Source organism: Amblyomma mixtum, chromosome 10, assembly GCF_055824585.1.
Source record: "Amblyomma mixtum isolate Tamu chromosome 10, ASM5582458v1, whole genome shotgun sequence".
Classification (NCBI taxonomy): Eukaryota; Metazoa; Arthropoda; class Arachnida; order Ixodida; family Ixodidae; genus Amblyomma; species Amblyomma mixtum.
This window is the reverse complement of record NC_143021.1, coordinates 180349658-180421746: the sequence shown is the minus strand read 5'-3', so window position 1 is coordinate 180421746 and position 72089 is coordinate 180349658. Positions and strand designations below refer to the sequence as shown.

Below are 72089 nucleotides of genomic sequence, written 5' to 3'. Positions count from 1 at the left end.
TATAACGTGCTTGTAATCATTTTCCGAGAATTCCTTTTCCTGCGGCGCTAGTCTACCCCGCCTGCAGGAGGGGCGCGCAGCAAGGGGAGGGGGCGGTCCTTTGTGCCAGTTCCCGAAAAGGGGACTTCTCAGCACTATAGTCGGTTACAACAAAAGAACGAAGCGGCACACGCAACTCAGACGGAGCTCTCCAGCCAATCACGTCGATTTGTGTGGCTGTGCATGCAGCCAAGTCTGCGAAAGAGAACGAAGGAGTCGGTGCTTTGTCCCCGTGTCGCCGACGGTGGATGTCCTTTGTTCGGGATAAGGCTAAAAGAATAATAACGCAAAAAGAAAGGAAGAGATTTTGCTGCCCCGGTATCCGCCATCGTCTCTAGGAGCACCTGAGCAGGAGCAGGGGAAAAGACAGGGAGAAAGGCGAAGGTACTAGTAGGTGTGGTGCCCCCGTTAATTGTCTCAGCTGCACTGGCCACTAAAGGGGGAGGGGGGGGGGGAGAGGGCTGGGCTGCTCACCTTTCGCATAGATCCGCGCGAGAGCGTCTTTTTCGCAAAAGCGCTGAATGCTACAGGTGGGGTCATATTCGGCAACAGACGGTCGTGGCAGCTTCAGTCTCCACTGCTGTCGCGGCGCACCTGTGGTGACCGAACAGAAAACTGTTCGGTCGACGCGCTTGGCCGGGCGGTCTCCTTTGATGGGCATGTGCTGCTTCGTTCTTGAGTTGTACCCGACTTATATACCACATGGATTCATTTCAGCGGTGGAACATAGCGCCCTCTGAACCACGGCATTCGTTTGAAAGAAGTGCGAGTCTAGTTCAGGAAAACTGCACCTGCTCCATGGTTAGTGCTGAAATAGTGCAGCTGCAGCCGCCAAGGAAGCAGATGATGGTTTGCGGGTTGTGATAAACGGCGGAGACTCAAGTAACTTTCACTCGTCGACAAGCCAGAACGCTGCTCGAGTTCTCCAAAGAAACGGATCGAGGCTGGTTCATGGCAACATGTTATTGTGATGTGCGGTTTGCACATTTCTTCATGAGATACGAGAGGTTGGCTGCCGCTGATGTAGGCTGTAAACAGCTGGCTCCAATTCATTGGCATCGCAAAGGCTAGCGACGACCAGGCCTGCACTCGACCATCCGTTTTGGAAGCAGACAGTGCCAAACTGCGCTCAAAGTGCCGGAACTAGCGGTACACACCCGCCGCACCGCCGCTGCCGCAGAACTTTGCCGAACTGGTGCATTGAGTGCAGGCGAATCGAGCGCTCTCCAACTTCCCCTCCACAGCGCTAGCCGGAACAACGAACAACCGGCAGCACGAAGCGAAAGCCTGTCTCTTCCCTTTCCTGTCGCTTTAGCAATGCCAAAGCTGTCCTCGAAAAATAATACGACGCCCAGAATGCGTTTCGTAGCGTCAGGTGAAAAAAATTGGCAGTGGCTTAGCTCTGCTATGCCTGGATATACGTAGCGTCAAGTGATCCGGTGTTTCGGCCGCACGTTTCGCCTTGGCTGCTCGACGGCAAACTGCCAGGCGACAACATCAGGATCGGAAGAATTTACATTTTCCAGTCTTCTGCGCCGTTTGGCAGCGGCTCGACTCTCCTTAGCTTACCAGAGCTTACATGTTGAGCGCGACCGTCATTTCTCCGCGCACCCTCCTCGCGCATGCGCAGTAGCGCGCGGCGCAACTGTCGTAAACACGAGGTCACGCGTCGGAGAGGAGCGCACGCCGGCGGCGCCGGCAGCGAGGAGCTCGCACCGGCGGACCTGCGCCTCTCGTGACGTCACGCGGTTCTCGCGCTGCGCATAACAGGCGGCGCACACTCGCGCAAAACTCGGCTCTGACCCGCGTAGTGTGGCTTTACTAGCTTTACGCTACAAAACAATCCAGCAAAGCAATATGGCGGAAATCTGCTTGGAAGTTCGACACACACCACATAGGGCAAAATCGAGGGAAACGTGCGAACATCGTAGAGGTATCGTTCCCTCTCGTGAAGACCTCCTGATTGTAAATGTTTAGCAGCGCCACACTCGTTATTTTTTTGAACTGTGATTATTTAGTACACGTGCATGTGTGTAGATGGCGCTACTTACTAAATTTATCTACATTTATCGCATGTCGCTGCGTTATTGCTATTATTGTTTGTATTCTGTGGACTTTGTTCTTGGCAATTGTTACAAGTTGATTAAAGGAATGAGAGACCGACATTTTAAGAGTATATTTGCCAGAAAAAAAGAAGCCGCGGAACGTTTCAAGAGCTTGTGTCCTTCATGAGGAGAACAAAAAAGGTAGCTAAAATCAACTAGACATTGCGCATTCCCCAAAAGCCGTAGAGTAAAGGCGATGCTTAGCCGCGTAGAGCGAAGTATTAAGTTTCTTCACGCAAAATCTCAAAACTGCCACGCGCTGGTTACCTGAACAATTTTGCATTCCGTTTTTAACTATTTCGAAAAAACGCTAATTTTGATCAGGAATAACTTTTAAACTAAACAAGGCAGACGGATGAAATTTTCAGAATGGAAGGGCGATTAGACGATCTCAAACTGTACAAAAAGGCGCCGCAATGCAATGCATATCCCAAAAGTTATTGCAGATTACATTGTTCTGTTTTCTATGCTTTTCAAACATGTGTGGCTAATAAACTAATCTATACACGTACTTCTAAATGCTTAAATATGTTGATTAGCATCCGATCTCAAAGTATCTCGAAAGATATTTCTCTAGGTGCAAGAGGTTTTTCACAATTTTGCATTTCCTGAGACAAGTTGAGCTCAACTGCCAGTTTTCATCTTTGCGTTTTCTTTTACAGTTGAAACAAATTTGCAGCTACCGTTAAACAAAATGCATCTTTTGAAAGCAGAGAAAAGTAGCTTTTCGGAGATATCTGAACCATATTTATGAAGCGAACGAGCGAGGTACAGTCGACGTACAAATATCACCAAAAATGGTTCCCGCTCACCGTCAGAGTGGGACCGCCACCTTAAACAGGACCCTTGTCTTCTCTACTGAGGGAAGCAATCGTGGCACTCGCGGTAATGCAAGCCAAGTTGCACGACACCGCTACTTTTTCACCCATCTGTGATGCCCACTGCTTCCCCAATTAGAAAGACAAGTCTCCTGTTTAATCACCGTGATCGAATTTGTAGGGAGATGGTAGAGGCCTTTATGGTTAGGAAGAAAGCAGATGAGGGTGTTGCTTCACCGTCCATCAATTTCGTAGATAAGGAGTCAGGCTTTCCTGGCCACTGTGTGAGGTACAGGGGATAGGTGAGTGCTGTCTACTATGAAATATAGTCTTCGAATTTCGTTGAAAAAGATGTCATGACTCGACTATGATGTGCATGCGCAGTATGGTTTTTTAGTTTTAATCTTCGTTCTTCTGTTTTTTGGATTGTTCACTGTGGCCTTCGCCTCCATATACTTTTCCGAGAATGTAATAACCAGTTGTTAGCGTCTGTGTCGTCTCCTGTCTTCCTTTTGTCCTGCTTACTGCGCTGCTTAAGCATGAGCCCTTACGAAGTAGCCTAGTTTTGATATTCTGGTAAACAAACCTTCGCATTTTTTTTATTTTGTATACCGATGTGCCAGAAAAAAGAAAACGCATAGCAAGGTTGACTGAAACCTATCTGCGTTCAAACTTTTTTTTTGTCCTGAACCCGTTTGAACCCGTTTGAACCGGTTCGAGACGGTCCGAACCGGTTCGAACCGGAACGGAATGGCCCTCTGGAGCCGAACCCGGAACTGAACCCGAAAGGCGTGAACGCGAACCCGAACCGAACCCGAAAAAATGCCGGTTCGACACCCTGCCTGACGCCCGCTTTTGAAGCAGACGACAATTAATAAAATAGTTCTCGTCCGCTCCGACAGGTGGCGTAAGGCGTCCGCGGGTGACCACATTGCATATTTCATTACTGCGAACAGAGCCATGGATACAACCGAACTCATCGAAGCAGAGAGAGAGTCGTGCTAAAGAAGCAGTCAAAGTCGGGAGTCAAAGTGTGCAGTTGTAATGTGTAATAAAAGTGTGTAGTCAAATAAAGCGCTAGTGCAGCACAAACAGTCTCGCAGTCAATGCCAAACAGTGCGCCAGGAAAGGCTTTCGCCTTGCAGCACTTTAACGAAGTGCCCCCTTAATTTGCTCGAGGCTTTAAAGCTCATTAGATTCGTCGTCGCTAATGCGAATGCTCGCAGGCAGCTATTCAAAAGGATAATGCCATCGTCTGCTCCATTTTCTCCCGGTGTCTTCTTACGGTGGGGATAGAAGCTGGATTGATTCATTGATTGGCTGAATGACTAATTAAAAGAATGAACGAAAGAACGACCGAACAAACGAAGGAACGAAATACTGAATGAGCACTGTATGTCCGCGGGACCGAAGTGGTTTTCGGAGTGTCAGCAAGTGAATGAATGCGCGCAGTATGATCGCGTGAACCTAGTGGATTTCGGAGTGAGGGCAACGAACGAATGAATGAATCTGTACTGTATGGCGCTGTAATCGAAGTAGATTTCTTCGTGACCGCATTCAATGAATGAATGGATGTGCACTGTGTGGTCCCGTGATACAAATGGATTTCGTAGTGACGGCAATGAATAACTGAATGAGTGTGCACTGTATGGTTCCATGATGCGAATAGATCTCGGAATGACAGCAATGAATGAATGGGCACTGTATGATCGCGTGATCCAAATGGATTTCCGAGGAACGGGAATGAATGAATGAATGAATGAATGAATGAATGAATGAATGAATGAATGAATGAATGAATGAATGAATGAATGAATGAATGAATGAATGAATGAATGAATGAATGAATGAATGAATGAATGAATGTGCACTGTATGGTTGCGGGATCCAAATGAATTTTGTAGTGACAGCGGGTCAAGAAATTGAGGAAGTTAGAAACGTGACTGGCGACATATGGCTACGGGCAGTAGCCACGTCGCTGTCTCATCTTTGCTCCGAAGAAAATCAAAGTCATACTCAACATTTCCTGTTACTCTAGTTTGGAAAGAATTCCGCATAAATGTTTAAAGCAAAGCGAGCCACTGCGTTGCTCTTCGTTTTGGCGACGACTGCGGGGTACAGAGCTTACATTCTTGTTCTGCGATTGACATGTTCTAACACATAACGTTTATGACTCAGGCCTGGGCAGAAACTCTGAACTGAACGGATTTCACGCAACCACACTCATACATCTTTCATACTGGTTACCGTAAGGTAATAAAATTGAAAGAAAAAAAGACGGAAAGGTGAACGGTAACTCAAATCGCCTCCCGCTCGCTCCCCCTCTAGTGACAGTAGCACACACGCGATGGCGCGCCGAGCTCACGATCTGCGTCGTAGAGCGCGCCAAAAATCCTTGGAAGTGCTTCCCACCTGTTTTTTCACGGATCTTTGCTTTGAGTCATATCTGTGCGTAATTTGCATACATACATATTATTGCTGCCTCATTAAAGTTATTTCTATATATGCAAAAAAGAACCCTGAAGCTCTCAGACTTCATCTCGTTCCGGCTGCCTCTCTACTTGTCCCCTTTCACCTCCTCTTTAGCACTAACGCAGCAACATGAAAGAAGGACGTGGCCTCGGCTTGGATACGAAACAACAACAACAAAAAATGCAATTTAAAACGTAATACTATGGCGAAGTGTAAAGGGCACCCCGTACCAATCTATTCTTCGCTTTTCTATGCGACCCTTCCCGCGCCTCCCGCCATCCTCTTTCGTTCCCCACATTCCCCCTCTCATCCAACAAGACCCATTCTGGAGGCCGTGGGTTATGTGCGCCAAACTAAGAAGAGAAAAAAAAAACATTGATCCTCGCGTGCGGACAGGTTGTGCCGGGTTCACCTGTAGCGAACACGAGCAGCACCACCAACGAGCGAAGCGAAATGTCATTCCTGCATTCGCGTCGCAACGCTGCGCAAAAGCCATGTAAATGCGGCATCCGTGGAACGATTCATTTCTCAGTTCAAAGCAAGGGCTTGCATGAAGCATTAAAAACAACACAAAAAAGGAAGGCAACGAACAATAAGAGAGCACGTAATATGTTGCGTCAGGTCGATCTCCCTCACCCCCTGTAGGCATGCACTGAAACCCCTCGCACATGAAAAGAACATAGAATCCTGACCCCTCCATCCTTCTCTCTCTGCTATTTTATATTTCCACTGAACGGGTTCGCTGAATGGGTTGTTGCAATTGGGGAAGAGGAGCGGGTTGTATGGGATGCGTAGGGGTCTCCCGGCTCCCTTCGGGTAACTATTGTTGCGTGTGCGCGACCCGAGCAGACACTTCGTTCATCTCAAGTTCATACGAATTCAAGTGGAAGGGTTCGCAAGCGCTTTTGCATCAGCAGCAGCGACATGAATGTGAATATCGGGACCACAAGAGCGAGGAATTGGGTTAGTTAGCATTTAGAGCATCACAGTTGCCTTCACTACGCTCCTGAAAAGCATGCATGACGAACGACACGTCGTGTGCACGCCTCGAAATAGCGTACGAAAAATTGGCTGCGGTTCGACCCGGCGCCCTCCCTTGTTAAATTACCTTAACAAGGGAGGGCGCCGGTGTCGCAGCGCCACGAGCGCCACAGATGGTGTGATTGCTGCGGGCTATAGTCTAGATGAGCGAAAGCAAAGCCGGAGGTATTTATAGCGAAGAATGGTGTAACGTCACATCAGGCGATGCGAATCTCAGCTCTAAATGTCAAGGCCAAATGTCAAGTGACCACTGGTCGTCGGTCACGTGGTTGCTGGTCATTAGCTATGACCATATCATACAGGCATGTCATGGCTATGCACGGCCGCCGTGGTGACTCAGGGGTTATGGCGCTCGGCTGCTGATCCGAAGCACATGGGTTCGACCCCGGCCGTGGCGGTCGAATTTCGATGGAGGCGAAATTCGAGGCCCGTGTACTGTGCGACGTCAGTGCACGTTGAAGAACCCCAGGTGGTCGAAATTTCCGGAGCCCTTCACTACGGCGTCTCTCATAGCCTTAGTCGCTTTGGGACATTAAACCCCATAGATCAAACCATGGCTATGCGCAGGAAGACACATAGTCATACGTATGACAGAAGCCAACAGCCACAGAAACCAAGGGGCACAGGGGATTTTTTTTAATTAATTTATTTAATTTGTGGTGTTGATCAATTTAGAATATTACTGAATATGTTATCGCTTAATGCTAATTGATTAGAAAAGCAGAAGAAAAAACAACCACATGCCGCCGGTGGGATCCGAACCCACGACCTCCGAATTACGCGTCCGGTGCTCTACCTCTGAGGTCGGAGGTCGTGGGTTCGGATCCCACCGGTGGCATGCGGTTGTTTTTTCTTCTGCTTTTCTAATCAATTAGCATAAGCGATAACATATTCAGTAATAATCTAAATTGATCAACACCAAAAATTAAATAAATAAATAAAAAAAAATCCCCTGTGCCCCTTGGTTTCTGTGGCTGTTGGCTTCTGTCATATTTATAACGAGCCCCTCATTCCCCTTCCCTTGTTTGCTTAATAGTCATACGTAGTTAGTCTTCGGGGTTTGTGCTTGGTTTGAGCTTGGTCGGGTGTAAGGGTTCGGTAGCGTTCGCGGGGGTCATCGGAACGCGGCTGGGGGTGCTCAAAGCGAAGCGTCTCCTTTCTTGGAACGCGGCCGCTCGCGAACGCGCCGGCAGGTATACGGGTGTCCCCCCACCCGCGGTACTGATTCGCACACGTGCTGGAACGGATGTCTATTTGTGTTTTTGTTTTATTTTGTGGTGGAGAGAGCGCTCTACCTTACGGAAGCTGGAGGGCTGGCCATGCCCTGGATGAACCAACCATGTTAAGAGCGCAACATGATTGGAAGTTACCGAATGTGGGCCGGGCCTTTAGGGCTTTAAAACCGGGCCCCGGAGCTGGAAGCGGGGTTCTGCGCTAAGGTTCGATGCTATGCATCTTCGGCAACGCCGAGTAGGGGCCTCCCCTAGTATTAGCCAGATCCACCTTTTTGTTGTTTTGTATATTTGTGCCGTTAATTTGTCTCGAGTGCCTGAACTTGTATCTATTGTAAATTGCTGTACATAAACTGTACATAAGTTTTCCCTTTATCCCTGCGTCTCGAATCATCGAGAGACCGTCTCTGACGGGGCACCGCTGGTGCGAAGAGCTTCAGTCTTCGAGTTATACCAACCGTCTCTGGCGGTGCACCTCTGGTGCAAAGAAGAAGAAGAAGAACCTGGAAATTTACTGGCGCAGTCGACAGGATCCTACGGCCATCGGAAGACGGCGCAGGAAGAAGGCTGACGGCAGGGAGAAAGGCGACGATCAGGCAACAGCAGCGTTCGAGAAAGGACCTGCGGAGAGACGGCGGCAAGGATGCAAGGACCACGGCAGTAGTCCAGCGACGCGGGACTGCATACGATCCAGAAAAGCAGCGCGTCGATAACTTGACGGTCACCGGCGGCGGACCAGCGGCGTGCGACAGCTCATCGCAGCGTCCGGGGAAAGTGGCGGTGGACTCCGACGCCAAGGAGCAGGCAATGCGGATCGACGCATCGAAACCGTGAGTTTCCTTGGTCGCATTGTTCACGTCCCTGTGTTCGAGCCGGTAGGACAGTTGAGGAGTACAGACGGCGGTATGGAGGGCTATCCATGCCGGCCCTCACTCGATGTGAGGTACCAGGTTGAGTTAGCGAAGGCGCGCTTAGCGGACCTTCAGGCTCAACTCGCGAAAGTGAATGGCGGAAAGGCGGTGCTTCGCGAGGAAGAACCTCAGGATGTAAAGTATGTCTTGAAGGTTATAGAAGCAAGACGCCAGCAGGTAGAGCTCGAGATCTCTAAGATCAAGGAGAGCAGAAGAGCCAGTCAATCAGCCACGGAGAACTGCTCCGAGTCCCGAGAGATGAGGCCGTCTGTGCTGGAAGACAAAGACTTATCCTGCTCAAGCACAGGTGGAGGAGAGAGCAGTCAGGTCGCTGTAGGTAATCAGCCGATATGCGCGGACGCCTCTTTGTTGGGAAATGCCGCAGAGAGCGAAAACAGGATTCCTGAAGGACGCGGAAATACCACAGCTTTTCCGCCACCGCGGGCGGCTAGCAAAGAACAGGAGCAGCCCAATTCTAGTGGTCTAGGGCCAATCGTGACCAAGGTGTCCGATAACAAACAGGACAGCGGTGGAATTCCTGTAGGCTCTATGACTAAGATTGTGACCTCTGACGCGGAGCTAGTAACAGCCAGTGAAAATCTGGCGTTGCCGCAACCGCACACTGTGTCGGGTATGGAGCATGAAGTGCCCCGTAGCGTTTCTGGTGGCAAGAGCCCTTCATCCGAGGCAAAGAGCGGAGGTGGGCCTGTTGGGCCGACCGGGCAGAACGCCGCGCAGTTGTTGAACGCACCCGGTGTGTGCCCGACCAGGTCAGTTGAGGACCCGGAAATGAGTGGCGACTTGCCGCAAGGCAAGCCCGGGTCAAGTGACTGTCAGGGAGCTCATGGAGCCTCGGAGTCAGACTATGCCACGGGGCCAGCGGGCGCTGATCAAGCACGGAGCGGCGGTTTCAAAGTTTGCTCGTGCAGTAAAGGGGCAGATGGCCCCGGGCGAGGTGGAGTGGCAGGAGGCAGGTGGGTAGCTTTCACACTGAAAGTCGGCGCGTGGAATAGTACGTTCCGTGCCGCAGTACGCCAGATCAAGTGTAGTAAAACCGGCCTCACTGGTAAGGTTAGACTGAGAAGGAGATATGCCCCTTACGCAGGACACGGCTCGTACTGGCGCGCCGGAGCGAGCGTGCCCTCAAGGGCGCTGCGTGGTCAGGGATTTAGACCCATCGAGTACCACGAGGTTTTTGATCCTGGAGGGCACCGGCTTTTCAGTTCACGACCCGTTGTGGCACCAGCCTAATGAGTGAGTTACTGTTTAGGCGTTCTTAGTGTTGAGACGCGTGGTGGCTCGAACGCACACAGGGACGCTCGGTGCGACTAAGGAGGCTCACGTGGCCACTTACGGACGTCGTGCGAGTGCTACTTAACGCTCCACTTGCGAGCGTCTGTGTGTGTGTGTGTGCTCGTTCGCGAGCAGGACGCGGATGTGCATGCAAGTGAACTGAGTAGCCTGTCAACTTGGACTCCGTTTTACGGCGCACAGCAAGCGTATCACCGCGTGTATTTGAGTGTGCAATTTGCTTGTGTTGTGTTGGTGCCCGTGTGCATTTTTTTTTGTTTTTGGTTTTGTTCGTGCCAGTGTTTGTGTAGCTGCGGTATGTCACCCACAGGGTGGTTTTGTGACCCGTACCGATCCCTTTGTTAGAATTCTAAAAGTGGCATTTGAGCCCTTTGTAGAATCTTGGGAAGGGCGTGTAAGGGTTCGGTAGCGTTCGCGGGGGTCATCGGAACGCGGCTGGGGGTGCTCAAAGCGAAGCGTCTCCTTTCTTGGAACGCGGCCGCTCGCGAACGCGCCGGCAGGTATACGGGTGTCCCCCCACCCGCGGTACTGATTCGCACACGTGCTGGAACGGATGTCTATTTGTGTTTTTGTTTTATTTTGTGGTGGAGAGAGCGCTCTACCTTACGGAAGCTGGAGGGCTGGCCATGCCCTGGATGAACCAACCATGTTAAGAGCGCAACATGATTGGAAGTTACCGAATGTGGGCCGGGCCTTTAGGGCTTTAAAACCGGGCCCCGGAGCTGGAAGCGGGGTTCTGCGCTAAGGTTCGATGCAACGCATCTTCGGCTACGCCGAGTTAGGGGCCTCCCCTAGTATTAGCCAGATCCACCTTTTTGTTGTTTTGTATATTTGTGCCGTTAATTTGTCTCGAGTGCCTGAACTTGTATCTATTGTAAATTGCTGTACATAAACTGTACATAAGTTTTCCCTTTATCCCTGCGTCTCGAATCATCGAGAGACCGTCTCTGACGGGGCACCGCTGGTGCGAAGAGCTTCAGTCTTCGAGTTATACCAACCGTCTCTGGCGGTGCACCTCTGGTGCAAAGAAGAAGAAGAAGAACCTGGAAATTTACTCGGGCTTCAAGGTAAAACGTGCAAAGCCAGGCGAAACTCTGAGTTCTACCTCGAGAAGTAGAGCTTTCGCTCTAGAACTTTACAGTGCACTGTTTTGCAGCTGGGCAATTTTTTTAAAATGATATTTGTGTCGTTTGCTGTTTTTTCGTGGCCCCAAAGAACGCTGCGTAAGCATGACTGCTCGAAATCAGTTTTGAGAACCTGCGCTACCTCAAACGTTTCCCGAAACCTCAGTAACCGAATGTTTTGCATTTCCCCTCCATCGAGATAAGGTCGCTGTAGCCGGACTGCGTACTTAGAAACTGTGAGTGATACAGTATCTAGCCTTCAGTTATTTATATTGCGCCTATTAGGGATAACTAAAGAAGGGATAAGCTACGGGAAAGGCTCGAGTAGTGTTTGTAAGCAGGTGCGAGATGCGATGAGAAAGAGGGGGAGGGCACTTAACGCGGGATGGCAAGTTCTTGTAATAGTTAAGTTCGAAGCCACTGGCAGCTTCTTTAGCATTATGGCACGGCAAGATTTTTATTTTTGCACTAAAAGCCTACTGTCTCACTGATTTTTCTCATGCCTTGCATATCCAGGTCACAGGTTTTCTACTTACACTAAGGATTTACCTTATTACACGTTTGAGACACCACTCCTTTTTTAAACCTTTCATTAGAACGAATTATGGTATGCAACCGCTCAACTGGAAAATTCCTAACTGCTTGAATCTTTTCCCTCCTTTAATCGAAATCGTTAATTGTTGTTCTTCCCTGATTTCCTTCAGGAAAAAGGGGAAAATTTATTTTCTGTATAACTTGTAAGCATACCTACAGGATTTGGTCAATGACTCTGCTTACCAATAGCATAGCATAATCCAGTGTTGTCCTGTGATTTCATTATTTTCCACTGCGTGAGTTTATGCCCACTGATTGGTTCTGTATTTTATTATTCAACTTATTCTGTCAACTTATTTTGTGCTTAGTTTACACAAATGTATAATGTGACTACCTAGTGCTGGCTTCAATCCTGCTCTTTTTAATTTCCTCTTTAATCGACAGATTGCCTCTGTTCATGTGCAAGTTTGCTTTATTTGCAGTCATTCCTATGTGTGTGCTATATGTGCTGCTAGTTTTGTAGGGACATTGGCCCAGTCAGGCGTTCATTGCTATCGCCTTTTGCCTCTGCCCCTTGGCACTACTTCTGTACTGTCTTAAGCACAATAAACAATAAAACATTTTGTGCTGGTGGGACTATAATTCGAAGTTTCTAAGAACGCTCGGAAGGTGTAGATCGAGTTCCCGCGGTAAAAAGACAAGTTCAGATTCCTCTTTAGTCCATCTTCAAAAGCTGGTGTAAAGGCTCGTTAGCCCTACGTTGAGCACATGATGTGGCCAGGTCTAAATGCGTCTCTACAGATGTCATTGTTAGTCACTGTTAATGTGTAATTAACCAATGCATCACTCTTCTCTTCTCGTTTACTCAAGTGTGTTGCTATTCTGCAAGTGCCGCTTTTGTGTACCGCACTGATCTGCCACACCATGTGTTCGCATTTGCTTTTTCGTTGTTCTACCCCCAAAGGTATGTAAGACGGTATATTAAATCAACTACTTTCTGTCTTTGATTCGGTTCCATTTCATTCGCATAATTCTGCGTACGAGCGGCGAAAAAATTCGGCTGTATGTGACAGTTACCTGCGATGCACTAGCTAGTGGTGAGGGCGAGGTTTGCCCTGCTGAAAAAAAGTTCTATGGTTCTATAACCTCATAGAGGCTTAATCATAGAATATCAAACAATTTGTATGATATATCATACAATTTGTATGATATTCTATGACATCTCTAGGACGACTGTATGATTTTACGGAAATGTATGACGTTTGTAAGATAATTTTCTATGATTTGTATAAGTCTAAGATATTTGTATGACAAACTTATGAGTTTATTGCATCATAAAACTTTTTTCAGCAGCGTGCTCCTTTATCTGAACCCAAAATCTGAAATTTGGAGGGCGTAGGTTCGGGTCCCATCGGCGGCATGCGGTTGTTTTTTCTTTTGTCTTCTATTGAATTATTATTGGGTGGTAAAGTTATTATGCTGTTAATCTTACATTGATCAATAGCACAAAAAAAGAAGCATTCCCTATATGCTCTTTGGATTCGGTTCGTTTTGGCTTCCTTCATATATGCAAGTCATAAGTCCCTGATTTCCCTTCCCTTGTCTGCTCAGTGGCAGGAATATCTCATTATCCTTCTAATGATATTTCTTGCCGCTTGCACGTAGACGTTCGCGGGCAGAAGTAGATGGGGCACCCTACAACGTTCGAGCAGCATTCGCAGCTCTCCTACGAAGAATTTATCGAGGCTGTAATCATTAATATTTTCGAGCGCATGTGATGGACACTGGCCTTTCACTTATCAATATTCATGCGAGTTCACGCTCCTTGACCCTATCTCTTATTCTGGCGCGCATGCGCACACAGTACTTCCGAATTCCGGTCAGCCAATCAGTGAAAACACCGCCGGTGGGAATCGAACCCACGACCTCCGACCTCCACCACGACCTCATACTTTTAAAGAGCCCCTCATTCCCCTGCCCTTATTTGAAATATATATATATATATATATATACCCTGAGGAAGGACGGTCCTCCGTCCGAAGCTGTCGGTATTAAATGAAGATAATTGCAATGTTGTGACCCCTTCTTCTATATATATATATATATATATATGAGAGAAGCCAACAGCCACAGAAACCAAGAAGCACAGGGGATTTTTTTTTTAATTATTTATTTATTTTTGTGGTGTTGATCAAGTGAGAATATTACTGAATATGTCGTCGCTTAAAGCTAATTGATCAGAAAAGCAGAAGAAAAAAAAGCAGAAGAAAAGAAAAGCACGTCCGCCGCTTATGAACGTGGGTGGCGCTGATGAACACTCTCAAGGTTAGGTTATTTGTAAACATAAATACCCCCGAAAGCAGAAGGTTTGACAGCCGTCGCCGTAGCTCAGAGGTAGAGCACCGGACGCGTAATTCGGAGGTCGTGGGTTCGGATCCCACCGGCGGCATATGGTTGTTTTTTCTTCTGCTTTTCTGATCAATTAGCTTTAAGCGACGACATATGCAGTAATATTCTCACTTGATCAACACCACAAAAATAAATAAATAATAAAAAAAAATCCCCTGTGCTTCTTGGTTTCTGTGGCTGTTGGCTTCTCTCATATATATATATATATATATATATATATATATATATATATATATATATATATATATATATATATATATATATATATATATATGGCCTAATTTCCAGGCTTCTTTCAGTGTATCTGAGCTTGCCAGTGGCACGTGTAGTTACGCTAAACACAGCTCGTTTGTGACAGGCCGCGGGCTTTCGTCTGTGATTATTTACGCAATAATATACTATCCCTAAACTTTCGGATACGTTGAACTTCTTTTTGTTATTGTTTGCCGAGGCGGCAGGAGTCGCTATCGTCCTCGGCATCTCCGGGCCACAATCGCTATCAGGCGGGCGAATCTTGACCTAAGGGAGCGTGCTCCGCCTAGCAAGTGACGCATGGCTGGTTCCTGAGGCGACTGAAGGCTCTGTATTGTGTCACGGTCGGAAATTTATCTAAATATGAGCGTTTTCAGGCCACTGTCTCGCTTTATATCTACCCGCGAGGTAGAGCAAAAAGGGGCAAACTAAATAAATTACTTTCACGCCTTCCGGGCTCCTGTGCGATGGAGTGACAGTAATTGTTGCAGCACACCTAACATCCCCCCTCTCACCACCACCAACTTCACTTATGCTAGCCTATAGACTTGAGAGTGTTCTCCCAACACACATGTACGCAGCGCTCAAAAGATCCCCTACTTGACCCACCCCCACTATAACACATTGCCTCACGATGCGCATTCTAGAGCGCTCCCAGTCGTACTCGCCTCAATAACATCCTCAGTATGATGTGAACGCGGTATTTTTGGTTACAAGGGAACGACATGCTGAAAGTGGTAAGGGAATACATCTACTTAGAGCGAGTAGTGACCACAGTTCAGGATCACGAGAGTGAAGCAAGTGCATTTGGCAGGTTCTCTCAGATCATGAATGGCAGTTTACCAATGTCCCTCAAGAGAAAAGTATACAACAGCTGTATCTTACCGGCACTCACTTATGGGGCAGAAACATGGAGGCTAATGAAGAAGGTTCAACTTAAGTTAAGGACAACGCAGCGAGCTATGGAAAGGAAAATGATAGGTGTAACGTTACGAGACCGCAAGCAGGCATGAGTGAGTGAGAGAAAAAGGCAGGTTAATGCATCCTTGTCGAAATCAAGAGGAAGAAGTGGGCTTTGGCAGGGCATGTAATGCGAAGGTAAGGGTAACGGACTGAATGAGAAGGCAAACGTAGCAGGGGGCAGCAAAAATTAGTTGGATGGATGAGATTAAGAAGCTGGCGTGGATAGGCTGGCCGCAATTGGCAAAGGACACGGTTAATTGGAGAGACATAGGAGAGTATTTTGCCCTGCAGTGGGCGTAGTCAGGCTGCTGCTGTTCCTGCGGCTAATTATGATGATTAGGATGATTATGATGAGTATGAGGCATGGTTGAAAAAGCGTGTAAAAAGACAAACGGACTAAGAAAGAACACAATGTGAAGCGCTGACTCAAAACATTTCTATGTGATTTTTCAAGCATGCATTATAACACACTTGCTCAACTTTCTCTCATGCTATCCGGCTGTGCCGTTTATATCGAATGAAAAATTTCCTGCATTGAAATTACTGAACAAGGCTAGCACGCCACGGCTCATGGCTCTTCCTGTTGATGCAAGACCACGGACATTTGTAGCACAACTGTTTGCTGAACTGTGGAGGACCAACTACTGAACATGCGATTACGTGGCTGGAATTCTTGTCTCAGGATTTTATATTAATGATGTGCACCTGATGACACTCCTCGTGTATATCACGAAGAATGTGAAGGCGACAGGATACTTTGTCACACTTAAACTGATTTAACCATTTGAATTAAAGCGGAGGTTTTTACTAAAATAGTCAAACCCCGGCCGACGCCGCCATATTTACAGTAGTTTGTTCATTATTTCAAAAGACAACGCGATCTAATCTGATCTACACTCATTCTTCCTCCTTGACGGCGATGTGAGTTAATTGACTAGAAGGTGCATGTATGAACGGGAACAGATCAATTTAATTTGCACATAGCAACGTGTCTTGCATTTTCACACTGAGATTTAAAATCGATTTTTGGTAATATTTGGCGAAACGAAAACTACTTTCAACTAATGAAAAATCGTGCATGTCACTCTCGTTTCTGGAGTAATTATCATTGGTTGGATGCTCGTAATGCGTTCCGTTTCATACTACCATTACCTGTGCATGTCACGAAACATCGCTGCTCAATTACTTGCAAACTTCGTAAATGCATACATAAAATCCGGCTGCTTGAAATGCACCCCGCAACGTAGGGCGACTCGTATCGCAAGCTCGTATGGTTGCAGGGCGCAAGAAACTCCCCTCTATGCAACGAGTGCAGCGCCTTCAGTACCCATTTCCTAATACCTAATGAATATATCGAGTCGCGTGCCAGCGGCGCCGGCACCGATCTCGGTTTGTTTACATTGGTACCGATCGCTTTCCTCCTCTCAATCGGCGTGGCGGTCCTCGGCGGTGTGTTTATATCCCGAGGCCAGAAACAAAACAAAAAAAGAAACTCCAAAAAGATGAAAGAGAGAACGAGAGACACGCAAATAAGAAAGAAGAAAATGCGCGCCAAAGCAGGGCGGCATGTCCTCGACTTTCGCCCACTTGGAGGCGACAGCAACGACCACAACTTTCGCTTTTTGCCAACGCCCTAGCCGCACACAGCCCCCAGCCATGCGGCGACCGACGCTTTGCGTACACGCTGGTTTCATGCTTGGCACACAGGACAGCGCTGTCAAAGCAGTGGAGCTACTGCCCGCTCGTTTTGAAAGCGAAGAACTGAAAGCTCAGTGAGTCTGCTCTTCGAGGCAAATTTCCGATACAGAAACAGAAACAACTAGGAAAAGACAAGCGGGATGGATTGCTTGTTTGGGCAGTCAGATTATTATTAACTGCTTATCAGCTATTAGTAACATCTCTCAAAAGTTTTTGCCAGTATACTCGCCTAAGACGCAGAAACGTGGCGCCTAACAAAAAGGCTTTAACTTGAACTGAGACTATGAAAGAAACATTAGTGATGTGACACAAAGGTGCACCCTTTGTCAAAGGTTTAGAGCCCAGGGGGTTCACTTCCAAGCTTTATATTGGGACTCCAGGAGCATTCGTGGAAGTCCTACCTATTGCAGGAGCCAGTACCGGAAATCGTCTTATGTCCAGGAAATTTTGAGAACTAGAGACCCATTAAAAACGACAGTGTGGCTCAAAAGAAAACCCCCTGGGCTCCAAACTTTTGACAAAGGCTGTACGTGTAAAGGCTCTGGCGAGTTGGTTGGTTCTGAATAGAAGAGCACAAAAAGAGCAAAAAAAAAGCAAGTTGAAGATATAAATTTATCTGGAAACATGGCTGCGCACTGCCCCCAGCTGATATACAGAGACTGCTATAGGTTCTGGTCTGGTGCAAGTCCCTGCTAATAGGGGAGATAATAGCCCTAAATCACTGCAAAACCCTGCGATTCATGCTTCCGTGACAGTTGATTAGTTATCCGGCAGATTGTGAATCTCTTGCTTTCCAGCCACATGGTGACTTTCCTGTATGTTTCCCGATTAGAGCGGGTTGTAATTGTTGTAAATGCTTCCAGTAATCTTCGCATACTGTCTTGCATATTTTTGCTTTTTATCCTATCATCTTTACAGTGTACTGCATTCTCATAAGACACAGATACAAGAACATTTCATTGAACGTTAATTCAAGGCCCTACTTACGCTATTCTGATAAGCGGACAGCGAGTCAGCTGGTCGACGTAATCCTGTGGAGTGATGACGCAGAATTTTCATCTACATGAGTTATATTAGCGTTGCTTATAATTCATGCTGCCCAACTCTTGAAACGTATTAATGTTTTAATAGCGCTACAGGAACGTGTCCCTGTTCTCGTGTATCATTCCTTCCGTTCTGTGCATCTCTTAAAGACTCAGTCAGGATATGAACTGAAAAAAATTTTGCTCTCAGTAAAAATCGGTGGTTTAAATACGTGGCTTTGTTGACGTTTCTTTTTTCCCCGGTCGCAAAAGACTTACTGCTCAGAAAATTGGGTTTAAAAATAGAGCGTTTTTTTCCTTCACCACTCGATTTCACTCGCCAGCTTGACGTCACTAACGCAGAGGGCACCGTGATCAATGTTAAGAAGTAAATAGCAATTTAGTCTATTTTCAGGTATCTGTTTTTTTTCAAATTGACGTTAAAGTCATCGGAGTTCGGTTTTGAAACAGTCAACTTAGGCGATACTTGTATAACCACTTTTTTTACTTTTTCTAACTTGTTAAAGCTTTCAATGCAGGACAACAGGAAAATTTAAACTTGTTCTCGCTATCCCTTTAAATAACTGGTCGTTCATTGTTCTTGTCTGTTATAATGTAACACTTCTTTCCCCTCTTTAACCTCATCATCTGAGTCATGAGAAAATACGTAACGGGTAAATATAAGCAAACAAGCAAGTCTCTTGACCGGCGCACCGGCCTGAAGCCCTTCAACGCAACCCCGACCACAACAAACGGCGCCGACTCCCTTTCTGCGTGACCAAGAGCACGTTCCCGCCTGCGCCGAAAGTCAAGCGTTCGCCGGTTCAGTGGGTCAAAGCGCGCAATCTCCCGCTTATCGCGCATGCAGCAACGACGACCGGGCGAGACAGCGAGGCGATTCGAGGTCATCGCCTCTCTCGGCCGGCTTCCCCCGCGGCGCAGGAGGACAGTCTATCCAGACGGGGACGACGCTACATCCTTCATGTCTCCTCCTCTGTTGTTGAGATTAAGTTTCGCCCTTCCCTTCCTCTTATTCTCGTACTTCCTCCTCACCGAAAGCGAGGTTGTAAGCACGGGTTCTCGGAAGGAAAAGCTGCGGGAAGGTTAGCCATTTCTTCGGTTTCACTTCGTACGCAACGGTACATGAAGAGGCAGGCGTACTAATAATGAGCAGGGTTCTACAGTGCGCTCCAGAGATGTGCTGCGGAACAAATAAAACTAAACTATTGCGCTGCTGCTGCGTTAGTGGCACTGCGAATTCGCACGTGTAGCTTTTATGTCTCTACGCAGTGGTGCTCGAGCACAAGCATTTTCTGTGAAACTCAGTACGTGCTTCAATTTCTCGCTTCTTTAGCGCCATAGAGCAGCGCTTGAGTAGCCTTGCAGGGCGTTCCATCCTCTTTAGCCTTGGAGAATGCCAACGACTTTTAAAACGCGCTAATGAACACCATGTGCATTGGCTTAATTCTCCCTCTGTCTACAAATACGGACGCGAAAAGAAGCACGCTGATGAGTGGACCCTTAAAAGATGCCCAAATGTAATTTATGACTAGCTGTATAGCCGGACAACGTGCTATGAAAAATTACAATATGTTGTATGGTTTAGGTTTAGGTTTATGGGGTTTAACGTCCCAAAGCGACTAAGGCTATGAGAGACGCCGTAGTGGAGGGCTCCGGAAATTTCGACCACCTGGGGTTCTTTAACGTGCACTGACATCGCACAGTACACGGGCCTCGAATTTCTCCTCCAAAGAAATTCAACCGCCGCGGCCGGGATCGAACCCGCGTCTTTCGGGACAGCAGCCGAGCACCATAGCCACTGAGCCACCGCGGCGGCCAATATGTTGTATGATACACTCGAGTATAGCCACACGACATTGTATCATACAACGTATAGCCACACGACAATATGTTGTATGATACAATGTCGTGTGGCTATACTAGAGTGTGAGCTGTTACAGCCATAAGCGTTTCAAAGCGCGCCTTTAAGAGCACCAGAATAGCCAGTGCCTCGCAACTTTAGTTTCAACGTACCATCATTTTTCTCGTTAGTTCTTTAGGTGATTCCATCCCTGTAGAATAGCGCCAAAGTATTCGTTCCCTCACCCGAAGCCACTTGACGCCATGAAATCAAGGGATCGTCGCCCCCTCAAATAACTATCACCGTCAGTCCTCACACCTTTGTTCTAATCAATATGAACCATAGCCTTCATGTTCCTTGCGCATACACCTTGTACACCAGCTTATCAACACGCAATTCATCCGCTGCGAGACTAGAGTTAAACCTGTCAGATAACAAGAATTAGTTGCATGAAGACTGTAGTGAATCAGAGCCTGCCTCGTCCGCATCGGATTTCTCAGCCACTGTGATATTTTCTGCACACATCTAGTTCACGCCCTTTGTCTCATGACGCGGACCAACTTGGGCCGAGCAGTCTCCACCAGGTTCCTGCATAGGCTTCTGTACTATCTTCCATCGCCGATGCGAGCGTTAAAAGCATTTGTCCATAACTGAGTTAACGCGCATGTTCGCACTCAGATCTTGCCACGCAGCTCTACAGATTCGGTTCACACAAATACTAAATCTGTAGAGCCTTTCTCGAGGTCAAAGTGCTCCGCCATAATCGTCACTAGGGCGTGAAGAAACCTGCAACATCTGCCGGCATCTTCGTTCTTCATTATCTGAAAACTTGAGGTACGACGCTTGACCCCTTTGAACAACTAAAAAGGCAGTTGTCCCGGGGGTCGTGGAAAGGTCTATACCACGACGCCACTGTTCATGCACAGACGTGAGGTGCAGGTTAAATTTTGCGCAACGACCCTGCTGACGGGTGCATGCATTCGGTCGCTTTATTTGCGTAAAATACGTGTTCAGCCAGGTCGTGACGTGGGAGGCTGAGCTCAGTTTCAGATTAATCAACCGCAGGCTGCGGGATCCTGATGCGCTCAGGGAGCCGGGGGCGGCGCGGCCTCAATGTTGGCCTTCGCCGACGGCTCCGGGACGTTGGCGTCCGTCATGACTGTCTCGTGCAGACGGGTGTACGAGGGCCTCTTCAGCCTCAGCGGCGACATGGGCGCAATGGTGATGTTCAGCTCGTTGGCGCCCTTGGACATCGCAGCCTTGACGCCGTACTGGTCCATGTTGTCGACCGGCACTCCGTCCACCATAACGAGCACGTCGCCCGGATATATGAACTTGTTGGGCGTCACGACTTGCACGTCAGGGGTCTGCGCGCCAGCATGGAGAGAAAGCAGGGAAGGTACGGAATGAACCGAGGGCCTCAACAACAGCGGAGGATGGTTGGTTTCACCGAGCTCGTGTCCAGGGAAAAGCCTGTGGAGAAATCTGTATAGCTGAACTTACCAGCTTAGATCATTCATCAGCTAAAGGTGCTATAGCTTTGGTCTAGCCATTTAGGGTAACCCCATCCTTCCACCCTTCCTCTCCTCTCCAATAAACGTGCAGTGAGGAATTTTCCTCTCTCCAATTGCCACGTGTAAATTTTCATTAATTGAAACATAAATTAATCCACTGAGTAATTAAGGTCTTACGGCTGGCCCTGAAGATTAAAACGGTAGAACGCTGCACTATATAGCTAAACCAAAGCTATAACAGCGCTTTCGCTGTAAAACTAGCTGGTACCCGGTAGCACTGGGTATCGAGCTTATAGCACTTCCCTCATACACGGCGAGTGCTCAGATCAGTAGGCGACTGCTGTTGTCTGACCGTTGTGCAATATCGTTGCTCTCTGAGCTCGGAGCTCGAAGCCTACAGAGGGGGCACATCTAAGTTGGTTTGGCCCTCCGAGATACTATCGCGTTGTAGAAAAATGACAAAAGAAAGGCAGGTAGTTATAACCAGGCATGACGCCGGAATTGTTACCCTGCAGACGAGGAGAGGAACAGAAAGAGTTAAAGACAAGAAAAAGGAAGAACAAAAGGTTTGTTCATCGCGGCCATGGGAAAGGGCCATGCTGTTGGCTCCGTCGCGGTCAAAAAAGAAAGTCCTGCCATAAAAGCCCGTACACATAGCATTGATCGCCATTTCTATTACAAAAAAAAAAATCCGTCGCAAAATTTGATGGCCTCAGACAAATCTATTTGTCTTCAAACGAGAATCGCCAACTGTTGTTTGATTTATTAGAGCTGAAAATAATCTGAATAACACTGCGACGGGAACAACGTCGACTAGGCGTGCAGTAAGGCGACAGGCCGCATGATAAGGCTGAGGAAAACATCGATGTTTTCTGGTTGAATTTTCAGGTCTATAATTTCGTGAAGTTGTCGGAAGATGTAAGTCTACTCACTAGGAATCAAGAAAAAAAATTTTCTGTGTGAAAATAAGTTCGCAGTTAAATTGCCGTTCCCTGTTTTGAATCCCTATATCTGCAAATGTCAGCACAAGCTGAATATTAAGGCCGCTCTTCTCGTTACTTGTGCCTGTTTCTTAACTTCCAACTTCCAGAATTTACATTCATTTGTCAAATGGCTCCTATGTATCGTAATAAAATGCACTAAGCTTTCCTCATAAATTTCACTTCCGTTGCGGTTCTTGCGACGTGTAAGTCGGAGTGATTGCCTACAGCACGATCCATTAGCTCGGTTCCTTTACCTGTCCTTGTGCATAAAACCGCGCCAGGCTCCTTACGAAAAGATGAAGGTACACACAGAAATGACTAGAGTCTCAAAGTTTATTCCTTTGCCCCCCCCGCCCCCCCCCCCCTTCTGCCTGGCTTCGTCTCTTCGGAGGAAGTCTGGTGTACAATGAACAACGAACTAGCCCCTGTGCTTTCCCTACTCGCTTGTCTCTTTTCGCCTCAACTTACAAGCGTATAGGTCATCATCATCATCATCAACCTGACTCTTGCATCATCAGCATGACTCAGTTAAAAGTCGTGGCTCTGTAGCTAATCCTGTATATCAAGAACTGCAGATTGGGCTAGTTGGTGTAGATTCATAATGATGGTTCAACAGCGCAAACACACACAGACCAAGAAGGAGACAAGACACACACATTCAGCGGTGGTGTGTGTGTCTTGTCTCCTTCTTGTTCTGTGTGTGTTTGCGCTGTTGAACCATCTTGTATACCAACAAGCAGCCGTTCATCGGTGCCGGGCCCAAGAGGACGTGCGCGTTCATACCTTCTGGATGACGTGGCAGTGTACGAGCGCCTTTTTCGCCTCGTTCCACGCCTTGGCCTCGAAGACCTTGAAGCCGTAGTAGCCGCTGCCGCTGCAGGCTGTCTTGATGGCTCTGACCGAGATGGTGTCCTGGCCGGCGGCCTTGAGGATCTGGTCCCAGTCGCGCCGGGACTCGAGCAGCCGGAAGGCGCTCGAAGACAGCACCGTCACCACCAGCTGGTCGCCGCAGTCCTGCATCCGGCGCTTGACTTCGGCAATGGGCAGCTCCGATATGTCCTGGCCGTTCACGGCCACGATGACGTCACCCTCGAGGACGTGCGACACTTCAGCGGGGCTGCCGCTTTTCACTTTCTGCGCAAGGACAGTTGCACTTTTCATCAGCGCAGCGTGGAACCAGCGTATGCTCAGAGAACTTTAGTCTGTCATGCCCAACAGTCCCGGACAAAAGCATTTTTCAACAGGAAATAGTTTATGAACGCAATTTTTTTCATATATTGTATAAAATTTCACTGTAACAATCAATATATCCGCAGATCCACCGTGAGCAGGCTTGAACTTTTTGCTATTAACGTTTTTGTTTTCGTAAAAACTTCCCCATTGGCTTTCTATGGCAGTCTTAACTGATCGATTCAGTGATGGAATAACTTTAAAAGAAAAATTTTGCTATACGTCGGCAGAATGGACCATTAACTTCAATATCGCTATAACGGTAGCTTACAATATTTTAATATTAAACATTTTTGTGAAACAATGCTAGACATAATTACATGCTGACAACCCGATACCATAATACAGTAACATGTCTTGCATGGAATTGTAAACCACATTTTGTTTCATTTTCTACACTTGCCCTCATAGAGCAGCTCTGAAAGGTTTCACGAATGCTATACATTTTGAAAAATCTTTGGAAGTGCAAAAGAGTAAGTAAGATTTATTTATTAGTCAATTATCGAGTTTAAAAGGGTAGTCAGTGATCATTTGTACACCAATTTTTTAAATTTATGTTTGCTGCTAAATCGGTGAAGCCCTGGTAACATTAGATAACTTTGCAAAGGACTTGCCTGCTTTCACACCCCTCGCTTTGCTACTTAGAGCGTAAGTCTCCTGATTATGTCTACGCAGGCCTGTACGCCATGCCCATTTCATGTAGACATACGCGTCTATACCTTTTGCGAAATATATGCTGGTCACTTGGAATTTTCTGCTGAGCTGCACAGTGTGACTTTTATCCCCTCTGGAACTCTATGAAAGCTCTGGAGAGGCGAAGACTAGAGTGCCTCTCACATTTCAGAAATTCGGAGCCCACGTTTCATAGCATAGAAGCAAAACTTGATGTCCTGCGTACTTTTGAGTAAAGCTGTAAATATTCACGCCGCCCCCCGGCCCGAATATGGGCAACGCGTAGAAATCGAGCAGGAGAGCAGCTATGCCATCACTATAAAGCTGTTTCTGAACATGCCTAAAAGTGTTCAGCTTAAGTTAAGGATAACGCAGCGAGCAATGGAAAGAAAAATGACAGGTGTAACGTTAAGAGACTGGAAGCGGGCAGAGTGGGTGAGGGAACAAACGTGAATTCATCGTTGTGATGAATAAATCTCTATTATTATCATTATTAGTAGTAGTAGTAGTACTATTATTATTATTATATTTAATGACATATCCTAGTCGAACTCGAGAGGAAGAAATGGGCTTGGGCAGGGCATGTAATGCCAAGGCAAAATAACCGCTGGTCCTTAAGGGTGACGGAGTGGATTCCAAGGGAAGGAAAGCGTAGAAGGGGGTGGCAGAAAATCAGATGGGCGGAGTGAACTAACAAGTATGCGGGGATAGGGGGGCCGCAATGAGCAAAGGACAGGATTAATTGGAGAGACATGGGAGAGGCTTTTGCCCTGCAGTGAGCGCAGTCAGGCTGATGATGATGAATATTGGAGCCATGCACGCCTCCACCCGAGGTGTGCAGAGGTATGCACGGATGGAGGCGGGGATGGCTGCGTGAAAAAGCAAATTCTAGCCTGTTATATCTTAGCGCTTGTTCGATTGATATCTCCTCACTCTCTTCGCAAGAACGAATGCCTTAAAACCGCTCACCTCGACCATGAAGAATTTCTTGTTGTTCTCCCCCACGACATCCACGATGTTGATGCCGAAGCTCCAGTACTTGCCCAGGCTCTTCGTTCGGAACATGATCACGTCCATCTTTTCCTTGGCCGTTATGGACTTGTCCGCTGAGGCTCCGGCTGAACGCCACGAAAAGCAAAAGGTAAGGGTTAGAGTGTACCGCCCTTTACTACGTCACGATGCTCTTCACCGCGTCGTCCTCTCTGCGTAGTTTACGCTTGGTGACTTATTTTCTCCGCCTAGTTCGAAACAACACTCCATCCCTCTTATCGAAAACGAACAGCGCGGATTGAAGCTAGTTGCTCGATTACTGGTTAATCCATGTTTCCTGGGCGCATACAAAGTATAACCGTACTCAGTGAAACGGATAATAAAGCGGCTAAACTTTCCGCTTTAATGACACAAAGCGTTTGCAGTTAACTATGGCCACTGGGGGACGTTGTGGCGAATAAGGAACGAGTGCGGAACTAGAGAAGCTGGTTTGGTTTGGTTTGGTTTGGTTTATGGGGTTTAACGTCCCAAAGCGACTCAGGCCATGAGGGACGCCGTAATGAAGGGCTCCGGAAATTTCGACCACCTGGGGTTCTTTAACGTGCACTGACATCGCACAGTACACGGGCCTCTAGAAGCATTCCAACCATATCTTAAATCTTGGAAGAAAGTTTAAAAATATAAAACTATGAGGAAAAACATGGGGTAAGAATACTGCGTACTGTAGGGTCGGAAATGTTATTCTGATAAGCATAAACAAGAGAAACTTCTATATCTTAAATGTTGGAAGAAAGTTTAAAAATATAAAATTGAGGAAAAAAACGTGGGGTAAGAATACTGCGTACTGCAGGGTCGGGAATCTTCTGATAAGCATACACAAGAGAAACTAACACCTCAGAGCTGAGAGAACACAACAAAAAGTAAAAGGGCACAAAATTTAACGTTAAAAATATAGACGCGAAGAAGAAAACGATGCATATCTCGTTATATATAGGCGTAACAATATTATACGAATACCTGCTATAAGTTTAAGGGTATAAAAACATAGACTAAACATGAACTATCCAAAAAATAGTCTGTATACTATCCTATAAAAATGATCTATATACTATCTGCGCGCATTGTTCAACTGTAACCCCGCCGCGGTGGCTCAGTGGTTACGGCGCTCGGCTGCTGGTCCGAAAGACGTGGGTTCGATCCCGGCCGCGGCGGCCGCATTTCGATGGAGGCGTAATTCTAGAGGCCCGTGTGCTGTACGATGTCAGTGCACGTTAAAGAACCCCAGGTGGTAGAAATTTCCGGAGCCCTCCACTACGGCGTCCCTCATAGCCTGAGTCGCTTTGGGACGTTAAACCCCAATAAACCAAACTAAACCATCTTCAACTGTAGCTCTGTAAGGTACAAGTGGTCGTAGGAACTGTCTTTAATCAGCCCATACAAGCCTGCATATAAGTATTTAGACTGAGGACAAAGGTAAACGCACTGTCCACACTGAGACCCAATTACTTTTTTGTAATGGCCTAAACTGTAGCTAATCGGCGACGAATTTAGTAGTCCTGACTGCCCCTTAAGGCAGACATAGCACATCCAGGCTAAGCCGTGAAAATGCCTCTTTTCCTTACTTCCGCTGTAGGCGCTGATACCGGCCTTCACGTCCACATCCGAGGCCTTCTTGTAATCCAGTTCCTCCGATTCCGCGCCATCACTTTTGAAGAATGACTCCTTGACCTCCACTGGACCGGCAGCCGTTTTCGCCTGGTGGGGCAGTAGGCGCAGGTTAGTTCATGCTTCCAACGAGACGAAAGGGAGCCATTGACTACCTATTTGTGGAGCAGCAGTTTGCTCTACCGAACAAAAAAAAAGCATCCTGTAGGTCTCATCTGTAGGCCATTTCGGCTAAGCTACTGACTTGTTCCAGTGGACTTTAAGCTAAACCTTGCATGCAGGCTTCCACCGCGTTTAAGATGTTACCTCTGAAAAAGCGGTGCTCGCCAAGTGAATAAGAATTATTTAACTGTGCCTCCGACCTCAAGCCAATCTCTGCAAGTGTGGCCAACGGGGGCGCCACCTTCGATGTCCTCGGTGAAATACTGGGTACTGAGGCAAATTTTATGTCCCAACTGTAAAAATGCGTTGAGCTTGCTGACTAGTTTATCCGAATGAAGCAGATGACGTGACAGTCAGATAACCACGAGTTTCAGAACAATACGTGCGCATGGCCATAGCATCGGCAGCTAATGACACGGGCTCTCCTAAATGCCAATGACTGCAATGGTCTCGTCACGCTTATTTCACGCGAACCTAAGCTTGCTTTTTTCATTCTGATATAGACTCCACCCTCTAGTAAGCTGGTTCCAGTCACGTTCAAAACATGTAGATTTAAGCATAGGGCCAATTTAATCATGCGCTGTTGCCCTTAAACATTGGAATTTAGAAGGAACACCAAAGCCCAAACGCAGGACATCGATTTTTAACAGGAAATTGCGCTCCATGCTGTTTTTTTGGGCTCTGTCCTTTGGTCTAACGTACTATTGGACCTTTCTCACAATGCAAGAAAACCAACATAGCCCGATTTAGTGGGTGCTCAGCCGAATCCCCGAACGTTTTATAGCGGCCCTCTGCGCACACCAAGATCTGACGGCTTCCGAAGCGTGCTGCACTTCCGAATCCTGAAAGGAGGCAATATATAGAGGTTCCTAGAGTCCTCTACAACTTCCGCAGGAGGCAGCCACCAACAACGCAGGCGGTTGCCGAGGTAACGAAGCTTATAAGCCCTACCCCACCTTCCTCCCTACCTCAAAGCAAGGGACATGAGCGACATACGTATTACAGATGTCTCAAGCGCACCAGGACAACAGGGCCGCAATAAGCACAGGGCCTGCGGTCTCTCTGCTTGTCATCGATCTCTATTTTATAATGTTTTCAAACAATCTACATACCCTCTGAAGATTATCTATAGATTGTCCATAGACTGTTTAGGAAATTTCCAAAAGGAAATTTTGTGAGGATCTGTGAGACGAGCACGTCGGGGCAACCTTCTGTTTGCACAACGTTTATACGCGGTCCCGACGTTCCACGATGGTGACCCCGCTTACTTTTAAAGAAGGCCTCCCGCTGTAGGTGAAAATCTAAAAGATTGTCTTAGTATTTCATTCTAAACGACTATTTTGAAGCGGCCTTGCGGCGGTTAGTGAAAGACGTTAAGCAGCAGCTCACGAAGTTGATCATCTTCTTGAAGCTCGGAGAGGCGTATGTGTACAGAGGCCGCTGAGTCTGCGCCTCGATGTCAATCATCTCGTCGACCTTGAGCAGCTTCCTCTTGAGGGTATTGCTCGTGGCGCTGACGGCTGCGAAGCACCGCCGAACAATGTGTGGTTAGCAGTGCCTCAGGGAGCAGCACCGTTTATTTCTTTTGTTTATTCCAGCATTCTAACGCCCTAAATTAAGCGAGAAGAGTTGTCGAGAAACTATAAACAAAACCGGCATTACGAATGAACAGATCAGGGTTACAAGCAAGGCGCAGACATAAAAAGTAACAGCTGCAGTCATTGAAAGCGAATAATAAGAGAAATAAAGCAACTCAAGAAATGAACGACACCAAGACATAGTTAATTGAAAAACAAAAGCCTGGCGCGATGACATTTTAAAAATGTGCAGCATAGTGCGGATTTAAATGAAGATGGCTCACTTTGTGTGACTATGATTAGCAGGTCGCTAATGCAGGACGCAAGTTCAGAGATTCCTTATTTCGAACAAAACGCAGTTGCACTTCATGGTGGTGGCCGAAGTCAGACGCAGTAGGAAGTGCTGCAGCTGACGCGGAAAAACAAGTGGTTCAACTGCAAACCTTACATAGATCGTAGATGTATATGTTGCGCAGGTCTTTGCGAATAATATGCCCTGAAGAAACCAATCGTTTGTCTGTTCTATTTCTCCTAATCCTTTCTCATTTTTTACAAAGCGCCACTTTTTTGTTATATTTGGTTTGTATTATCGCTTTATGAAGTAAAGTCACGATGAAGTTCACGTAATTATAGCATATTTGCCGGGGAAATATTTAACACTTCAAGCTGTTAAGGGGCATGTAACATGCGTAAGGTGAAAGGTGTGGCTGACTCTGTACTGAGAATGAATATTTGGCTCACTGAAATGTTCAGGCTTGTCGGCTTCTTTCTTGCGTGTCATGCACTCTCCGATAGCCGGGATGTTGCAGAGGTCCTTTGTGGTGGACAGCCTCTTCCAGTTGAAGCCGGCGAAGTACGGGTGCTCACGGATCTCTGCATACGTCGCCGAGCCCAACCGCTCGACGGGGTTCTTCTTGAGCATCTTGAACACGAAGTCCTTGGCCTCGGGAGTGGCCGAGTGCGGATGCTCCTCAACCTTAAACGAGAACAGCGGCGAGATCAGAACACAGCAGACCTTTTAGAGCGAAGCTCTGAAGGCCCGACTCCAATCCCACTTCCGAGGCGTCGCGCCACGCGCTGGCGCGCTGAGCGCCGCGCCGCGTCGGGCGTCGAGAGAGGTAAGGTACGAACACACTAGCGGCAAAACGCGCGGCATGCCGCTGGCGGCGCCACCCCCGCCGCGAAAGGGACGGCCGCACTCGGCGGCAGAGTACGCGGGTACGCGCTGCCGCGCAAAGCTCCATTCATGCCAAACCAGTCGAGGTCCGCAATTCTGAAAGAGCGCGCGCGGCACCGCCGCCGCCGCTGGCATGTAACTTTAGTAGGAGCCAAGAGGTGGCGACACAGACGCTCCCCACGTGACAAAGCCGGCCGCGCCTCATTGGTCTCCCCGCTCCGCGGCACGCGGCAAGCCGCCGAAAATGGCTCCTCGACCCATTCGCTGCGCGCCAGATCAACCCGCCGCCGCGGCAGGTTTCGCGGCAAGCGGCTTGCCGCCGGCGGCGTGCCGCGCGCGTTTTGCCGCCAATGTGTGTCCGTACCTTACCTCCATTCTCCGGGAACTGGCTCGCGCCGCTCGCGTCTGGGTTAGTGTCGCTAGAAGCAGTTCGACTGCCAAGAGCGGTGAGAGGTTGTAATTCGCGTAATTAAATGATTTTAAAACGTGCGGAATGTATTTGGTACACAAATAATTAAGCAGGCCTTTTCACTGTGATGCTGTATCTCAGAACTTGCAAAACCCTCAGCGCCATCGACACTCGCTCACTCTGTAGGGATAAGCCCCAAATCCAATCCATGCTCGCGTGCGGCGCGGGCGCGCCGCGCGCCACGAATATCTGGCAGGGACAGATCGGAGCGTCGAGGCTCGCGCTGCTCGTGCTGCTCGCGTGAGGGGCCATGCGCATGCGCAGACTGGTTCTGGCTGACGCGCGGGACGACTGGCGCAATTGTGTTTGGAGTTCAGGCTTTAGGCGCTCGTTTCTGGGTTTCGCGGCGTCGCCGTCGTCGTTGTCCCTTGTAACAAAGCCGGTCGTGCTTGTAACCAAGGGAGGGTAAAACAGCAACCTCCTCCCCTCCTTAGCAAGAAACAAAAAAAAACGCCGCGCTGACGGCTCTCACCGGCGCGCTTCGTAAAATGGGGGAGACAGAGGGGATTTATTATTATTACTTTATTTATTCAGTTTGTGCTGTCGTTGATTTATAATATTACTGAATATGTTATCGCTTAAAGCTAGTTGATTTGAAAAGCAGAAGAAAAAACAACCACATGCAGCCGGTGGGATCCGAACCCACGACCTCCGAATTACGCGTCCGGTGCTCTACCGCTGAGCTACGGCGATAGCTGTCATATCTTCTGCTTTCGGGGGTATTTATGTTTACAAATAACCTAACCTTGGGAGTGTTCATCAGCGCCACCCCACGTTCTTAAGCGGCGGACGTAGCACGTCCAGAGTACCGCTGATGTGACGTCGAACGTCATCGAACGGCGAGGGTGGAAGCTGTGTGAGAACCCTCTTATGCTTACTATGGCCTCAAGGCTGCCAGAACCGAGGCTCTCGCTAAACAATTAAGCAAACAAGGGAAGGGAAATGAGGGGCTCGTTATCAATATGAGATAAGCCAACAGCCAGAGAAACCAAGGGACAGAGGGGATTTATTATTTCTTTTTAATTTATTTAGTTTGTGCTGTCATTGATTTATAATATTACTGAATATGTTATCGCTCAAAGCTAATTGATTTGAAAAGCAGAAGAAAAAACCACATGCCGCCGGTGGGATCCGAACCCACGACCTCCGAATTACGCGTCCGGTGCTCTACCGCTGAGCTACGGCGACAGATGTCATATCTTCTGCTTTCGGGGGTATTTATGTTTACAAATAACCTAACCTTGAGAGTGTTCATCAGCGCCACCCCACGTTCTTAAGCGGCGGACGTAGCACAGTGGACACCTAAATCGTGCTTTAAGCTACGTGGCCGTAGTGAGATGTGCGTGCATGCTTTGGCATCGACAACGTTGTGCCAGAGACGCTGCCATCCTGCGAGGGTGGCAGGATGGGTGGCGACTTTAACGTAGATATAAAGACAAGCGGGAATTTCTTACCACTTATGCGGGAGAACATCCCGTTCCTCTCGCTCGTAACGGCTCCCACAGCTGTGACAACCTCACGAAATACTTGCGCAGGTCTCGTCTTTGAGAACCAGGCATTGGTGCAGCAAGTCGAGCATATATCAATCTATTTCTCCGCCCACAAAGCTTCCTTCATGACAATCAAGAACTGTTAGTGGAGTGTTTCTTGAAGACGGAATATGTGTGAAAAATAACAACTTGTCTGTCTTTGTACATACATGTCTTGCTCGAATCATTTGCCTCAATCTATCGAAAAGCTGAAACAGCTGATGAGCTGCGCTCAAATTTCGTATTAGGAAGTCACGTAATCGTCGGCAATTTTTTTTCCTTAACTTATGTTCCGTTATATCTGCGCACCTTGGGCCACTTGAGCGGCTGGTTGATGATCTTGTCCGTGAGTTCCTGCTTGGTCTCCCCGCGGAAAGGCACCCGGCCGGTCATCATCTTGTACAAGGTGGCGCCTGCCGACCACCAGTCGCAAGAGCGACCGTACGGCCTGCGCTTGAGGATCTCCGGAGCCATGTAAGGAACTGTGCCTGCCGACTCGCCGTCGTGAAACTCGAACGCGGTCTTGGTGAAATAGCCTTTGCAGACACGCTTGGAGACTGCGCAGCACAACAGGGTACCGTCACTCGGTTAGGCACTCGCGCACGGCGACTTATTTATCTTCTAGGCTTTTAAGCATTTAGGGCTTAACACCCCGAAGCAAGGGAGGATTTATGAGGGGGCGGGCCAAACGAGAAATTTTCCATGTAAGAAAATCAAGCTGAAACACATTTTTACAAATACATGGTTCAAAACAGATGCCAACACACACACACACACACACACACACACACACACACACACACACACACACACACACACACACACACACACACACACACACACACACACACACACACACACACACACACACACACACACACACACACACACACACACACACACACACACACACACACACACACACACACACACACACACACACACACACACACACACACACACACACACACACACACACACACACACACACACACACACACACACACACACACACACACACACACACACACACACACACACACACACACACACACACACACACACACACACACACACACACACACACACACACACACACACACACACACACACACACACACACACACACACACACACACACACACACACACACACACACACACACACACACACACACACACACACACACACACACACACACACACACACACACACACACACACACACACACACACACACACACACACACACACACACACACACACACACACACACACACACACACACACACACACACACACACACACACACACACACACACACACACACACACACACACACACACACACACACACACACACACACACACACACACACACACACACACACACACACACACACACACACACACACACACACACACACACACACACACACACACACACACACACACACACACACACACACACACACACACACACACACACACACACACACACACACACACACACACACACACACACACACACACACACACACACACACACACACACACACACACACACACACACACACACACACACACACACACACACACACACACACACACACACACACACACACACACACACACACACACACACACACACACACACACACACACACACACACACACACACACACACACACACACACACACACACACACACACACACACACACACACACACACACACACACACACACACACACACACACACACACACACACACACACACACACACACACACACACACACACACACACACACACACACACACACACACACACACACACACACACACACACACACACACACACACACACACACACACACACACACACACACACACACACACACACACACACACACACACACACACACACACACACACACACACACACACACACACACACACACACACACACACACACACACACACACACACACACACACACACACACACACACACACACACACACACACACACACACACACACACACACACACACACACACACACACACACACACACACACACACACACACACACACACACACACACGCACGCACACACACACACCGCCCTATTTAAGGCTGCCCCAATAAATCCTTCGTTGCCCCGAAACAACGAACTGGCTATGAGAGACACCGTCATCATCAACATCATTAGCCTGGCTATGCCCACTGCAGGCAAAAGGCCTCTCCCATATCTTTCCAGTTAACCCTGTCCTGTGCCAGCTGCGGCCACCCTTTGCCCGCAGACTTCTTAATCTCATCCGCCCACCTAACATTCTACGCTTGCCTTCTCTTGGAATACACTCAGTTAGCCTTAAGGACCAGCGGTTATCTTGCCTTCACAGTCACGTCATCAACATGGCGCCCGATGCGGACGCATATGCGCGCTGCTCCCAGCCCACTCGTGGTAGGCAGCAATTTTTGCCGTGCGTGTGTTGCAATCAGCGTTTCCACTGCAAATGCATCGACATACAGGGCGAGGAATACAACATCCTCATGAAATCCGGGGTCAGCAAGTACAATTGTGTTCATTGCGTGAAGCGGCGTGATCCTTCGGCGGCAGATCTTATCGGCGTAACCGGCGACACGGAAACGCCCCCCGAAGTGCAGCGTTCTTTCCTGGATTTTGAAGACTCAGATTTCGTCAGTGGTTCACAAAGTGTTATTTTAAAGCTACAAAGAATGGCTAGTCGAATGGATGCATTAACTGATGAGGTGCAACAGCTTCGTGCGTAAAACACGCTACTGCGTGCAGCTTCTGTTCGTACCGCCAGCCAGAGTGAGTGCTCGCATTCTGACTGCTCGGAATCTCGCAACTACGCTTCAGCCGTGGCCGCAAATCTGCCTGCTGGAATGTCGGCCTCTCCACCGAAGCCCCCTACTCAGGACCAGAGTACTCATCTGGTTGGTTTGGTTGGTTTATGGGGTTTAACGTCCCAAAGCGACTAAGGCTATGAGAGACGCCGTAGTGGAGGGCTCCGGAAATTTCGACCACCTGGGGTTCTTTAACGTGCACTGACATCGCACAGTACACGGGCCTCTAGAATTTCTCCTCCAAAGAAATTCGGCCGCCGCGGCCGTGATCGAACCCGCAGAGTACTCATCTGCCACGCCCGTCGGAAGCGGTGAGCCAACCACCTCGGCCACGAGCAACGTTTGTCACAGCTAAGCAGTCCATGCTTAAAGTAGCGCCCAAACTACCGGCGAAGAAAAGCTTGTTTCTCGCCTGGACCCGACAACAACGGCGTCGGACATACAGCCGCCCACAGACTTAACACGAATGACGGAATGCGTGGTTTGGAGTGGCGTCAGCGCCATGAATCGATAGTCATCGCGCCGTGACGAGCGTGCTGTCCACGCGGCGATCAGGCACAAGCGGAAAAGCAGTAAAAGCGAGCTGCCCACCAGCTATCGTCAGCCACCGCAAACTTACCGAGAGCATTGTCTCGCACCAATGACTATCGCTTCGTGGCGCTGACGGCAGTCCAGGCCACGCTTTCCGTCATAAGTCTGTGGACGGCTGTACAGGAACTTTTGGCGGGCACAGTAGGTGACAAGGTTGTTATTTGCACAAAACTGAAAGCGAGGTACGATACACATTGCTCCTTCCACGTTTCTCTGGATGAGCATTTATTTGAACTTGTGAGCAAACCGGAAGTGTGGCCTGATGGTTGCGCATTTCACCCTTTTTATGGAAAGCTGTGGTCCTCAAGGCGCTTTGATGACCCTAACGGTGCTCTAACTACATCCGAAAATGGCACAGGAAATTAAGCTGTATTACCGAAACACGAGAGGGCTGCGAACTAAAAGGGGAGCTGTCTTCGCGAAAGCGCTAATGCAAGAGGGCCACAGCGGCTCACCGTGTTTGTGTGAAGCTTGAACTTGGAGGTGACCTTGGTGAAGCCTAGCATAGCAACAGCCCATGCAGAAATAAATATTGCTGCCACTGGGTTACTTACCCGCGGCGGCGTGCAATGGCTAGCTTCGATGACCACTGCACGAGAGCACTATAGGCTATCGCCGCAGCTCGATTCCGCCTCGTGTTAAACTGCAACACATTCTTGCGCTGTGCATTGCACATTGCACATCTTCATCAACTTCCACCAGCGACGCGAACAGATAAGACCAGCTCAACTTCGATCAAAGCTTAGCCTGAGTCTAATGTCGTCGCCAGGTGTCTTGACAACCCAGCAAAGCAAAACCGCGAACCAACCAGGCTAAACAAATGTTTTCGCACGTCTACTCGATTTAACTGCGTTAATAGCCTACCACTTTTTTACTCTTCTCGTTTTGAGCTTGCGATTGCAGACTTTATGCCTTTTTTTATTAATATCTCTTGGCCCCGGCTTTTGCTAAAGGTCTGTAGTCTGAAAGCGACACGTAAATTTTAAAAAACATGTATGCGCACAAATATCCTTGTAATTAAATTTGCTGCGGCTTCGCTAAAGGTTTCCGCTGTAGTTGAGCAAGACAATTTTTTTTTTAAATATGACAGAAGAGCGGTATGACTTACAGTGCCCGATGCAGACTTTGTTTGTGTCGAAGTCGATGACCTTTACTCTTCCACCGGGAACAATTAACATGCTGAAAGGAGAAAAAATCCGAAATGCGTTTTGCTAACCTGTACTACAAGAATTTTCGGAATTTTAGACATTACATTGCATTCAATAAGGTCAGCATGGCGAACCTGGGGCGTTCGCTGGCATTGACTTCAGCAAGGGAGTTCAATGAACTCTTCCTCCTTGCTCTGGACTTAAAGCCTTTTTTTTACAATAAATTTAATATTTATTATCACCGTCACCATCATAAAAACTCTCCGAAAATTTGGTCGACCATGTTTTATGCAACTGCGAAAGAAAAAATAGGGCGAAGTGCACTAATTATCTGACCATTTTGGGGTTTGCTTGAAAATCCCTCCCTTTAATTGTTAATGATTTGGTTCCCGATGAAAATGTGCTCGGATCCTAAAAAAATATGCTGTGGGTGTTTTCCCTCTAAGGAGCGAACAACGATGAATTTATTCGTCTCAACTTCTAGTGACATTCTAGGTATTGTTACGTTTCGCCTCCTTCGTGAGAAAAAAATCGGCGTGGTAGCAGCGGAATGCCGATGAGTCGCGAAAGGCATGCGGGGTAAACGCCTGAATTAGCCACGGAAGCGGCGTCGGTCATCCACCCCGCATCTGGCCAGCCAGCTCTGCAGTACAGAAAGAAGTTAGCTGCCACGTTCCACAGTACTAGACATTCCAAGGGGCACATCAAGTTGACAGCAGCAACCGTCTTCCAGGGAGAAGTGGTCAACGACCGTTTCCCCTACCCCGAGCACGTGCGACCACATGAAAGGCGCAGGAATGCTGTTCGAGAGCATTCCAGAATCTGCGCGACGCAGAGTGCATCCTTCTCTCCCAACACGTGACGGGGACGTGTTCCCTATTGAGTGTGTGTGTGTGTGTGGGTGCCACAGTGAACTTTCAGGACCCTCCTTTCCCGACAAGCCCGCCCCCATCTAGGGAGCCCAGGGACAATGAAGGATATAAAACTCGGCGCCTTGGACGGCCGAGTAGCTCCTGACCATCTGAGCTCATCGACATGTAGCTTTGCTCCTTGTTTGCGAGACTTTCTGAGAGTTCTCCCAGTTGCTGTTTGTATATATGTAAATTCCCTTGTATAAAGTTCTTCTTCTTGTCTTTCCCTTAAACCTCGTCTCCGACCTTCCTCATTCCCCTCTCCGGCACGACCATGCTACCTGATCCTTAATAGTATTCATGAAGACGCGTTTTCAAATCATTTGCAGTTTCGTCAAGAGCAATCGCCGTGTGTACCTCCTGCAATCAAGGACTCGTAGTGCACAAATGACCATTTACAGTGAAATTAAATCTGCCACTGAAGAGTTACTCTTCATCATCAGATGTGCTAAATATGCCATGTTATGCTGGACTGAGATTTTAGGCACTATAGTAGGCTACGTATGAAGAGAGATTTCGCAAAGATTTATTTAAGATCACAAGTAACAATTTTCGGCCCATTCAGCATACCGTTTCTTTGAGATGTGGAGCGCAACTAGTTATGGTAAAAAAGAAAAAAAAACGATCCTCCAGTGGAACCTGTCTACTGAAGGCACTCGCAGATTTATATACCAAATAACCCCGCTTTGAAATCCGGCCTGCTTAACGTGTCGGAATTTTGAATACTTCAGATTGTCCTGCCACTCCCGACGGTTACCAGGTTGAAATGTATTGCAGAAAGCTGACGCAATTTAGTTCATCAACTACACCTCCGTCTTCTGACGACGTCCGTAATATCGGTAGCAAAAAAAGAATGGCACGACTTTGCCGCTTCATCACTTTTTCGTGCATCATCCTTCAAGCTGCGATACGTTGAACAAAAATCCAAAGCTCCACCTGCGGCGAATTTCTCGTGGTTAGCAGACGAACGCGTTTTCTTGAAGTGAGCAGCACACTCTGGATGGCGCAGGCGCAGTACTGGTCTTGGTTACACAGGGCTCTATTTCTGAAAGATGAGCAGCGTGCAGCAAGGATGCCACAAAAGAAGCTACGTCTGCAGGGCCTTGTGGCGCCCAGCAGCTTAACCACCGCGTCTACGTTTCGAGCAGCCCTGTGCTGTTCGTCTTAATGCAGCAAGTGTCTTGATTGTCAGAATAGCCAGGTAGGTAAAATTAACGAGTTAGAAATTAATAGCCCACTGACAAATATCCCCTCGCCGATACAAAGAGGATGCTACTATAATCCGTCCGTCACCGTCGGTCCGTATGTCCGCTCCTCCGGCCGTCCGCCTGTCTGTCTGTCTGTCCGTATGTCCGTTTCTGTCTGTCTGTCTGTCTGTCTGTCTGTCTGTCTGTCTGTCTGTCTGTCTGTCTGTCTGTCTGTCTGTCTGTCTGTCTGTCTGTCTGTCCGCCTGTCTGTCTGTCTCTGTCTGTCTGTCTGTCTGTCTGTCTGTCTGTCTGTCTGTCTGTCTGTCTGTCTGTCTGTCTGTCTGTGCATGTCTGTCTGTCTGTGCATGTCTGTCTGTCTGTCTGTGCATGTCTGTCCGCCTCTGTCTGTCTGTGTACGAGTGTCTGCCTCTGTCTGTTTACTTGCCTGTTTGTCTCTATGTCTGTCTGCCTCTGTCTGTCTGTGTATTTCTGCCTGCCTCTGCCTGTCTGCTTGCCTGTCTTTATATGTCTGTCTGCCTCTGTCTGTCAGTGTATGTCTGTCTGCCTCTGTCTGTCTGTCTGCTTGCCTGTCTGTCTGTCTGTGTATGTCTCTGCCTGTCTGCTTGCCTATCTGTCTGCCTGTTTCTAATCTTCGAGCTCTGGACCAATGAGAAGACCGGATTTCTGAACGTGGGCCCTTTGGGTTGTTGGTGCCTAAGACAGCGCTGGCGTCGACCAGTGTTTGACATCGTTGCTGCTCTCTGCATACATGTATATCCGCGCTTCGTGCGGCTCCTACGCTTCCTGTGCGCCGAACGCCGCACTGGGTCTGCACGGCAGCAGCAGCAGCGCTCACTTGGAGACCTTGATGTCCCGGTGGAGCAGGCCTCGCAGGTGCATGTGCTCCAGCGCGAGGACCAGCTGTGCCATCACGATGCGGCACTCCTCGGTGGGAAGGTAGACGGCCTTGTCCACCACGCGCATCAAGTCCGCGCCGCAGATGTACTCCATCACGGTGATGTACGCGTCCTTGAAAGGAAAGGTTAGGGTTACTCTGTGGGCATTCATGTATTCCGGAACAAGCAGGAACGGAAACGCCGTAGCTCATTAGCCTGAACATATGGTAGGTTGCTCTGCGCGAACTTGAAGAAAATACAGATCTGAAAGTAATACTACGGATTTTCGGACCCGTTGATGCATAGCGTTGCGTCTAAGTGATGGGGAAAAAAACGAAACCAAAAGGCGGGCACACGACGACTGCTGTCCAGCAGCCATCCGCTCTTCACCTTTCATACCCAACAATTCTGGACAAAAACATTTTTGAGCGTGAAACCGTTTGTAAACCCAATTTTTCATATAATGTAAGATTTCACTATAACAATCAATATATCCGCGGATCACCTGGCGGCAGTCAAGTGATCTGCGGCAGTCTTAACTCTCCGATGCGATCGATGGAAACACATTAAAAGAAGATTTTGCTACATATCAGAGGAATGGACCATTACCTTCAGTATTTCCATAAGAGTACAATTTTCCAATCCTCAAAATTTTCTCCGAGTATGTTGGACATGGTCTGCCGGTTCCATCCTGTTGAGGCTGATTTATTTTCAAACCTTATTGATTGATTGATTGATTGATTGACTGATTGACTGATTGATTGATTGATTGATTGATTGATTGATTGATTGATTGATTGATTGATTGATTGATTGATTGATTGATTGATGTTTGTAGCAACCTCTTCGGCAATGAGGCCCTCCGTATAGCAGCAACTCCGGAATTGATTTCAACACCTAGGGTTCCTGAATGGGGGCCTCAAAGTGTCCATACACCGGCTTCTTTGAATTTCATTCTTTCCTTTTTCGTTTATGGGCAACGCGCGCAGCTATCCTGTATAGAGATGTGAAGGCCTGAAAGAAACACTGCAATTTTGGAAAAAAACCGGTTTTTTTTTTCGTTTTTTTTTTCAGACGAGAAAAAATGGAAAGAAACATCCAAAATTTCACAATGCAATTTCAAGGTTTTACGATTACTTGCTTTTAGTTTAGGTTTTTGCTTTTGCTTTGAAAACCATTACAGCGCGCATCGTTGAACGACTGCAGAGCAGTCGTCATCACCAGTGCCAGGTAGTGCACGTAAAACGTTCGTGCTGCGAGTGCACAGGTTGAAGGCCAGGTCACATATAAGATCCAGGCTTGACTTAAAAACACACTAATACTTGAACTCACGGCTAAAGGAGAACAAAATGGCTGCAAATTCTACAGCGCGACACACACTGCATAAAGGCTGCTGTGCACGTAAGCGGTTTTAGCCAAATACAAGCCTAGCTTCTTGATTTCCAACGTAGCAGAGTACAGGACATCCACAGGAATTTGGTCCAGGACAGGGGTCTTCAGCGAAGCACGTGGCCCCATCTACCTGGTGGCAAGGCCTTTGCACCAACCAGTAGCTAACTCGTCTGGCTTGCCGACTGCTGCAGATACTGGTCACGTTTCAGAAACGTCCATTCAAGAATTCGCAACAGGCTTTCAGTGGAACGCGTTCGAAAGCTTGTCGATGTGCAGTCGAACATAGCTGTGGACACAATCCATGCTGCTGCGCGTAGTGCCGCATCGAGCGACAGTGATTCTGAGCCCAATATGGAGTGACTTATAGATCAGTTTTCATGTTCTCTTTCTCGGCACAGTAGAACAAGCAGTTCGTTCCACAAATATGATATTTATATCTCCATATTCGCCTGAAGTGCAAATCATTATTTATCTCCTCGGTGCAATAGAACAAGAAGTTTGTTTCACAATATGACATCTATAACTGCATATTCGACTGAACTTCGGAGCATTATTATTGATCGTTGTGCTGTTGCAAATAAATTCGCTTTTGTCAGGTTTTGCAAAATTTCCAATTTTTCATGAAAAAAACCCTGAAAAAAAAACGGTTTTTTTCAAGCCATTCAAAATTTCTTGAAATTTTACATCTCTAGTCCTGTACTTATATGAACTAGTAAATAGAATACTTGTATATGGAACCTCTCTCCCCCTATACTTTGTGGCTGTCCCCTCACCTCTTTGATTTAGTTTCTCCAAGACTGCCTGCTATCCCTCTATTTCCGCTGCTCCAGTTCAAGTGATTTCAGTAGCGAAGGCAGATGCCGAGGCTAGAAAAAATCTTATCCTTCGTTTTAATTATTTTCAATAAACCACTACTACTACTGCTTGAATTTTGTGTACGTCGAAAAGCGGTTGACGCGGCCGGGGTTAAACTTGCAAAGTATCACTCAGCAGCCGAACGCCACGTGTCCCGTACCGACAACGGCATAAACCCTGTGGGAATCTGGCTTTCCGCCGTCGCCTTTGCGCGGCTAGCCGGCCTCCCGCGTTGTTTCTCCTCTTTCCCTTGCTCCCGCCTCAGGCGGTGGAGAGGCGGCTGGGTGACTAATCACTGTCATTTGGCCTCAGCTCCGCCCCGGCTCCCCAATGGCCTTTGCCATTGGCGCCTTTTGGCGGGAATTCCGGGACCCGCTTTGGTGGCCGCGCACTGCGCGACCGTCCGAGCGGGGCCCAGAGAGAGAGGGATCCCTCCGAGACAGCGCAAGGTGCGTACGTTACTGTTTGTCCGTGCCGGGCTTTGCCCCTCGGACCAGTGCTTACTCGAGCTCGCCCGCACGTGTCCTCTGACCTGCAGCGGCTCGAGCCTGTCCAGCGGGGTCCAGCGACCTCTGACAGGCGTACCTTGCGTTGAATGCCCACTCTCTCTCGCAACCGGCCCAACGGTCGACACGAGAGAGAGATCACAGCACTGCCTCGGGGACATTCTCCTGCAGCGGCGTGCTAGCGGTGCGCATTACTCGAGTCGCTTCGTGCGCGCAGCGGAGCCTTGCTCCTCGCGCGCCCCCGGGACGGGGTGACTATTGAGTGTGTGTGTATCAGCTGGAGGACGATGTGAATAAACGTCTCCTTTGTGAACTTGGAGGCCTATTTCTTTGCGGCGAATCGCTCTCCTCCCAGCGGAGGCTGAGTGCACTGCATCGGTGTCCCAGTGTGTGTGTGGTGACGGCTGATCGGGGCCCTTGGCTCGCGCGAAGCTCGAACCCGCGGTGGGTGGTGGCCTGTGTCCACTTAGAAACCCACAACCCATAGCTTCTGGTTAAGCACCGTCGCCTAGCGACAAACAGAAAATATATAAGAACGAATACCAGTACAATTAAAAGAATTGAATTCTATTGGTTCTGTGGCCGAATGGATTAGTCCTGCGTTTTTGAACACGCAACAAAGCAGTACGACTAATCCTGCCGAATATAAATTTTTCTCGTCGGTTATTTTTTAACACCAGTTAACAGCACTCCAATCATTTAACATTTACCCTTTGTATGTGTTATCTTTAGGTCAGATTCTGCACAGCTATTAAGCAAAAATCGCCGTTTAGAAAGCTGGCTGCAAGACAAGCAGGGATGTGAAACCAGAAGTTGCGTTACTGAACCGCTGAAAGAACGTAATGACGCCCAAATACCACAGAAACTAACAAACACATATCCCCTCGAGGGACCGTCCCGAAATCAAGCTCATTACCCACATTTCCCCAATTCTCTTGGCAGGTGGCGTTGTTAATTGAGAATGTATCCTCCCCCCCCCCCCCCCCCCCCCCATTTCTACCGCACTCTGTTCAAGAAAGTACATTGAGCCCCTCTCGAAAAAAATAAACTCCTAACTACGTGCCTGACCAAAGCAGTATACGAAGTAGAAGGTAAGTTTGTGTCGTCTATAAAGGGTCAGCAACAGTACTGGCTGCGTTTAATTTTTGTCCGGTCGAACCCTTCAGCACGCCAGAATCTTACGGGGAGGCAATGAAGGCGTTGTTGGGAGCGCGCAAGAAGTACTCGGCTCCGGCGGATATCCTCAACAGAGAGCAGGCCACCACGCTCAGACGACTGCAAACAGACACCTACCCAAGCATAGCCATGTATCATAAAATGTGGCCGAACAGATACGCGAAAGAGTGCGTGTGGTGTGGGGGCTACGCCACAACTTACCACGCCACCTGGGGCTGTGAAAAAAGCCCTCTACTACAAAAGGTAAATAGCCCTAGTCTAGAACAGTGGGAGGCCCTCCTGGCTGACTCCGACCCGAGCACACAGCTTATGCTGGTGACGAGGGCCAAGGCAGCGGCGGAGGCCAACGGGATCCTGGACTAGGGAAGACCGACCACTGAAGCTCCATATCTATCTATCCCCAACCCCCTACTCCCTAACTCTTCCTTTTGTTACAATAAATGTTTTTTACTACTACTACTACTCAGTTACTGGCTTGCTTCGAGGGAAGAAAGTCTGCATACCTCATTACTCAAAAGATGGTCCACGTGTCGTCAGTAGAGAGTGTCCACTTACTCGTGTGCAGTAGCAGGAGTAGTACTTGACCAGGAAGGGGCTTCCGATGACAGACGCGACGACCTTGTCGATGCAGGCCTGCTTGTGCCGCTGGAACAGCGTGCACGCCACCAGCTTCATGGTGCAGATCAGGTTCGTGGGCTTGTACGCCACCTTGTACACCGCGCTGGGAAGAAAATACGGCACCGGATTGCATTTCTATACGTTCTCTTTATTGCTTGTGTTTGTTACTGATCCCTAGCAGCAAAAATTCAGGGGGCACTTTGGCTCTCTAAAGTGCTGCAAGGCGAAAGTGTTTCCTGGCGCACTGTTTGTTTTTATTTACTTTTTATTTTTCATATTTTTAAAATTTTTGCTCCTTTTTTGTTTATTGTTTTTTATTTTTATTTCCATACCCTATTTTATTTTGTTTTTATTTGGCTTATTTTCTTATTTTTATTTTCTTTTTCTTGACTTTATTCCTTTTATTTTATTTATGAAACCTATGCATTCACTAGATGCGCCTTTATTCATGCTTTAACCTTGAGCCTTCGCGGCGGAGTGGTAGCGTCTACTCTTCAAATGCCAAAGGCCCTGGTTCGATTCCCACCCTCGGCGCAGTTTCTTTTTAAGCAGTGACGCCGAAAGGCGGACAAATCTTCCGACGCGTCTGTCGACACTCCTGCCGACGCGCCTGTCGACATTCCTGCCGACGCGTCTGCTAACGACAGTATGAGGCATTAAAGGCTTTCGCCTTAATATATCGATTATGTTAGGCGGGCGAGCTGGATATACATTGTGGAAAGGAGCACGTTAAACAGGCACGACATGTCACAAGCGCTAGTTCCGTGTGGTCTGCTGTGACCTGCCTGTGTACCTGCCTGACGCTACTTCCTTACGCACGAAGCTCAGTCATTTCGTGGAGAATGATGTTAACTGATTGTTTGCTCGAATACGAGGGCCCTCATTGTTTCTTCGTAGCATCAGTCCAAAGGTTACTCTTATAGCTATGAGATAGTAACAAGCTTCGTGCTTATTTCCTTTCAAAGGGGTTTTCTTTAGCCATTTAATGGTGTTTCAAGTTAATGTAGAAATAAAAATTAACTTGATCTTCAAGTAACAACTAAGCGTTCGTATTCATATCATTCATGACTGGTGCACAATATACATCCAAGCTATTGTACAGCTCTCAAACAAACATCTGTGCTGTGGTTGAGAGAGTGTTAAAGCAAGATCATGATCTAGCTTGGTGTAACCGCGTTGGGCACAATTCTGCTGTCTTCATGAATGCTGGCATTAGCACTTCGTTATTTTCAATTACTCGCCTATTTGAAGTTTGTCCAACCGAAGCACGGATATATTAACATCGAGATTCTCACCAGACTGGCTTTATTAAAGGGACATTGAGGACAAATTAAGATGACCTGTATTGATAGTTTGCATCGTTCAAATGAAAAAGACGACACTTTCACTGAAAACGGAAATTTAAAAAGATTGGAAAGGTCAAGAAATTAAATACAGATGTCGCCACCACAAGCAGTTTTTCCAAGAAAACTGCGGTGCGTCAAGACGTCTTACCGTGCTGATCTCTTAGACTATCGGCTACACAGCCATATACTCGGAGACTGTGATCACGGGGAATTTTTCGATATTGACGTCAAGATTTTGAATCGAGACACGGAAATTTTTGAAAACAAACTTTCTCGGCAATGAATGCGTCTTTTTCTGCCGGAGCAACTTCACATACCCAAAAAGTCTTGACAAAATCACTTTTGAGCAGAGAAGCGTTTATCATATAAAGTTCCAATATAACAGTCAAAATATCCGCAGATCACCCGATGGCACTCGAATTTTTTCTGTTAACGCTTTTTTTATCGTCGAAATTATTCCCCTTTGGTTTTTTATGGCAGTCTTAACTGTTCGATGCGATCGATGGAAAGACTTTAAACGAAACACTTTACTGCATAGAAGAATGGACCATTACCTTCAATTGTTCCATAACAGTAGCTTACAACTGTAAAATTTTCAAAATTTCTGTCCGAGAATGTTGGGCATGATAGCCAGAAAGAACCACGGAATCATTTTTTACAAAAAAAAAGTTAAAGTTGCATGGAGTTGTCCACAGTGTTCCTTTACTACAACAGAACCATACCAGGTCTGCGTCGCCATTAACTTCCTCCTGACTGCTCTTTGGCACTTCAGTGCCCAGTCTGTGACATAATCAAAGAAAACAATCATCACTTCCACATTATGCAAGGTAATGTACCCACATTCAAAATCAATATAAAAATTTCGATAGCATTGCTAAAATTTGATTCCACAAATTAGCAAAAATTAGTTTTTGGTGCATTTTGAGCGGATACTCCCTCCCAGTTGTGCGAAAGGCCGAATTGAGAGCCCTCAGCCAGTAAGCAAAATGTTGCTGTGTTAGCCGTATAGCCCCCTTTTCATTAATATTCTGTGCGTGCGTCCTTGCGTGCGTGTGCGTGTGTGTGCGTGTGTGTGCGTGTGCGTGTGTGTGTGCGTGTGTGTGTGCGTGTGTGTGCGCGTTTGTGTGTGTGTGTGTGTGGCAGGTGTACACATCTGACAAGTGCGTGCACCTGGCAGGCCTTCACCTTTGGTGAAGGCCTTTAGGCATTTACCTAGGTCTTTACCCAAAGGTCTTTGGGATAAATGCCTTCGTGGTAAATGCCTTGCGGGACTTGTCAGGAGTACACATGGGTGAAGGCCTTTAGGTCTTTAACCAGGTCTTTGCCCAAAGGCTTTTAGAGTAAAGACCTTACGGTAGAGACCTACAGGGTGAAAGCCTTCATGGTAAATGCCTTCCGGGTAAAGGTCTTTAGGCCAAAGGCCCGCTATTTACTTTTTCAATCTATTGTTCCGACCGCTGACAGTACACTAACCAGAAGTTTGCGTACGAACTCACCCGAATCCACCGGCGCCCAAAAGCTTCATGGAGAGGAAGTCCTTCATCTTGGGGATGTACGTCCAGAAGGGCGCAATCTCTGCCATGTTGAGCTTCTCGGTTTTGGCCACAACCGTGTCGCCCACACCCATCCAGTCGGTGGGCGGAACCTCAGACACCTTCTCCAGTGACGTCGCCAGCTCGCCCACGATGATGGTCAGCTTGCGGATGTGGTCACCCAAAATCTTGGCGATCTCTGGGGCCCTCTTGTACGCCAGGTTGTGCAGTCCTGATCAAGTCGAAGGGACAAATGCTTCATAATTGTGCTGGCGAGTATACAATTCACTGATCTGTTTCACCAACAGTTGGTTTGAACAAGTATCGTCTACAAAGTTGACAAAGCGTTTAATGGTGCTAGTACGTTATTCTAATACGCTCCGCCGCGCTTACCACTGGCCTGCACGAGTACCGCCTACATAAGTCGTCCGAGAGGTGAATAAATGTGGCAGTGAAAACGCTCACGTAATGCACTCGTCTTCTCTACCATTCTGTAGCGCTTACACAAGTCGCCGTACAAAAATACTGCAAGCAACATGCGGCCATGTGTTGTACTGGTGGACGTTGGCACGCTCTACTAACCACGCTATCTTGCTTATCGATAGCAGGAGGCTACTTTAGCAACTACCTGCCTGGATTTTGCAAGACCTTTAATTCCGCACAAAGTTCTCTCAATCTAGCCGATCACCTTCGCTGATACAGTACCACTGTTACATATTGCAGCCTGCTATTTCAGTAAGTAAAAGAGCCACTGACACTCGGCGACAGAGCGTGGAGTTCTTTTGGGGGTTTTTTTTTTGAGCCTTTTCTAGGATCCGCGTGCTTCTCTTGTTACTGTTTATTAAATTATATGTTACCTTAGAGAACGGCAGCAATGAGAGCAAGGCTCTCCGTCTCCGCCGGGGCGAATAAGTGAGTTATGCGGCTTCACCGCACAACTGTTGCCATCAAGTGCCCCGTGATGTGATGGGGCATCAGATTTCTTCCCTTCTCACAGGTATCTGCACCAAACCCAAACGCCTTCCTCTCCCGCTCCAAGTGTGGCACCCACTTTCGGTGTGGACCACATGGCCGTAGGTGGCGCTATCGCAAGCTCACCAACTCTCCCTTTTGCCGAGGTATATCGTATGACTCATCCTGGCGTTTCAATTGTTTCTCGTCAGAAAGTGACCTCAAGAGTTTTCGAACACAACATGGTATGATGGCAGCGCCAATGTCGATGATGGCGTTGTTTTCCTAGGAGAAAGTTCATCCGGCAGCCATTGTTCTAACACGGTCCTTACACTACGGTCACCTCCTTCCTACCTATGAGGTTTTCTGCCGTGTCCCGGACGTCCTGGTACGTGATGACCTGTGTGTTCAGCTTCTCGAGTATGTCCTGGGCAGCGAGCAGCACCTCCTCCTGACAAAAATGCTGCAGCGGCTCCCGATCAAGCTCGATCTTGCTCTCGCGCCTGATGTAAAACTCCAGCAGCACCGTGGTGACCTTGGGAATCCGCGGGAACAACGTGGTGACTACCTTGGCAGCCGTCCTCTTCTTCTCCTCCATGCCTTCCGCTGCGCAAATGCACGAGGTGTACCGGGAATTCTCCACTCAGTCACTGTGGTGCTCTATATAAGCCCTGCTCTGTGACTTTGCCTCAGAATACTCCTTAGAGGGACCCTGAAATTATTTCGACGGGACGTATTCTTGTTCAACATATCTGCAGAGTTGGTCATTGTGTGTATTCGAGTTAAATTTGAAAGCTCTGCGTGGACCCTGTAATTTAGAAATAATCTGAAAAAATTGCTGCTCGCAGTAGCTTGCAACCTATTAGGGCTACCCACCTCAACGCGCGTCCTCTACCCCGATGACGTCACTGGGCAGAAGAGCCAGCCTTCAAGCTCACCCCATCTGCCCACTGACGTCATCGGGGTAGAAGAAGCGCGGTGAGGTGTGTAGCCCTAATCGGTCGCTAGATACTGCGAGCAATTATTTTTAAAAATTATTTCTAAATTACCGGGTTCACGCAGAGCTTTCCAGTTTGACTCGAATACCCACAAAGACCACCTCTACAGATCTGTTGCACTAGAATGTGCCCATCAAATTTGTTTCAGGGTCTCTTTAAAACTGATGTACAGTCATTGAAGGAAAGCTTGTCACACGCGATGTACGTCAAATAGCTATCGCTGATGTAAAGGCGCACTCGGCGCTGTGCATGGACGCGCGACTAATGGGGCTACGGTTTGGACTAGTGGGTGAAACATAGTAAGGGGCACCCCAAGCAGCACAAGGTTATCGGCCCAATATTGGAAATGGATGACTTCACACTGGTCCATTGTTGGACCGGCATTTGCCAATACATTTCCAATATCGGGCCGATGAGCTGTGCTGCTGGGGACACAGCACAAATTAGGACAAGGCACGACACCAGGAACAAGGGAATTGCGCTAGTCTCGCTCCCTTGTCCCTGTCTTGTTCCTGCATACCACTCGTTCAGACGTGACCTTGCCGGTCTACCCTAGCTAGGCTCTGCCATCAGCACTGGACTCACCGTCTGCCGGTGGCGATACCACCGCCGCCGCCGCCATGCTTCCTGCCGATGTTCACCAACGGGAGGAGGAGGACAAGCGGTGGAGAGGCGCCCGTTCCGGCGGCTGTCGCTGGGGCCGGCCTGCGTCGGCAAGGCGACCGTGGCTCGCAGGCCGATGGCCGCGCACGGGATGACGCCGGGCGCGTGCTGCCGTTGCTGCCGCGCTGCTGGCAGTGGCGCAAGCATCGCCACCACTGGCACAAATTCGAACGGAACGACGTCATCTCCTTGTGGATAGCTCCCTAAGGGTACAGAAAGCTTAGAAAGAAAGCCGGTGAAGCTGGGAAACAGAGGTGCCCGGTTTGTAGACGCTTGAGTAGTATGCATGGTCGTAGAACGTTTAGTTATAACAAGGGACGAGAATGATGATGATTAGTAAAGAGTGGCAAAGAAGGAACGCGTAGTACGCAATTCCTAAGCCACGCACTGTGTAATACGTAGGGATGAAGGACTTTTGGGGCAACAGACTATAACGATAATAAACTTTCAAAGAAGCGTCAGCTTTCAGTCAGCAGTGGTTAATGCACGGCGTCAACGGCGATGCATGGTGGATGATAGTGATCAGTGAAAGATTAATGTTATTCAGTTATGAGAAAAAGAAGAAAGCAGGTGTTGTAGGCAATCCCTCCATGTCTCATGGTCCATGGAGTTGATGATAACAGAAAATCACCGCACGAACGCAAGCAGACAGAACGACAAGGGAGACTAATACAGAGAGAAGATATTTTTTTTTTGTGGCACCGCTTCTGTACTGCAGAAACAGCATGAATACGGGACGTACAAGTACATCGTGTAGTCAAAGCAGACAAGGTTCATGCACGGATGGAACACGCTGACTAGAATACAACACGCGGAGGCACAGAAACATTATAGAGAAACATACTATGGAAACATGGACATTTGGATTGGTGGAAGTTTTAATAAATGGTACGCTGTAGTTGTCATAGCCACAGCCCAAGCAGTAAGGAGAGAAAAGCCACGCTGTTTTTGATGATTGTTAGTTCTCTTTTTTATTGTACAGTCTAGTAATATCTCCAAATCACTTTCTTTCACATCTGGCACCTCCAAGAAAATGAGAGCATGCATATTTAGTCGACCTTCGTAAAGCTAATCCTTTACTGCCCAATGTCGCGAATATGCGACATGCCGTTTGCGAGCTGTTTGCTCTGTAGAATTTGAAGCTTGGGTACCAGTTTTGACGTCAATATGTTCTTAACAGCCATCACTTCCTGTCGAAATGTTCGGCCTCACTCTGAACAAGCTGTGCGTATTAAAAGGGAGAGTGAACGTACGGCTCTCAGCCAGCATCCAGCAATATCTCGTTTTTGATTTTCTGTCAAATGTTACGGGAAATTTATAAGGAATTTTTTTTTTACTACAAGTTGTTTACTGTCTCTGGGCCTTTAAGTTGGATCGAAACCCGCGATTGCTCTAGCTGCGCGAAATGGACCAAATGGTAATTGTTGACAACTGGTGCTCAAATTTTAAGGGCGCTTACAAAACTTGATACTGTCTTCTAACGCGATGGGGTTCAAGGTCCCGTTCTTCAGTAAATCCGGCGTCGGAGTTGTGAGCGATAAAGGTGTTCCCCACTAGGAGGCAGGTGGGTGACCTAGGTCACGTGACCATGCGGCGCAATCACAACCCGCCCACCGGATGGTGAGCAAACTGCCCATCGTATCTGATATGAGAGAAGCCAACAGCCACACAAACCAAGGGGCACAGGGGAGTTTTAATTTATTTATTTATTTTGTGGTGTTGATTAATTTATAATATTACTGAATATGTTATCGCTTAAAGCTAATTGGTTAGAAAAGCAGAAGAAAAAACAACCACATGCCGCCGGTGGGATCCGAACCCACGACCTCCGAATTACGCGTCCGGGGCTCTACCTCTGAGCTACGGCGACGGCTGTCAATTCTTCTGTTTTCGGGGGTATTTGTGTTTACAAATAACCTAACCTTGGGAGTGTTCACCAGTGCCACACCCGTTCTTAAGCGGCGGACGTAGCACCTCCTGAGTTACCGCTGATGTGACGTAGAACGTCATCGAACGGCGATGGTGGAAGCTGTGTGAGAACCCTCTTATGCTTCCTAAGGCATAAAAGGCTGCCAGAACCGAGGCCCTCGTTAAGCAATTAAGCAGACAAGGAAAGGGGAATGAGGGGCTGGTTATAAATATGAGAGAAGCCAACAGCATGGCAGTTAAATTAATGATTGGTCACACGGGAAGAGCAACCTAGGCCGCACAGGGCTCACCGCTGGGAGCACCTGGCATCGCAGGGCAGTGGCGCATCGCTTAACCGCTGCATAACTGCGCCACGAGGGGTACGAGGACTCCCAGGGATCAATGAATGTCAAGTAGAGAATGACCTCCTGCATATGTGGGAATGAAACCATTAGGTACGCTATCGCCTTATACGTTTAAGGCGGAGCTTTTGTTTCCCTTCTAATTTTGTATGCACGCATATTAGCTAGCATAATGTAGAACTAATTATTGTTTTATTTATTCATAATTCAGTCCTTAAAAAAATTAAAATGACCTCCGCACATCACTGTTTGGTCTTCCACTTCTTTCAGCATGCACACTTAGTTTCTTCAAATTTACGCAAGCCATAAGAAGAGTAGTGTCACTAATGTAAGTGACAGAAAGAGAGAGAGAGAGAGAAATGGTGAAAGGACAAGAAAAGCCTTTACATTCGTTGCGTCTTTCTTCTACTTCGCTCGGGTATTGTTCGACCCCCCCCCCCCCCCCCCTTTTTTTTTTCACTTACACCACACTTTTAACGCAGATATAAATGCTAAACTTTCACGATTGACTTTTGCGGACCCAAACCCCCGTCCAAACTTCGCAGCGTCACTTTTGAATCCGCACTGCGAGAACTCGCTTGAATGGCAATCACAGGCGCACATCTGTAAGAGCTTACAGTGCGCTCATCTCCCCGCGGCTACTACAATGGGTTATCCGAATTATCCAGAGAAGCGTGAAACAAAATTGCGAGGACACTTTTGCAACTAAAGTATTGAGAGGCGAAAGGCGAGGACACTGTGCCATGACGACTTCCGGTGGATGTGACGTCACACCTTTCCCGTGGATATATCGACGTCTGAGTAATTTCGATACAATTTTGATAATTTTGACTATAATTATTTAACTAATTATTGTACACACATCAAACGTGGCTTCTAGATTAATTTCTTTCTCCTCTATCTGAAGCAGCCATTCGTTTTTTCCTATCCTTTTTAGTTCCAGAGTTAACACGAGTTAAACGCTGCCAAAAGTGTGACACCCGCTGCTAACGGACGACAGTATGAGCCATTAAAGGCTTTAGCCTTAATACGAAGACGAAGGACTAGGATACGAAGAAGGCAGTCTCGATAGAATGCAGTGTTTTCTGCGCGAAACCGATGAGAAGTCATTTCTGGAGCAGTGGTATCTATAGCAGTTGGTATATGTACCTAACTTTTTTTAAGCAAGAAATGCTTTTAGCTCCCGTTGTCGGCATTGTAGTGACGTCACGCCGAGACCGAGAGCCATCATCCGGGCTCTGAATTCCACTCATCCGGGCTCTGAAACGAGAACATCCGGGCACCGTACGAGTCTTATCGAGATTCAACGAGACTCTCTAAGCCCTTCTACGGGACCGGCATACAAGCGCCGGTTGCTCTCCAAACGAGTCACAAAAAATAACTGCTGCCAGTGTCTTCTCAATGTTTATCAAGATATCAGTCGAGCTGTGCATTTGATAAAGCACGGAATTATAATTTCCGATTTCTAATAACGCGTGGAAAAAGCACATACATGCCACAATACACTTCGTTTTTCTTTGCGTACAGCTTCCATTTTACGTATCCGCTTTTTCCTCCTTATCTAACCAAGTCGTCTTCTCTACTTTGCCAACCGTTAATATTTTTGTCCTCTTCTTGGTCTTCTTCTTCTAGTTATTTTTTTCCCCTTCCTTTTCAGTGGCGAGAAGGAACCTTACACCCTACACCGTATTCTCCTCTACGTCCTCGTCTTATTCTCATTCTCCTATTTTACATTAGCCTCCTGTTATTAGTCTTCTCCGTCTCGTCGTGCAAAAAGTGAGCTACTAAGCGCGCTCACTCGCGGAAGCCGACGCGCGGCTCAGCCCGAAAACGGTGTCAAGTATACGGCCCCGCGAGCCACTTTCCACGAAAACGCCCGCGCTCACACCCAAACAAACGGGTCAACGAAAGGAGACTCAGAGCGACCCTGTGTACAACGTCGTTATCGGTCGCCATTTCGCTTCTCCGAGGAGTTAAAGCGCGCTCAAAGTGTCGCCCCTGCCTTCCTTCGCCCGCCGTGAGAATTAAAGGATAAAAACGCAGCCCTAAAGAAATGGTGTCTCCCTTCTCCTTATTTTTGTTTTTGTTTTTCTTGTTCGCGGAGTATACTAGCCTTACTCTTCATACACCAGGCCGGGGGCGGCTGTCATCCGCGAAGTGTCAAGGCGAGTGCATTGGAGCGATAGGTTATAGCGTATACAGCTCTGCCCGCCGCAGTCTAAAGGTGCCGCTGTAGTACACGCCCCTTTTGACCGAAAAGTGAATGCGCCGGCAGCAATACTAGCAGCAGCTTCGGAAGTCTGTCCCAAAGGCTTAGAAACAGAGAAGAAAAAAAAAAGGTGCCATATAATGACAGTCATAAGAACCACCGAGGGAACACACCCATGCATGATTGTCCGGTTAAAGGGACGCGAGCTTGGTCGCTGATTACCACGGCCTCTTAATTCGCTCGTTCGCCGCCCCCGGGGATAGAGAGAAGGATTTGCTTTCTTTTCTGTTTACTTCTTTCTGTAGTGTTCGTTTTTGTTTGCGGCAACTACGAATGAGCAAGCGTGGAGCAATTCTTGTCTCGCCTGCGGGAAACGCAGTGAGCCCCCGTGGGACGGGTGCTTGTTACACAATGCTGAATTGTCGGCAGCATTCCCGCCAGTGAGCTGATCAACGTTTAGCAAATAAAAGCCGTATACGCGTCGGAATCCAGGCAACACAAAGGCGACGAAGAGCACAGGACAACGCTGGACCTCGTAATAATTGCATTAGGAAAGCGACCACTGATAAACCCAGCGGGCAAAGGTTCGGCACATGCGACAACACGATTAGATCTGGAAGTAAATAAATGAACACTCAAAACTGAAATCCTCCCACTTTCAAATGCGTTTTTTTTTTTACGTATATCGCTACTTGTCCACTTTCGTTCTTCACTTTCGTGGTGTTTTCAGACGGCCGTACCGCACGTCCAGACGAAGCTCACATCAAGTCGTCTTAGGACTTAATATGGCCTGCGGTGTTTTCCTCCTGTATTATATTTGTTATGTCATTTCCAATTTTTTTTTCTTCCATATTTCTTCTATCCACTGCGTGGATGTGTTGTATCCTCCGGGGAACTTTTCCTTTCTCTTTCTTTCTTTCTTCCTTTCTATCTTCCTTTCTGTCTGTCTTTCTGTCTGTCTTCCTTTCTTTCTTTCTCTCTTTCTCTCTTTCTTTCTTTCTTTCTTCTTTCCTTCTTTCTTTCTTTCTTTCCTTCTTTCTTTCTTTCTCTCTCTTTCTTCCTTTCTTTCTTTCTTTCTTTCTTTCTTTATTCATTTCTTCCCTTCTTTCTTTCTTTCCTTCCTTCCTTCCTTTCTTCATTTTTCTCTTTCTTCTCTTCCTTCCTTCCTTCCTTCCTTCCTTCCTTCGTTCCTTCCTTTCATTTCCTTCCTTTTTTCTTTCTTCATTTCCCTCCTTTCTTCTTTCTTCTTTTTCATCATTTCTTTCTTCCTGCTTTCTCTCTTTCGTTCCTTTTTGCTTTCTTTTCTACTTTCTTCCTTCATTTAACTTGCTCTACTTCTTTCCCTTCCGGCGTCTGTTTGTTGTGACGTTTGTGTGTTTTCTTACCGACGGCTATAGTATGCCATCACAAAAATGCGGTCGCCCTGGCCTTGAATCTAGATTTGCTTTCTTCGCATCCTCCTCCTCCTCTTGCTCTCAGCCTTGGCCCCACGGCCAGAGAACGCCTTCGCCTCAGAGCTGCATACCGTAAACGGGAAGGAGGGGATATCGGTTCGAAACGATGGTTAATGATAAGCCATCAGAAAGTGGGGGCCATCTATTCTAGCACCTCCTCCCCTCCCCGAATCCTCCATCCTCCACGTTTTCCTCTCTTCTTCCACTCGATTGGTCGAGTCGGGCGGCGAAGAGTTGCGTTCGGCAAAGCGAAGCTCAGCGCCCACGGGAGACGCAGTGGCGATCAGTAGAAGCTTGCGTAATGGGCGGAATTGCCGGGCTGGCAATGAAAGTGATCGAGAACGACGACAGTACAGGCGATTGCGAGAATCTCGGGATTGTAAGGGGCGGAAGAGAGTGGTTCGCAAAGACAAAAGCAGGCCGATGCTCGGAGAGCGCTCGAGGAAAGCCCTTAGGGAGGGGAGGCGTGCAGTCAAACGTCGGGTGGAGTCGCGTCATTAGTCCCATTGCACGAGCTTCGCGAGCAAGACGCGCTTTGGGGCAAAGCAGCTCAGGGCACATTTAGCTGAGGCTCTCAGGCAAGGCTTTGCGTCTGGCGGTATGGGTTACCCCCAATCGCGCTCCCCATGCACCTAGAATTGTGAACAGCAAATGCCCGCCATGAAAGGGTGAAAAAGGCGTTTTTGACGCCCCTGTAGGTTTTATTGCTGCATCGTTAAATGGGCGCAAAGCTCAAGCTCGGAACATCGGCACTCCACTTCCAGCATGCTTGCTGTAAGAGCAGTCGTCTGGTCTTTATCGAAAATGTTTAACGTGTTGTTGAACAGGCTGTTAGCAAGATATGAGGTTTCTATGCATATACGAGCATTCGTGTGCATGTGCGCGTAAGCGCGAACGGACGCGCGCACACACACACGCACGCAGACACGCATGCACACACGCACACACGCACACACGCACGCATAACGCACACACTTGCTCTATGCTCGATTGTTTCAATATCCATGCTATACTTGAGCAAGTGTTTCGCTTGGCTGTATTCTCATATCGAGCGTCAGAAAATGATCCGGACACGAAAAAATCTGGAAGCATGAACAGGGCAGTGAACAACTTTTTCATATAGCGCCCGCAAATTTCAACGATATGTAGCAACTATAGCTAGGGAAAAGAATGTTTCGTTGCACACAAAAACAATGAATGAAAATGAGCTGAGAGGTGCCAGCCGTAAGGAGTTGCCCACCAAGGTCGTGTATCAGCGAAAGCGCAACTTTCTCGCCCTGTGCAATTAACACGCGACGCGGAAAGATGTATAACAGGAGCTGACACTTTGCGCTGCCCGTATGACTGACAGGCTCGCGGCCTGTAGTAACGATCAGGAAAGGAATAACAAAAGATGAAAGGAAGTCGAAGTTTTAATGGGCGGCTCAGACTGGACACTTGAATCACTTTGCCCGTGCTAAGTAGACTCGGCGACTATTGCAGGTGATAAACTTAAAGCAAACAGCTGTTTTGCCCTTGGATAGCCCTTGTGAGCCTGCTCGTAGGAGAATTCCGTTCACGATGTTCTGATTCCTGTGCGCTCTACAATCACGACAGCCGACAAGACGATAGCCGAGGAGTTGACCAACTGCGAATAGGTCTTTCGATTAGGCGGAATGATTAGTAAATCGGGCCACCCTGCTCTGCGTACACCAGAAAGTCCTTAGAGAAAAATACTGATGAGCCAACGGGGTAGAGAGAGAGAGCGAGAAAATTAATTTTCGAAGGAAAAAAGACAGGCCAGCCTGAGCCATGATTCTACGGCCTGAGAGTCTGCACCGGCGAAGAGCATGGGAGGAAACAGGGTGTTGTTACGTCACGATGTGTAAAGAATAGAAGGTTTTGGTTTATTGGTGTCTAAGTCCCAAAGCGACTAAGGCTATGAGAGACGCCGTAGTGAAGGGCTCCGGATAATTTCGACCACCTGGGGTTGTTTATAACGTGCACTGACATCGCACAGTACACGGGCCTCTAGAATTTCGCCTTCATCGAAATTCAGCCGTCTCGGCCGGGATCAAACCCGCGTCTTTCGGGTCAGCAGCTGAGCGCCGTAACCACTGAGCCACCGCGGCGGGGCAAAAAAGAATAAAAGGGTTATTTTACACACACACATGGTCAATGTGCAGATCACAACCGCGAGTCAAAGCATATGCGGCTATAGGAAACACAGGAGACCTCAGCCTGGAGACATTCCAGTACCTCTACCTTCTCCGGACAAATATCTAATGTGAGGGCCCGTGACAGTGGTTTGATGTCGAAACACGCAAAGGGAGCTATGGTTTCAACTGGTCATGAGTCAACCAAGTTTCAACTACGTCCTACCAACTAGCCCAGCACGAAGTTTTGTTAAAGGGAGCTATGTCAGTAGTCTCCTTAAAGTATACTCTGCATTGTAGCGCGGCAGTTTCAGCGAAACAGGCAAAGGCAAACTATTTGAAGCCAAATTGTGTGTGTGTGTGTTTGTGTGTGTGTGTGCGTGTGTGTGTGTGTGTGTGTGTGTGTGTGTGTGTGTGTGTGTGTGTGTGTGTGTATGTGTGTGTGCGTGTGCGCGTGTGCGCGCGCGTGTGTGTGTGTGTGTGTGTGTGCATGTGTGCGTGTGTGTGTGCGTGCGTGCGCGTGCGTGCGTGCGTGCAATGATGCTCAACGCGCACGCACGCACGCACGAGCATCATTTCAGAAGATCCCCCCACTTTACACAAATAATAGACAACCACCTTGCCACCGATGGCAGACGAACCCATTACCTCCACATGCCGCGCATGGTGTCTATAAAAACTGAGCTATGTACGTCTACGGCGGCTGTCTCGCTTCTACATTCGAAATAATTTGCGCCTATCGTTTGGAGTGTTCACTAGCGCCCCGTTGAGCCCTAGCGGCGGACGTGGTACTTCGTGCTATACCGCAAGTGCCACTTGGAACGTGGTTGAAGGTGCAAAGCGGCAGCTGAGGGAACGCACTATAGTGCTACCTACAGATATTTGCAACAGTTGTGCCCGAACCAAGACCCTCGCTATGGTATTCACCAAACGAGAAATGCCCTATTCTCGTCTTCTTGGAAAACTGGCGTTGTTACTACAGCCGCACAACGAACTCTAGCTAAACCCTACGCACGTAGAAGTATTATTTTTGAGTTATTGCTTAGTTCGCAACGGCTATAAATATCGCGCATCACGCACACATCGCGTGGGGTCTTTGGAGGAGGGCTTATGTGCGCTTTTCTTGTACCAGGTAACGGCTGTTGCCTGCTATGCGTGCAGTAAAAGGTACGCATCGCATGGGCAATCTCTGTGCCCTCGCGCGTTGCTGCTCCTCGGCTGCGTCTCCTTGTTTGTCGTTTCTGCCCTGTGAACTGCACTGATTCTTCAATGGCTCTCGGTTTGTTTTTTTGCTTCAGGAAGTCATGATGATGTATGTGCAGTAAAGCCAAATTGAAGCAAAGCAAAAAGGGAAGCAAAATATTATGTACCTGCGAGCCTCTATAATCACCCGCAAAAGTGCTCACTCACTCGCTCTCTCACTCACTCACTCACTCACTCACTCACTCACTCACTCACTCACTCACTCACTCACTCACTCACTCACTCACTCACTCACTCACTCACTCACTCACTCACTCAAATACATGGGTGAAAAGAGGAAGGGAAAGCCTCAGGGTAAGAACACACGTGCCTCGTGGCTGCAAGTGAAAGCACGCTTTTCTGACGCCTTTATGTCACAATAACTTTATTTGCTTACGATTAACGCAAGGGCAATTGTTGGTTGTTATGCACTGTTCCGCCTCTCAGTCACAGAACAATATGTGAATGCAGTAAACACTTCATAAGAACAAAGTTACGGACTTAAAAGAGGAAAGATGACTACGGCCGAAATTCAGGAGGAATTAGCGTCCGCGTGATGACGGCATGAATGGAAGTGTCGCTGAGCCGTAGCGGAAGACAGAAGAACATGACACTTTTTTTTATGCTTGAGCATGATTTCGAGTTGAAGGTGTCTTGTTACGGTTACAAACTTTATCGGTGTCCTTACACGCCATGAGAGAGCTCCTTAATCAAGTAAAGAATCTGATAAGGTGATGAGTTTGTGAGTGTCGAAGTGTCGGTCTGCACTTAACGTTTGTCTAAGGTAGCGGAGCAGTTCCCCACGAAGTAAAACTAAACTATACTTAATCCGACCATCCCGCCGTCTCCCCGCGCTACTGGCTTCCTTCCACACTTCGTTAATTCTTTCTTGTGACCGATTGTAACTCGTACTCAATAGGCAGCGAGTGATTTAGTACATCTGAAGGATACTGACTATTTTTTCGGTTAAACGAATTTCAAAAAATTATTTCGGGGCGTGTTTACTGACTTTTTTTCTTTCTGTTTAAACCGAAGTATACAACTCATACCCATAGCTTACATAAGAACACCAGGAAAAGCTGGCTGCACTAGTATCCAAATGTACATTACGAAGCAGGTAGCGATTCATTGTAGCGTCGCTGCTTGGTCGTTAAGAGTGATTTGCTGATTTGGCGACCAAAAGATGGCATGTCTTTCATTTCTGGCCGGGAGAACTGTACAGCAGGAAGAAACCATTGCGTATGCAAGCTTCCAGCTGTCTTTGCTGAGCAAGTTTTGCGACGTTCAAACACTTATCGCGCTGCAGTCTGCACAGCCTGCGCGTCTTAACTATTCATACGCCCCCCCCCCCCCCCCCCCCCCCCCGCGCCTTCCCCAAAGTATCTCTAGTTCTGCACATTACCACCCCTCTTCCCTATCTGCCAAAATGCGTTCCACCCGTTTCCTCGCGATAAGGAGGAAACGGTATCCCCATCTTGACCCCGCACGTCAACTTTGACCTCCGCCACTACGACCGCTCGGCGCCTTGCTTTGAACAGTTGCCGATAGGCGGCGCGACGTGTCGAGTGGGAAATAGGGTGCCCCGATGGGCCAGGACAGCTGCGGGCATCGAGACACCCTGAGTGAAAGCACGCTTTTGCCGAAGCGAGAAGTGAGATTTGGCTCGTGGGTGGGCCCCTCTCCGCCGATCTGTCGCTGATTGTCCTTGCGTTCGTCCATGGAAGTCGCGGTCTTTCCCCTCCTTGTCCATCCCTTTCCCTCTAAAACTCGGCGAGATTAGCGGGCCCGCCTGCGTCCCGTTACTCGGTGATCGGAAACAGGCCGACTGGGGGTCGTATATTATCCGGGGCCTGTCGGCCAGCCCAGGATGCGACATGACATGTGAAGCACTGTAAAGCCTGGCTTACAGTACAGCTCAAGGCTGCGAACTTTAACCGTCTCGACGTCATGTCGAGGCCGAAGTAGTGTCGCTTAGATTTACGATCGCGCTCGGCTTCACGAGTTTTGCTCCGACCTGGTGCACCGCCATTCACATATGCTGGCGGGAAACGAATCCTTGTTTCAATTTTTTTTTATCGCCCCTGCCATTCTGGCGCGCGTGTCTGGTGGTGCCCCATGTGTACGACCAATTATAGTTTTGGTGCGCCAATGTACAGTCTCTGTATCCGTTTCATATGTTACCAAAATGAAGGGGCTCTTCTTCATAGCTCCTTCCCCAGTGAAAAGGTTCGCAAACTCTGACGATAAGCAGCAGCCCCACTAGATTACTTTGAGTGAAGAAGAATTGAAGAGCCCAGCTCTTTATTCCCACCACACTCTTAGAAAAAAAGGTAGTAGTGCTTACTAACTTTGGGGTAGTAACTGAATGTCACATATGTTACTACCCTCTTAGCAACTGCAGTTAGTAAAGGGAAGGTTAGTAACAGTTACTAACCGTTAGTAACGGCTGCTACCCGCAGTTGCTAACGGGAAGCTAGCAGTATTTACTAAGAAAATGAATAGAAATTCGCCTATCAAATCAAGTCAAGTTTATTTCATAATTACACTTCAGTACATGGTTATGGGGTATTATAAATCAGGAGGCCCAAAAATCGAAACTGCAAATAGGGCCTCCTATTTGTTGCTAGATGTTCCTAGATTCATCGTATGGTGCATGTGCTGGCGTGGCTTGTCAAATTTATGCGTACTCGAAAAATGAAAAAGCTTCACAGTCAATTTGATTAATTTCGGAATCCATACAGAGCTATCAGGGCGTGCTTGCCGTAAATCACACACTTAGCTAGGTTTAAGCTTATCGCGCATTACATGTACAAATTATGCGAGGTGAGGCATCAACAATCTAACCGTGTGCACACAAAGGTTTGGAATGCAAAAAAGCACAAATCAGGAAGAGTCACACTCGCGCACTGCGCGTGCACATGTAGAGAAATCTTTCTCAGACTTATATACTCCATAAATCAGACTCTCATTTACGGGCTAGTGGCTCGTACCGGTTGAGCTAAGATACCAGCGTTAATTATGAAGTTAAGATTGTAGACAGCTCAGTCTACCTAATCATATGCCCCTACAGAAATGTTCAACTACAAAACCAGTTTATTGAAACGACAATCTGTGCCAGTTTATATTCTTTACTTTAGGGTTAGAGGAACGGTTACTAACTGGGTAGTAATTAGCGACCATAGTTTAGTTAGTAAAAAGGTAGCAAGGGCTACTTTTACTAACTATACCTTGAAAAGGGTAGTAAACAGCTGATCAAAAGTAGTAAAACGAAGTCGGAGTTAGAACTGCTGCACTTACTACCTTTTACTCATTTTTTAAAGGGTGCATGCGCCGGACTACCTGAGAACAGGCACAAGTTTCGAATAAAGGTTAATTGATTTGTCGTGTACATTCGGACGTAACCACGGAGTACATAAGTGTCGGTACAGCTTAGTGATTGGTTTATTGATTATATGGCCTTCGCGGCCGCGTAATCACGCCAGACTATCTTGGTTTAGTTTGGTTTGGTGTTTATATCTTTCGAAATGAAAGGAGACTAGACCTTGGCTCCGTGGTACAGGCGGCAGTACACACCTTTAGCACAAATATGAGACAAACAATGACACCAAACAATTTATCAATGTGACACAAACAAGCATGAACTGAACACATCACATGATACCTATACAAGCCAATCAGAAAATACAAATAAAGTAGCAATACATATACTTGTTACAAAGAAGACAATAATGCATACGCATCAGTGACAAATTCTGTCCCACAGGACATTCATACAGAAGCAAAACTACTAGTCAAAAACATATATTACAGCGAGTATAGGCCACGAAACTATACAGAATGCTCATCCAAATGTGTTTTTATATAGTTTTTAAATACCTTAGTTGATGTCAAGTTCTCCCCGGGTAGTCAAGTCTAGTTGATGACAAGTGGCACCTGCAAAGTTGATTTCTGTTTCCAGTTGTTAGTTCGAGTAATGGGCACAAATTTTCATCGTGTTCTCAGATGGTATATCAACGGCATGCTTTTTGCGTAACTCGTAACTAAGCACCTGTTATCAAAGTCCGCGGCAACCAGCCGTCATATTCGCATGATCACTCTGGCCTGGTTTAGGTGGGGCAACTGGGAATACACCATACATGGTGCACCAGACCTGTTATACCTCTGGACGGGTGCAATGGAGACGTAAGTAGCGGCCTCTAAAGCCCGCTTGCGCTCGAAATAAATAAATAATAAATGAGCATAGGCTCAAGGAGAATACAAAACGAAAGCAATGCACGCGTCGAGTCGCATGCAGCTGGACCAAGTATGAGTGCTCGTTTTCCGTTCACTGTTGACCGAGCTAGGATTTTTAAATAAAGAGCTGAACTGCCTATGGGAACAACCTACTGATTCTTAATTCTCCTAAACAACCAGCAGGAATCCATTGTCAGTGAGGCATTTCCTGGCTCCGTCATATTGCTCTCGCTGTATACCCTGATTGAAGTATCAGGCGAATTACTACTAAATGGAGCAGTATACTTCATATTTTATCATTAACCTCGCCAGATATGAAAAAAATATTCTACTCAGCTTTCTTTCCAACAGAAACTTTCTTTTTAGACTGTTTATACCATTCGGCTAAGCGAAAATAATCGCAACAAATAATTTAACTCAGAGCGCTTCATTCAACATAGAAGTCCTTAATCATTTCATCACGTAATAATGGTCTATATCATATGCAAGCTTGCCGCTTGCAGCATCGAAATCAGAAAGCGAAACGTAATCCAACAAAGGTAGCGCTTAGGGCTTCCCACAGATTATGTTTATTTCGCCCCGTCACCAATGAAGCTGCATGGCCGGGCTGTCCCCGTAGTTTTATTCTTCTAGCACGTCATCCCTAACGCGGCTCACGAGAATTCCAGTCGCCAAAAGGATTCCAGCTGTATTTCACTGTAACCATCCGGTCTCCGACTGCTTCACATTGCAGAAGGCAACCCTGGCACGCAAGAACCTGAATGACCCCCTCTTCATCCGCTTCTTCTTTATGTTCACCCGAAGGAAAAGAAGACGTTTATTATTAAAGAACCGGACCTTCTTCCCTAGCACACACGGTCGTACGGCTGTTCGCGTGGGGTTGGAAAGCGAGCTCGCCCCCTTGGTCGGCCTTTTTCACACGGATGCGACGCCGTGTCGGAGTTCACACATTCCGAACCCCGCACCACCTCACCACCCCCGTGCGTGCGTATAGCATAAGGAGCAACCCCTCCTTTGAGAAATTCCTCCTCCCAGACGCGACGTGAGATATGCCAAGTATTTCTTGCCCTCCGCCTTTCCTCCCCCTCTCAAGGTCCCACATCTGAACCCCTCGGCAGCAACCCCAGCTGTCTCGTATACTACGACTCGTCCCCTCCTGCTGCTCTGAATGCAAAGCTCGACGCCGCTTTCTCAGAGGCCTCCTCGGGCCCGTCTTTGCAGGGGGTGGAAAGGGAGAGGAGGAAAGTGAGAGGACGAAAGTGAGAGGACGAAAGTGAGAGCAGGCCATTCCGTGTTCATTTCGGTCCGCAGTGGGAGGCGAGGGATTTTTACTCTCAGTCTGCAACTGGGAGCCGAACGGCACTTGCGTGGCATTTTTATGCCAGATTGTCTCTTCATTTGAAGTCTAGCAAAGAAAGTCGTCATGTTTCGAGATACTGTGCACTGAATCGATCCAGAATTTGTCGGAATCCATGCACATATTGTCGCCTTACGTGTGGCCTTTGTCTCTTCTGCACAAATGTGAGAATACGTTACTTATCGATGATGCGAGAGGTACCTGACAAGCAGCGTGCGGAGCTTGCTAGCCTGAGAACAACTGTCAGCCGCCGACGCATTGGTTTTGAGTCCGCTGCAAGATTATAGCGCGGATTATAGACCGTGCATAAAGTGAACTGACGCGCAGGGTCTTTAGTAGTTTAAGCACTCCAGCTTACACGCACATTGTTTCCTCTAAAAGTTCTTAAAACCAGGGAACGTTTAGCACTTGCTTATTCTTCTTTTCCTTCATTATAGGCATCATCATCAATAACTACTATAGTTATCATCATCACCAACAGCTAAGTTGCGTATACTGCAGGTTGTAACCCTCTCCCACTGATGACCAACTAGCCCGCTCCCAAGGAATTTCCTGACCCACCCGCCGCGGTGGCTCAGTGGTTATGGCGCTCGGCTGTTGACCCGAAGGACGCGGGTTCGATCCCGGTCGCGGCGGTCGAATTCCGATGGGGCCAAAATTCTAGAGGCCCGTGTACTGTGCGATGAGTGCACGTTAAAGAACCCCAGATGGTCGAAATTTCCGGAGCCCTTCATTACGGCGTCCCTCACAGCCTGAGACGTTAAACCCTAATAAACCAATAAACCAAACCAATTTCCTGACCTCATCTCCCCATCTTACTCATTTCCGTTTGAACAGGCTCGGGGGAAGACAAGAGTGTTTTGTGAATTCTGGTGGATAACGAACACCTTTTTCCAATCTCCGTAGAATGAAACGCAGCCCTACTTTCTGCCGAACGATGGTGACCGTGGCAGCTTCTGCGGTGTTGAGCGGTTTAAGGGTTATAAAGAAGCGCAGAAGAGGCGTGAGAAGGTGTATGTCGTCGGCGGGGGGTGAGGAACGGCAGGTTTCGCGCGTGTCAGTCGACGCTGAAATAGGGCCAAAGGAGGAAGCAGAGCAACTTGAAAAGGGAGGGGGGGGGGGGGGGGGGGTAGAAAGGGAGAGACTAGAGCTATTTGACCCCCCATGGTATGACGTAACATATACTCCCGGATTCTTCTCACGCTGCTTTGTGAGAGAACAGGGCTGTGTGTGTCGACACACCCCCTTTGCCAAAAGTAACCGAGCAACAGGTTCTTGCTTCTCAAACGTGTAACGGAGCATTTATAGCAGCCCTAAAGACCCAACGGTGCCATACTGCAAGGACAAGGTCTCCCCTTTCTTTACACAGAATCAGAGCTTAAGGACTGCCATGAGTGCTTCGCTACGCGGCTAAGAAACAAATCACCTGTGCCGGGTTACTTTTGGCGAAGACTGTATGTAGTTCGTACTATTGTAGTTAAGCGCTTCATGAGGACTTCGTACCTAGATATAGAAAGGCAGCGGGCTAAACTTCTTATTCCTGTTGCGGCGGTCTCATGAGGGCTTCAGCGCAAAATGTTGTGGAGACGCCTGCTACCGTGGCATATCACATTCGGTCGGTAGAAAATTGTTTAATTAAAAAAAAATACGAAAGCAACAAGACGAGACAGTTGCTTACTCTGCGCCAACTATTGATCAACTTTCTTAGGTAATAGGCCCATTAACCAAATTATTTTACGAGTGCGCAGCCGCAGTGGCTGTAGATGCTGGATTAAACACATCATTTACACGGATCATCTCTAGGGGTATAGGTATCGTGCTATCTACAGCAATGCATTGAGAAGAAGCTCTCGTTGAGCACACCTCTCTTCTACCAAATTGTCGAAATTTGCGGAGGTAGACACGCGCGGATGACTCCAAGGAACTCGTACATTTGAAAACATCGCTGTTGAAAAAGTATTCAGTGCAATACTCGGCTAGCATAAGCTGCATCGAACATCCATTAGTATTAGTGCTCACAATGTGCTCGAGGTACAACCGTTGAGGCATATAAGTAAGCAAATCGCTTTAATGTAATTACATTAATTTGACTAATTTTTCGGTAATTTGTAATATAATGAATTATTACCGGCCAACAACTTCGCAACTAAAGAAATACCATATTTACTCACATATAAAGAGCGCACTTTTTCCCCAAAAAGTCCGAAAATATCAGGGGAAGTGCGTTTATTACGCCGGGCAACATATAACTGAACGAGTAAAAACTGGACAAAAATGGAATGGTGGAATGAACACTTCATCCTGTACGACTCAGCTTTTAAATCAGTTAAAACGCACTAGCTTTTCTGCAGGCTTTCCGTGCTCAAGAGCACACACAGCGACTTTTATCTTAAACACGTACGTATAACCACCGTGCCGGCCAATGAAAACTGCATTCTCTCTGGTTCAGTTCGCACGTATATATTTCAACCCGAAGCCCAACATCAAGTTGTTACAACGCTTAACATGTCAGATTGAATATAAATACCTTTTGTGTTTGTTTATACTTCTTACAAAACATTCTTATTGGATGTTCGCCCCGTAACATATGAGAAATGGCTTTTTAATCTATTCGTACTTGTTTCGGCATTCGAAAGAAATGGTGCCCTCTATTATTCACCATAACATCAGGAAACTGTGCTGCGAAAGAAAGAGGTGCGTTTATTATGCGAGGGAGCAAAAATTGCTTTTTGACAGCCGAAGTATGAGGTACGTTCCTTATGCGAGCGCGTTCATTACGCGAGTAAATGCGTAATTCACTTCCGAATTAAGTTTTATTAAAGAGACAACGAAGACAAATTGAAGCTGGCCTGTGTCGACAGATTATCGCATTAGAACAACAAAGGAACTGCTTTCTTCGGAAAACACAGGTTTGACAAACAGGAAAAGACCGAAAACTTAAATACAGGTGTCGCTATCACAGGCTCTTTTCGGAACTAAAGTATGGAGAGTCGACACAGTTTTTCAGGCGCGGGTGACGAGGATGGACTAAACCGCCGTTCACTATTAAGTAGAAAGCATGGTCTAAACACGAATAAGTCTATGTGGGTGTAGAAAGGGAGTATTCTGACTTCTAGCGCACTCTTTTTTAGGGGCAGGGTATTACTTTAGTTCTGGAGTAGATTTCCATCAGTATAAACACAGAGAATGGTTACTTTTGGCAACGTAGGTATATTCCCACTGCAAAGCATTTAACTTGAAGCAGCTAACAATAGGATGAGGCTTTTCAGCAGAAGTTTGTCAGCAGAGGTGTGACGCTTTTAACGGGTGTCCGCCGAGATATGAGGAGCCCGGTGAATAAGCGCTCGGGCAGCCGCGTCAGCGGCCTCATTACCTCGTAAGCACTGGTGGCCAGGAGCCCAAATGATTCGTTTGGGTGTTGGATCAGTGGCAGTCCGTCTTAGAATACAAGCAGCTAAGGGGGAGATCTCCCCTGCCAAGTAATGAGCACATGCTTTTCGGGAGTCCATGATGATTATTCTCGAATTGGCGTGGGCGGAAGCAAGCGCTATCGCTACTTCCTCTTCTGGCTCGGAGACTAACCAGCCGCTGCTGCGATTCAAGGAAATAATAACGCATTATAGCGACCACCACCGCCTTTTCCCGGCACCTGCAAAGGGGCTGAGTAAGACGGAGGAGCGAACTTTAACTGCAGACAGGTACTCTACTCTGTCCTGCAATCATAAAACATCACGATCCGAACACGGATGGGCGATGCCCGCACTGTGGGGAGACCTGTGATACCTTCCAGATGGTGTGGGCATGTACTCAAAATCCCCCCTTCTCAAATCTCCCCCTTCCCCAACCCATTCCAGAGAGGCATGGATGACTGCCCTCCTCAACTGTTCTTCACTTGAGTACCAAAGGGCTCTGGTGAAACGGGCGAGAGACGGGGCCTTGTCATGCGGTGTCCCGGACTAGGCACGCCGACCATGCAGCGGGGCCACTCTGTCGCTCCCAAACTCTATTTCATGAAATAAAAGTTTTTACCACCACCATCACCGAGATATGTGAGACAGTTACTGCGTGATTTCCTTTCATTAAATACAATTTTCATTTTCTTCACTACGCCCCGTCTTTCTCTTTCTTTTTTCACTGCCACTTCCTCCCTTCCTGTGCGGTGCGGTTCAGGTGTCCACCGAGATGACAGAGAATTACAGCGCCATTTCCTTTCCTCAAAAAGAGTTGCGTTCAAAGGGCAAGACATAGCGACGAACGGGTGGTAGCGTTCCATGGACTCCCTGGCAGCGCTACAACACGCTGCCGCGTTCCACTCCTGAAGGTGATGCTTACGTGTCAATAATTAGTAATTTGTTATTACTTAGTAATTAGTCATTAATTATGTGTGACGTCATCCAGTGGTGACGTCACCAGTGCCACAGAGGCAGTCAAAGTGGTGCGGAAAACGCTTTCGCCTCTACGCACTTCACACAAAGTTCCCCCTGAATTTTTTAAGAACGATAACTGGATCGAGTTTAACTCAATGTGCTTTTAAAAAGTGCCGCACTGCTCTTTAGGTGGGCAAAGCCTTGGTCTCTCCTTTGCCGGGGGTCGGGTGCCTCGAATGGAGTTGCTAATGAGCAAAAAATCTGGGTCCATGGCAAGCCAACGAAGTTGCACACGTGGAGGAGTGACAATGGACGCGCAGGTGTGACTCTGTGAGCTGTCACCTCGGCGCCGAGTAGAACGAAAGGAAAGCTGGGTATAGCTTGTGGCACTTTGCACACAGGCGCACACGCTGTCAGGCGATTTAATGATTTCTCTGTTGTACGCAAGTCTCGAAAAGCTTTCCACCCTGCACAAAGCTTGGTTGTCATGAACTCTGTGAGCAGAGCGACTAAAGGGGAGCAAAATTTTTGACGCCTACTTCGAAGAGCAGCTGCTCCTGTGCTGCATCAGAATCTGAAATTCTCGTAGCGTCTGTACTGTGACCATGTACTGCGAGTATGCGTGAGAACTAAAAGCTAATTTAAAAGCAATTGCTCTTCTTTAGGAAGTTACTGTAATGAAATGCTGCTGCAATTTGTGAGCACTAATTTGCTCTGTAAGTTAATCACGTTTTCACAATTTTTCCAAAATAATTAGCAGCGTAGCTTAATCACTCTACACAAATGATTCTTACATGTCTGCCAGCCTCCTCGGAATTTTCACTTCTTTTTTTCTCACTCCTTCTGAGTGCGCACAAAGTGGGAAATATTGCTCGTTAAACAAGGCGGCTTCCTAGACAAAAAGGCCATTCGCGTTGTCCAATGTTCTGCACCGCACTTACACTTCCCTTATTTATTACGCCATGTGGGCGACCAAGACCACAGGACCGCACGGAGCACAGGACAACTCAGGAAACATAGTAGAGAGCGTTTGTACAGCCTCGGTCAAAAGTCTTGAGGCCAAATATGGGTTGCGTCTCATCCAGGTGGTGAGACAGATCCGGCATCCCTGCGGCTTTTAATCTCCTTTCAATGGGACCCTAAAAGTGTACAGACACTAGATTTTGGGTCTATGTTCTCAGTAACTGTGCACGCATTATGCATAAATCTCCACGTTGAATATCCCTACACCCGGCAGGTCACTCATAATTGAATTTCTTCTCTCCTGCTTTTTAGGCCTAGATTTCGAGAGCTGAATGGTGTCTATGACGAAAAGTCGATATCAGGTCACGTGAAAGCTTAAAAAAAAAACTGCGATGTTACATTTGCTTGTTCAATCGTTGCCATTCCGGCTGTCTGGGAAGGCTGTCGTAAGAGTTAAGATTGAATAAAGAAGAAGCAGCAATTACACTGCAGTTTTCTGTTTCGTGCGACTTGGGGTTAACTTTTATTCATCATCTTCATCATTTATTATTACATAAACCAAACGTAATGGACACAAAACGCCACACGTAGTTTTTAGCACGACAATATAGCAGATAAAGTAGCAAAAATGAAGCCTAGGAACTGCTCTCATAGCCATTGCTCGGCGGTTCAAACCACTATAGCACGACAAAATTAATTCAGTCATAATCTATACAGGGTGTTTCACCTAGGCCTTTACACATTTAAAAAAAAATGCATTTTCAGTTAGAAGAGCGCTTTTCCTCCACAGGATTGTCAGTGGTGTAGTACGTCAGAATACAGCCAAGACGTGCAAGCTAGCTGGCTGGTGAACTAATAATAAATAGTTAAATTTTCAACGGTTGGGCAAACATTGGAAGGCATGTAGCACACTTTAAGTAATATCGATATCAGTTTCTTTAGTTTCGAAAGCGTGGTTACCGTCGGCCCTGAGGCCCAACAAATTTTTGCTACATCGCGCCAAATTGCATGCGCTTTCGAGAATGTTGCAGGCAAAGCAATCTCTCCAATGCACGTGACTCGTCGAAATAGCCAAAATTTGTTGGGCCTCAGCGCCAAAGGAAACCGCATTTTATGATACTTGCCTGTCAGTAATTAAGGAGCCTAACAAAAATAGTTTACAGTTAACTGTTTTCAAAAGATTGCTATAAAGTGGGGTACATGCCTTTCAATGTTTGCCTGACAGTTGAAATGTTAACTATTTATTATTAGTTAACCAGTCTGCTAGTTAGTTCTTCTTAGCTGTATTCTGATGTACTACCTTGCTGAGAACGCTATGCCGAAAAAAGCGCTCTTGTAACTCGACAAGCCTATATTAAATCTTCTGTAAAGTCTTAGGTGAAACACCCTGTACAACGTCCGTAGGCGAATTGCACATGGCAGTCCTCGCGTACTAATGTCTTCAACACCACCCCCAAGAATAGAACCCGCAATCCTGAACTACTGCTCCTGCATCTGCATCTAAGGTAAAGTAGTGGCTGGGAGGCAGTTCGGGGGAGGGGGTTGAGGGGCACAAACCGAGCTGAGCAGGAAAGGATGAGGGGGAGGGGAGCGGCGTCGGTGTGACAGGATTGACTTACGAGGTCGTAAAACAGTTTCAGTTTCCGCTGTTCTTCAGGAGGGCCGGCAGCAGTGCGTGGCTTCGGAATGAACCGAGCTAGCTGGGTGCGGCCCCGTGCATACTCCACGCCACTTTTACAACAGCCCGTCTATTTTGCCATGTTTTCTTCTCTTTTCCATGCGTTTCTCTGGCGCGCCACTGGAAGTAAATACTAACCGCACGCAGACTCGGCGTCTTCTTTAGGTGTTCTTCAGTCTCCCTGCGTTCAATGCGGATGACACGCACTCGTTTTGCGGGCTTTGCATGAATGGTGCTGCCGCATGCCTCGGGCCCTCGGCGGACAATAGTAAAGAGGCGCAGCTTTCTACTTGAATTTATTTTATATCAACGTTTAATTGTCTGCTTTCTTTATGAGTCCCTCTATGTATCATCATCATCATCAGCCTGACTACGCCTGTCTGTATAATGCACTGTTATTCGTTGCTATAGATCGAATGCCATGCGAACAAGCTAGCGCTAATTAAAGCGACCGAATTTCCTGAGAAGCCCCCGTTATGCCTTCATTTAGAAGTCATTGTCAATGGAGCTTGGCTGTTGAGTACACGTTTAGCGGTATGACGGCCGTGACAGCCTTATACAGATGCAGGCGTAATGTAAAAGATTCGTACTAAGTGACAGATTTGCGTCGAACCCGACAAGGTCATGTCCCATATTCTCGTACAAAAATTTTGAAAATTGGAAATTTGTAAGGTTCTCTTATGAAAAGAATGAAAATAATGGTCCATTCTTCTGATATGTAGGAAAATCTTTCTTTTAAAGTGCTTCCATCCATCGGATCAAACAGTGGGGAAAGCTTTTG

The 72089-nt window shown here is 47.6% G+C and overlaps 1 protein-coding gene across 1 annotated transcript; it reads right to left on the bottom strand.

Annotated features, from left to right (window-relative positions):
* Nucleotides 1-20826: 20826 nt before the first annotated feature.
* LOC149327877 (uncharacterized) lies at nucleotides 20827-49803 on the bottom strand. Its single transcript, XM_089564068.1, has 13 exons — nucleotides 49323-49803; nucleotides 48094-48345; nucleotides 46753-47020; nucleotides 43848-44013; nucleotides 39324-39496; nucleotides 36330-36400; nucleotides 32070-32317; nucleotides 29327-29561; nucleotides 28398-28528; nucleotides 26804-26936; nucleotides 25161-25309; nucleotides 23073-23423; nucleotides 20827-21159 (listed from the first exon to the last, which is right to left on the bottom strand). The coding sequence occupies exons 1-13, from the start codon at nucleotides 49357-49359 to the stop codon at nucleotides 20878-20880; spliced, it is 2496 nt and encodes an 831-aa protein (XP_089420194.1). The 5' UTR covers nucleotides 49360-49803; the 3' UTR covers nucleotides 20827-20877.
* Between the last annotated feature and the right edge of the window lie 22286 nt (nucleotides 49804-72089).

Excerpts from the sequence above, each read along its gene's own strand:
- LOC149327877 (XM_089564068.1), bottom strand. The coding sequence starts at position 49,359 with ATGGCGGCGGCGGCGGTGGTATCGCCACCGGCAGACG. Across the intron at positions 47,021-48,093 it reads CACGGCAGAAAACCTCATAG|GACTGCACAACCTGGCGTAC; the intron begins GTAGGAAGGAGG and ends CGACTTGATCAG. Across the intron at positions 21,160-23,072 it reads ACTGCCACGTCATCCAGAAG|ACCCCTGACGTGCAAGTCGT; the intron begins GTATGAACGCGC and ends GCTGGCGCGCAG.